At 39.8% G+C, this 72,089-nt stretch overlaps 1 protein-coding gene and 1 long non-coding RNA gene across 2 annotated transcripts; one reads left to right on the top strand and one right to left on the bottom strand.

Moving 5' to 3' along the window:
- Window positions 1-15,156: 15,156 nt before the first annotated feature.
- On the bottom strand, window positions 15,157-40,093 carry ZFP64 (ZFP64 zinc finger protein). Its single transcript, XM_081325668.1, has 6 exons — window positions 39,874-40,093; window positions 37,376-37,615; window positions 35,998-36,159; window positions 26,846-26,908; window positions 25,443-25,694; window positions 15,157-21,613 (listed from the first exon to the last, which is right to left on the bottom strand). The coding sequence occupies exons 1-6, from the start codon at window positions 39,920-39,922 to the stop codon at window positions 20,322-20,324; spliced, it is 2,058 nt and encodes a 685-aa protein (XP_081181794.1). The 5' UTR covers window positions 39,923-40,093; the 3' UTR covers window positions 15,157-20,321.
- A 73-nt stretch (window positions 40,094-40,166) lies between these two features.
- Window positions 40,167-62,339, top strand: LOC308664886. The gene is made up of 4 exons (XR_014025775.1): window positions 40,167-40,230; window positions 57,462-57,615; window positions 59,921-59,975; window positions 62,169-62,339. It is a non-coding gene; the product is annotated as an uncharacterized lncRNA (long non-coding RNA).
- Window positions 62,340-72,089: the final 9,750 nt, after the last annotated feature.

The raw sequence follows: 72,089 nt of genomic DNA, 5'->3' as shown, positions 1-72,089 counted from the left end.
ATTTCTGAGGGAGATGGGCAGTTAAGAAATACGAGATATAAACAAACAAACAAATAAACTCATGCTGACTGCGGAAGGGAAAACAGTGGTCTTACATTTCTGGACAGCATTGAAGGCTGCTAGAAGTGTGCTTTGGTGGATGTCATCCCTGCTTTTTTAGTAGAATTTGAACATGACACTCCTTCATGAGAATGCAGGGTGGGTGGAAGTCTCATAAAGTGGAAGTCCCATTAAGCTGCATTTCTATATATGCACCATATTGTGTTCCTATTTTCTTCATGGAGTTATGCACATTAATCTTCTCATTCCTCCCTCCCCCCCTTCTGCTTGTAACAACATTCTTCAACCTGGTGATTTCCAAATCCCATTAGGTGTGGCATTCAGGGCCTTCCTCAGACTAATAGTGGTAGGAACATAATAGCACACTGTGTGGCATACTGCCAATGACATCACTGTCCATCACAGATGATGAATTAATTGGTAGTATACCACTTTATACTGCCTCAATAGCACAGCAGAAGGCTAGTATCTTTCTTCCATTAATATCATTGTGTCAAATAAAAAATAAATCAGTTTCATAAAATTCTAAATGCTTGAAAGGAACCATATTGATCCAGAACGAATGGTTCAAGATTTGTATTACATTCAAGTGCTGCTGAGAACAGGAAAGCTTAATTTCAAAGTGCAGTGGAAGATCTAAAACTGGGATTATTTAAATCATTCATTTCTGGGAAGTGAGTATATGAATGTGATATCGTGGAAATGGCAAGCTCAAAGGGATTTAAGAATGGAAAGTTTATGATTTTTGTCAGGGTTATGGGTACACAAATCCATGGGTACCCCAGGAGAACAGAACCGTTGGGATTAGCCTTTTCACACATTTCTGCATCACCCCTTGACCTTGTGGTGTTTGTTCCCCATATGGCAACATTTCTCCATCTCTTTGAAAATGAAAACTAGAAAATAATCATCTGCCATTATAACCAATTGTTTACTCTCTACAAACCAGAGACACATAACATCAAAAATTTCTTTGTAACACATTGAATATTTCAGACCTAGGTGACCTGATGGAGTTTCAATTTTTTGTTTCACTTTGGCAAGGAATCCAGGGGCTTTAAGACTAAAAGTTGTGAGTACTATTGTATCTGCCTATGTTTTAGATGTAATCATTGTGATTTTGTGATGTCTAAGTGGCATGAATTCCACATGGATGCAGTGGACCATGGATATAAATATGTTGGAGTTGCACATCAAAGAGCACATACTGTTTCTGAAGGTGACAGATAGAGAGGCAGACAGGCATGACCCAGGGCCTGGGCCTGTGGAAATATGATAAAGCATGCGCATCAGACATACATTTTCCCCCCATGAATCATGTTCAAATTTTGAACCACTGTATAGGAGCACTTCCGTCTTCCCCCATGTGTGACTCCTAATATAATTGCTACCCCTTAAAGAAGCCCTGAGAAAGGGTGGGACTAATTTTTTTACCATGATTTTGAGGTGTAGAACTAGAGGAATCCAAGAATGACACTGATGCTCTAAGCAATGGGTGTCCAACCTTTTGGCTTGCTTGGGCTGCATTGAGTGAAAAGGAATTGTCTTGGGCAGTATATAAAATGTATAATATAGTTCAAGTACATAAATCACACAATAATGCATTACTAAGGTGTCCAAGGCTGCATACAGCCTACAGGCCACGGGTTGGATATGCATACTCTAAGACTTATAATGTCTTAAGACACCCATTTTGCTTTTAAAGCCCTGCCCAAATTGAGGGGGAGGGAGAAAAACAGTGAAGGTTGGGATAATATCAGGATATTTGCCGGATATTTGTTCATCTCACAAACAAACTAGATCAAACATTTGGCCATGTCCAAAATGGTGATGCTACCACAAAGAGGTTTTAGAGAGAACAAAGTTTTCCCCTCTTGTGATTTTTTTAAAAAAGTTCTGTGGCAAAATTTAGAAGAATTCCAGGGGTCACACTCAACATTTTTGGGGACCCCATACTCACCTGAATTGCAGATTGACACCAAACTAAGAGGAATTTTCCAGGGATTTAAACTAGGACATGGTGGCTCAGTGGGTTAGGACGCTGAGCTTGTCGATCAGAAGGTCGACAGTTTGGCGGGTCCAATCCTGAGTGCCGCGTAACAGAGTGAGCGCCTGTTACTCGTCCCAGCTTCTGCCAACCTAGCAAGTAGAAAAATAGGGACCACTACGGTGGGAAGGTAACAGCGTTCCGTGTGCCTTTGGCGTCTAGTTATGCCGGCCACATGACCACGGAGACGTCCTCGGACAAGCGCTGGCTCTTCGGCTTTGAAACGGAGATGAGCACCGGCCCCTAGAGTTGGAAACGACTAGCACGCATGTGTGGTGGAACCTTTACCTTTACCTTACGTTATCTATAAAGGTTACGTTTTGGTTACACAGCTTCCATAGATGGAATTTCCACCAAACAAATAAACAAAAATTCAAATAGGATTTGATATATCTTTCTTTCATGTAGCTGAAAGTAATTCTGGAGCAAGGGGTAATTTGTATTAAAAGAATCAGCACAGGAGAATGTTAAGTCTCCCACCCCTCACCCAAAGTCTCTGATCCCAGATTACATACCTGTACATCTTTCCCCCTCAGCAGATACAAATGAAACCCAACTTTTTTTTAACAAACTAAAGAGGACCTGGGAGGTCCAATCACAAGTCTCTAGAATTGCCTGCAGAGGTACTCCATAAAGCCCAAAACATGCCAAGTTGCTCTTTTTAAATCTTGCAAAGTCAAGATTTGTGTATCATTCCCCACATCTAATAACTAGTCTGGAGTCATAATTAGAAATTAGAGACTGATAATTTATAAATCTTTTAGGTGACTAATTATTAATATTGTTGATTTGGTTAACAACCCAATAGACTTGAGACTTTGGGAGACTTTACATCATTAAAAGCTGATGGTCTTCTCTTGGGGGGAAAGGAGGAAACTTAGCCTAAGGTTATATGATGACAATTGTATATCTGAATGCATTATAAAAATAAATGAACCTTTTGGAAAATTGGATATCAAGTGATCTACAAATTAATTTAAGCTGTATCTTAACCCTGGTGAAACATGTCACATATCTTAAACTTTTCACTTTTTTTACTTGTTCTCATTTATAAATGTAACCTGATTTAGGTTAGCCAGAGTAAAAATGCTAATATGGAAAGTCAACAAGTTTATAAATGCCAGACATCTGGCTTTTCAATACACATATATTACTTTCCTCCAACTCAAACAGCTATCTTAAGCATAGGTGGTATCACTTTGTGGCACATTAGAGCTGATGATGAAAGACTTCTTATCACTAAAAGTCAACAAACAGGTCAACAAGGTAGTGCATAAAATACAATGAACTTTATAGCTCAGTTTGAAGGTGGCAAAATAACTCTTTACATTCCTGGTTAATAAAGCTGATACTTTTATGAATGTTGAGGATTCAGCTAGGTGAAATAATCATAACTGCTTTTCAACTAAATGTGTGCCATTTATACTCTAAAATACATATAAAATAAAATTTCTCTCCCAGAGAGGCACATCTGCATTTTGTTTTTCAGTTTTCATTTCCTGATACTGAAAGAAAGCCAACTGATTTTTCGATTTTCTGAAATCTCTTTTAAAATGCTAGGACCACATGGATATTGGCAGCCTTTTTGCATTGTTAAGTAAAGGAATTATCTGGAAAGGACAGCCCATTGCAAAGTTTACTGTTAAGTCCTCTGGATCTGCATCATAATTGAATGAGCAGATTCCTATTTACAAAAGAAGGATGTGCTGCAAGAACAAACAGTACACAGAAAGTCTCTTCCAAAAAGATATGGAAAAAAAAATCAACTTCCCAAACTATCACTAAGAAGGCTATTTGCCAATATGGAATACAATCAACAAAGTGTTTCTTCTTCAAACATTTCCCAGGCCAATATTTAAAAGTGGGGAGGAAACCTTCCATGTGTGAGCCACAAAGTTTAATATAAGCTTGACAAAAATTATCTTTCCCCTCCCCCAGGTCAGAGGAGTGGGGACCAAAAAAAAAAAAGAGGGGAGGAAAATGAATTTAACACAAAGAAATTAAGCCTGCCATAATGTCTATGTTTCACGCTAACAGCCTGCTCCATCCTGCTGTGTTGACCATAATGCTCTATCAAAAGTACTGTCAGGGGCTCCTGCTGAGTAGCTAATTAAAACAGTTACAAAGACAAAGAAAGTATCAGTGGCATTCCAAGCTGCAAACAAAGAGATAAAGGCAGAAATTATCAATGGCTGATCTCTTCAACCATAGTTTAAGAAGTGGGGACTATTGATCCCTACAAATGAAAGCGGTTCCTCAGATTCACTGAAAATGTGTGTTCAGTTTGGACTGGCTATATTTTTGACATGTGGAAGATGCCACCTATTAATAATTTCAAAGGTACAACTCATGATTATATTGCATTTAAATATAAATTGCAGTTTCTGGAATGTCACAGAATTGAGCATGTTGGAATGCTTATTTATTCTCTAATTCCTGAAATGGCTTCCCTGGGGAAAAAAAAGGGTGTGTGTGTGCATTTCCTTGGAGTTGATTATGAAAATACTTTAATATTTTGAGGAGGCAGAGGAAACTATTGTTGCTATTAGAATGCTTTGAAATATTTCCATTATGTTGGGGACATGTGCGAAGGAGTTACAAAAATCAAGATGGAGGGAGTGACTGTATGAGGCAAGCCCCACCCCTTTAAGTTTGCATATGATACACATAAAATGGAGTGAGGCTTTGATTACTCAGTTACTTCTGCCATCTTGACTTCTTCACTAGACAGTAACTATAGTACTACCTCATACTGCAGTCCAGTAGCTGTGGCTACCCTGATCTGAAAAAAGCCCTTGCGACTTTCCATCAGTCTCTGAAGACATGGCTCTGTGTTCAGGCCTCTAACCCCGGAGGTTGGATGCAACCCATTGCTTGGACATGTTGAGCACTGGCGCATGGCTTTGTCATTGTTTTCCAGCTGTTTTCCATTTTTGTATATGCTTTTATTTTATTTTTTTTAATATTGTGAACTGTCTAGTGTCATGTACTGTACGTGATATGGGCAGTCATATAAACCCAATAAATAAATAATTTTGTCTCTAACCCATGAGTGAGAAAGGCACTCTTAGTTGCACCAGCACTAAGATGGTATTTTTCCACCACAGCTTCAGGGATAAATTGGTTAGTCTTGAACCCAGTACTGAGAGGGAAGTCAGGTGGCTGACACTGACTGGGATCAGAGTCAGAATACAGGGACTGGCAATGGATACAGCACATTTGATGCTGGTGGTGTTTTCTGCTGATTCAAGGCTAGGTGCATAGGACTAATTGTTTGGCAGTGAGGAAACACCATAACAGATGGTAACTGGTGCCTTTCAGATATTTTAAACCAGTGTTTCTCAACTTTAGCAATTTAAGCAAGGCTGACTGGGGAATTCTAGGAATTGAAGTCCATGTCTTAAAAATGCCAAGCTAGTTAAACATTGTTTTAAACCAGAGTACCCCAAATTTTGCGTTGGTGGCCTGGAGCTGGGGGAGAGGGGAAGAAGGGATGGTTTTGTGGGGGAGTGAATACACACACAAATACCCATTGCTCATGCGAATGGGGCTGTAAGCGCTCATGTGAGTGGGGCTGAGAACGTCCGTAATGTTCACGTTGCACGAGTGAGACCGTGAACACCCGCGACGCTCATGGCGATGCTCATGTGAATGGGGTTGTGTGTGTGCACGCACACACACGTGTGCACTGGCCAACCACTCATGTGACCTGTTGGCCAATAGGCAGTGGCCCAGTAGTGGGCTGCGGCCCACAGATTGGGGACCCCTGTTTTAGTCTTTAGGTAATTCAAACGTTACAATGGCAGTGAAAAAAGTGACATAACCAGTCTTCACACTTACGACCATCATAGCATTCCCAAAATCTGATCAAAATTCAGGTTTTGGAAGCCAACATATATTTATGAAAGTTGCAGCATCCCAGGGCCAATGATCGCCATTTGTGACCTTCCCAGCCAGCTTCCTGCAAGCAAAGTCAATGGGGGAAACCAGATTCACTTAATGACCATGTGATTCGCTTAACAACTAAATAAACTTGTTTACTTTAATTCTGGGTGTAATGTATTAAATACAATACCGATGTAGTTCATGACTCATATGAGCCTTAAGGCATTCTCTTATAGGGAGAGAAAAAAAAAACCAATTTTTTAAATGGGAAAATAAGTCTATCTTCCTTTTTTTCATATTCTCAAACTGTTATCACCTCTATTATTTACAAAACTGTTTTCATCATACCAGAAACAAATGGCAAAGCATTGGTTTGTTCAGTGAATCAACACAAACTGAACAGTGGAGCTATCATGAACTGGGTGGGCCAAATCTGTTATTGGGCAGGGGGCAAATCCACTGGTCTTTTAATCATGTCTGCACCAATGAGTCAAATAGTCCAATTAGCCAAGGAGTAACTTCACTTAGAGTAACAATAGAACTTTCTCTCCCCCATTACAGATGGAAATAACTATGGCTATTATTCTTTTCCGGGAAAAACACTTTCTGAACACAGCAGCCATAAGATTGTACCCTAAAGTAGGAATGCCACAGTTAAAGCAAAGGTAGAATAGAGTATCTTAGCATGTAACGTAGCTCAAAGTAAAATAAAATTTAGAAGTGCTGAAAAATTAAGAACTGACAGAAAAATCTGCCAGCTGAGTAGAAAAAGATCTGCATGAAAATACCCAGAGGCAAATGCATTATTTTACAGGTATATTAACACATATCGTTCAGTTTTTTCCCAGTGAAAACCTGTTACATAGATTGAAAGCTAATTTTTATATTGGTAATATTTTTGCTACTTGCTAGATAGGTATAGAGAAGCATTAAGACGGGGAAATTGGGGTGAAGCTTTATGAGCTTTCCAGCAGGTGGGGAAGGGCAATTTTCAATTGATGCATTAGCTTGCAGCTTTGGATTGTCATGAGTTTCGATGCAAAATAACCCTTCTTTTTTTCCTCTTCCCTTGATAGCTGATAGCATTAGTTTGGCAAAAGAGACCTGCAAAACAGAATCTAAAGAGAAAATATTGCAATGTGTGAAAAACATACTGAGACCTGTGCAAGTATGAAAACTGGCAGTGTTGAGGAAAGAAGGCCCATGTACTTTCTGTGGTCCTTACCACAGATCACCAAAACAGCCCCAAATTCATTGGTAAGTATATCATTTACGCATGAATTTACACTACAGCTGTGCTGAAAAAAATCAGGATAACCATTTGATGGCAGCAGAAACTCAAGATTGTATTTTTATGCTACCATCTAGCAAAGAATTTGAACAATCTAGTACCATACACATTTTTAGTTCTGTGACAATAAAACTATTACAAATTAGACCTGACACACTTGCTTAAAAAAGTTGCAAGCTCACTGTCAACGAAAGCTAGCCAACATCTTTCTTTCTGTGATTTCTCTGTCTATGTACTTGTGTTGTAGATTTGTTTTGGTTTTTATTTCCCAGTCCTTGGTCCAAGCAACTCCTTGCAGGCTTCTGGTCAATTACTAACCCCACCTGACCCTGCTTAACTTCTCAATATAACCAAAGTCACCCAGGGGCTGTTACCACTGGAGAGAATACCTTTATTAGAACCAATCAAAATGGGTATGAAAGATGGTGGAATTGTTTGAATTTGGCAGATTTCTCAGTGAGTGAAGCTTTTGTAAGAATTGCAAAAATTAGGCAAGATATTTCTTCTGGGAGGTTGAACTTTTATAAAGGGAGTTTCAGGATGGAAGCTGGACCTTGAATTAATCAGTGATAGCTGTTGCAGTGTCTGGTTACACCAAACATCCAGAGACAGAGAAGAATTTGTTCCCCCACCAATGTCTGTAAAAACAAATTTGTTCCCCATGCGTTCCTTACCATAAACACTTCCCTACTGTAAACACTTTGCCATTCCAGTCTCAATAAAGTTCTTTTTTTAAAGGTATGTGTTGAAGCTGTTAATAAGATCTGCAAGACTATGTGAGAGGAATTATTTATAGGTATATAGGTTATGTGTGTATTTGTTTTATCTCCAGCCACAATCTCATGACTCCTAGCAATGTACAAGATGTGGGGGGAAAAGTGAAAAGACCCATGATAAGATTAAAAAATAAAATGAAAAGAGAATAAAAACAAAACAGTCATATTCATCCTAACAACAAATATAAACAGTAAAAGATGATAGAGTAGTTGAGAAACAAGCAGAACTACTGTAAGACAAGACCTCCTATCCCAAATTCTTTGAGCAGTCTAGTAAGATATTGTAGTTGATGTCATCAAATGCTACTGAGAAGTCTTAAAGTCCTAAAGGACCATAAGAGGTATAATGTCCTCATCCAAGAGCCAAAAAAGGCCATCCTGCATGTGCAGAAACATGTACATTGGGGAAACAAAACAACTGCTTCATAAATGCATGGCACAACATAAAGTAGAACAAACCCATCAGGACAAGATTCAGCAGTCCATCTTTTGAAGACAGCAAAGTCCACATTTTGGACAGAGAAGACCACTAGTTTGAAAGTGGGAACAAAGAGGCTATCTATGTCAAAATTGAACAACCCTCGCTCAACAGAGGGGAGGAATATGATGTCATCTATCTCCAAAGAAGGCTCCACGTCCATTTGCACTACTTGATGACATAGTTAAACCTCCAAGGGTCTTCAACAATTCTCTAAAAGAATGCAAATGACCAGCTGTCTGCAAGGAATATAAATCCTCCCATTCCCCACCATCCAGACAGAGGTGAAGAAGCTTCTTGGATGAGAAGTGAAACATTTTCAAAGAAAAACAAGAAAGTTCAGTTGCCTCTTGAAAAAGCACCTTTGGGACAACCAAGGACTGGATGACTGAGAATCTCCATAGATAGTAAGCTATCTTACTTCCATGCTTGTGTCTGAACCCTGACTGAAATGATTCCAGGTAATTTATTTGTAGTTATTGTATAAATATGTGTTGATGAATGCTTGTCTTTTCCTTGTATTTTGTCTTGGATCATGAATACATTTTAATAAATATTTCTTCTATAGTGCTTCATAATTGATCCACTGCCATTGTCTCAAGAACCTTCCCCATGGGAAAAGGTTGAAGGGTAATCAGTATTTATCAAAAGGTATATTTATGAGATTGCCCCCCCATCTCACTTCCCTACCCCATCTAGATATTTTTCTCTACTCCATTTTAGCATTCTTTCTCTCTCTTTGGAATAGGTGAATGCATTTCCAAATAAAGCTATGAACTGCAATCATTAGTCATTTTTATTTTTTAAGAATGCAAACAAAATCAATATGGGACCAAAAACAATCTTATAAAGGTCAGAGACTAGTAGTTCTTCACTTTGCAACAAGCTGGGGTCCCATTTTTGAAAACTAGAATATTCTAAGATAAACAAATAATCCAGAGGCTACTTTTTCAAAGGTCTCTTAAACCTCAGGCTGACCTTTTTTTTAGTTTATGATCAAATCAAAACATATTTTAACTGTATGATTAATAGGGTGTGCTGATCACTTTAAGATTTACTTTGATGAATGAGGTCAATTTACACTTTTATGTTGAGTGAGTTGAATTTGAATCATCAGTCTGAAAAAAAAGCATATCTGTGCGCATGCTCAAAACTTCTCAGAATCACTGAATCAGTTGAAAAGGACCAATTTGGCTGAGTGAATCCATTGAAAGGGATAATTTGTTTGAAGCTTCACAGAGTCCTAAGAAACAGGAACCATAACTTTTTTTAAAAAGTGGAAAGGTTTAATCAAGAGGATAGTTGAGGTTAATGGTGTTTACCATGGTCCAAGATATTTGATGGAATGAGGATGGTAATGTGTGTTCTAAATTTGACTGGAGCAGTTCTCAAGACAGTCATTCCGAATATCTGGAACTTTTGTAATGAAAAATATTCATCCCAGCACAGTATTGTGCAATAAGTAAAGCATATCTTGCAGCTTAATAAATAAAGATAAGTTATATACAGTGCAATGCATTTCTATGTTAGAAATGTAAACTGATTGTTAGTCAAATTAAAAATTATCATGGAACAATGCAAGAAATAACGCACAGTGGAAAACTGTCAGAATATCTTTCAATACATTTATTCAGAACAATTCTCAGTTTGATGGTTTATTCCCAGGCAAATGGTACCTTTAGCGCAGGAAAGTCTTACATAATGAAATCAATATTAATATATGTAAGACCACACTCAAGAATCCCAAGGAAAGGTGTGACTACAGAGTACAGTTTGTGATTATTACTAAAGGCAATATTTAAGCATTCTATCTAGGTGAAATGTGTTGGAGATACTTTGGACCACGTTAGCCAGGCATTCTTGAAGACCCAGGTGGGGGAAAAGAAAATGTGGCCTTGGTTCCAAAAAGTTGCTCCTCCTGGTTTAACGAACAAGAGTGTCACATAAGAAATTTTTATAAGTCTCTGTAATGCCTACGTAATGTAACTTATACCCATAGAATTGCTGCATTTTTTTCTTCTTGCCTTGCTGGGCTCCAAGTGTTTCCTTGTGTTTTTTGTTATGTTTGTTCTGTGGAAAATAGTTTTCACATTTATTTTTATAACAGCTGGGCTCTGAAAATGGTGCCAAATAAAGAAGGCCTGTAGAATTAAGTGGATTTAAAGAGCCCTATAAGATAGCTCAGTTGACAGGAACATCTTGTCTGTCCTCAGTGTAGGAAGTAGGAGTGTCAGAAGCAACATAAAAGTTTCTTCTTTTTGTGGCCTCCAAGCCACTGGAAAAGTGAGAACTTGTAAGCCAAGTCTGTTAGTGACATCTTAAGGCTGAGACTAGAACTGTTGCATTATTTGATTTAGCAGGCTTGCTCTTTGTTCACGGTTGGGCTGCCAAATCAATATTTGCATGATTCAGTATGAACGTACTGTTATTAAATAAGTGCATGGACTTTATGAAGCTTATTATTTATGCATTCATTTTAAAAGAAAAATAACCTTATGTTTAGAAATTAGGATATATATACCGGTATCTATTTAAAATAATTAGTACAGTGATGTATGCAACTCCTGAGTTTGAATTCTTGACACCCCCCATCAAACAATGAAGATAACCTTAGACTAATTTATGAATCGGCCAAATATGCAAATGGAAAAAGGGGTATAAAAATGTTGCCACTTAACTAGTAACATCTCCATGACCTTTGGTAGCTGGAAACAAACAAACAACAGCAACAAAAAATGTTTGCAGCTGTAAAAAGATCAATTGGCTCTATAAGATATATTGGAATACTGTTAACTGTAATACTAGTGATAATTGTAACGATTGCAGTTCATTGAAATGGTTCATTAACTTTCAGTGTTAATATTGGACCCACATTTCCACTTTATTCAGCTTTGTGGAAGGAGTAGAAACAAGAATGGTTTGAATAAAAGAAAGGTATATACTGTATATATATAGTGAATGATGTTAGTGTAAATTGGATTTTTTTTTATTTCATGCCTTTACTTTTGCTCACTACTCTTACTCTATTTCTATGCTTTGTGTAACTTTGCTTACCCAGCAAAGAAATACCAAAATGAGTATGTATTTAGGTACCTATCTATGAATGTATGAATGAAGTATTCACACCTCATCTGAAGTATTATGTACATGTCTAAATACACCTTAAGCAACATTGGGACCAACTGGAACGAAGAAGTTGGAAATTGGAAACCAAGTTTCCTATATAGAGACTGAGAGACCTTGGCATTTTCAGCTTTGAGGAAAGACAAGTTAAAAGTAATGTGATAGCCATCCTTAACTACTGACAAAATATCACAGAGAAGAAGACCACAAAAAGTTTTCTAGTGTTCCTATATGTAGGACAAAGAATAATGGATTTAAGTTATAGGGAGATATTCCTAGATGAATATTAGGAATAACATCTTAAGAGTAAAAACAATTTAATAGTAGAATTAGTTTCTTTATGTAGCAGGGGGTTGGATATGGTGGCCATTGGTGACACCATAGGAGTCCATAATATACTATTATATAATAATGTTATATAATTCTATGTAACATTAGAAAATGTATTATCTACAGTAGAACAGGGTTGATTCATGGAATCCTTGGTGCTCTTTAAGACAGGCTGTTTGCAGATGTTTTGTTACCTACCTAATGAGCACTGTTGATGTTATCTAGTCAGGTAATGAAACGTCTGCATGCAAACAACCAAGGTCAGAAAGCACCAAGGATTCCACAGTTCAACCCTGTTCTAGATAATACATTTTTCTCATGTTATAGAGAATTATATAAGATAATATCAATTAATTAATGGAATAGCTTGCCTCCCGGAGTTGTGAGTGGTCCATCACTGGAGGTTTTAAAAAATAGACTGGACAATAATTTGACTGGGAGGGTGTAAGTTCTCCTGCCTTGAACAGGGGATTGGACTAGAAGACCTCTGAGATCTCTTTCAGACCTATTTTTCTACAGAAAGGTTGTTGTTTTTATTTTTTATCAATTTATCAAAATATCAAAACCTACCCCTTGGTAGCTTGAACTCTAGTACTTCTTATTGCAAAATGAGATGACAGACAAGGATGGCTGTTTCAGAAATGGTTAAGAAATCATCTTGAGCATCTCGTCTTACAATACGTGAACTTTCACAAGAAAATTTCTTTTTTGTGTTGTCCATGAGATTATTCTGTAGATTTCTTGAATTTCTAAGGATTCATCACCATCTGGGTCAACATAAAGTCATTCCTCTTGTCTCATTTTTTTGCTCTCTTTTTAACTCATTATCCTTAACTTTCCATTTCTAATAAAGTGCAAACCTGAAACATTGAAGGAACTGCTTGAATTGTGCTTAATATCAAAGATGAATTAAAATTCTTAAGGGCAGCACTATAGCAAGATCTCAGACTTTCATGTCCTTGTTATGACTAATAAGGGGTTCATTTAACAAGTTATATAAAACAAAAGTGGGGCAAAATTGCCAAGTCTATAGCATTGCAAATCTTGGGTGTCCTCCATGAGGAAGTCCTGCAGTGTACCACCCATAGTTTATAAACTGTCATACTTTGGGCCATGTTCTGAATTCATCCCAGCATATCTCTGCATATGGCCAGTTTTCAAATATTAAAGCAATTGTGGAGCTTTCACTGGCTGAAAGTTAATCATATTATATTATGAGATTGACTTCATTTTCTATTGCTTACGCACTTTTCTTTAAAAAACCATCCCACTTGAAAAATATCTTTAAGCATAATGTATCATTGTGGTGCAGAGAGCTTGCATATCACCTTTTTAAGTTTTTCACACTGGTTATCTTTCCTGTTTATCTATAAAACTATACACAGGCACTAGGTTAATAGGCTGGCCATCACAATGACATAAACATATCAGTTTCCTACAATCAAATAACCAATGCATCAGGCTCTGAAAAAGTGAAAGGCAGGGAGTGTGGTTAGAAAACCTAGTTGTGGCATTATGTTCCTGTGTAGTTCACTGCTTTTGTAATAGAGCACCAGCATAGTTGTGGTTAAAACAAATTGTATCTGGCACCGTTGTGCCAAATACTTCTAATTTATACAGAGTCTTGTACGTTGCGTGGGTGGCATATCTTGACTATGGATTTGGACATCAAAATATGCTAAAAACAAATTACCAGCCGAAATAAAGCTGAATAATTATCATTACCATCACCATCATTATTATTACAGGCCATTGTATATTTTATTGAAGTTTGTTTAATCTAGGCGTTCTAGGTAATTCAGCTTCTGATTCACTTTGTAAGGTGCAATGTGTTTTCCAATCTGTCTTCCTAACACTATTTCCTTCAAACAATATTTTGTTCTAGATGTCTTTTAATCATTTTTGAATGGGGTGAGGTAGGGGGTTAGTTCTCATTATAATTTCCATGAATTAGTACTGATACCGTGTCTTTTACTAGTGGGACATTGTTCAGAATAATGGAACTGATTATGCACTTTTTTTGGCGGGGTGGGTTTCACATTCACCATTATCTTTATCCAGAGCAGGCAAGAAAAGTTTTGTGGACAGGTGTTTGTAGTGAGAGGCCTCCCTTTTCACCCCATAAAGTGGCAGCTTAGCCTTTTTTTTAGCTTGACTTTCAGTACACACCTTGATAGCTAAGAATAACCATAAATTTAAAAAGCCAAGTAAGATTCTTTGAGTAAGGTAGGATTCCTGGTGACTCTCTGTACCTGTTGTTGTGATTCAGGGTCAGCCTGTGGGTTCGGCAGTTGGGTCAGACGACTCAGAGGAGGAGGGGGGTATTGAAGAGCTTGCTGAGGGGGTTGGAGAGCTTGCTGAGGGGGTTGGAGAGCTTGCTGATGAGAGCCCTCAGCCAGGCCCCTCCCACCTGGTCACGACGGAGACCCAGCTGTGTGAGCCTGACAGCGTGGATGAAGATGACCCACAGCTGGCCCTGTTCAAGGACGCCCGACGCAGGAGGTAGTCAATCAGGAGTAAACAGAGGAAGGCAATGGGGCACCTCGGAAGGAGGCAGAGAGAAGCCACGCCCTGAACTGTATAAAAGGGGAATGCGTGGGAGGGCTGGTTTGCTGAAGGCAACCGCTTGAATAGTTCCTGTTTCATAGCTCCTGTTTCATGGTTGGTGTCTTGTTTTGCTCTATGTTAATAAATTTGGCAGGCTTAATTCCAGCCTCTTGCCGTTTGTAAAGGGGTTGTCCCTGCCTTTTCTGCAGGGCCGGTAGCAGGCTGGTACAGAACACCTGTCTAGACTGATGTAACAGCAACAATAAATGATTTGTCATTATCTTCTTTCAGGATGGGTATCTTAGGGGCTTCAAGTATGAATCAAGTTTGACCCTGCTTACCATTTTCAAGATCAGCCAAGGGTAGTGAGGTGGTACCATTGGCTACGATAAGCAAAAATGATAAAGTGTATGTGACTTTAAGGTCCCTCTTTCTGCAATCCAGCACCAAAGATGGGTGATTGTAGAATAAGAAGTGGAGAAGATGAAGTATGTGAAAAAACATTATAGTACCTTAGGGGAAAAAAAAGCTTCACTGTAATTTATACCCTGTTGTTATTAAATCTGACAAAATATTGCGGTGAGCAGAGATAATAATGAATCACTTTAGAGGTAGGAGATGATTTTAATGCAAAAATCACTCATTTATTTATGCAATTTATATACCACCTTAATCCTAGTAGACACTAGGCACTATACAGATACTAATAAATTAAAACAAATACCAGTTATAGTAATCATAATACAGACAATAAAAATTAACACTAATGCTGGCCATTTCATATTAATTTATTCCTGAAGGATTTTCTGGAATTCTCAACTTTTTATAAGCTTCCAGAAGGCAATGAGAGTGAAAACCATCCAAGAAGCAGCTGTCTCCGAGAAGAGCCGTGACAGAGAATAACTTCACGGCCGTCTTACCACACTTCGTAACAGGGACTTTTAGCAAGCATTCTCTGGCTACTTGGACTAAGTGGGAAGACTCTATTTGGGAAAAGCCGTTCCTTAGATACCAGGATTGAGACCTCCAAGTCCTACAGGGCTTTAACAGTAGCAACCAACACCTTGAATTGATCCAGGAACACCCTAAGCTCCTGCAGCAAAGTGATACTATGGCAGTAGCATGACCGCATACTAAGCATGTTTATCAATACATTTCCAACAGCTAGAGTTTCTGGGTGATCTTCAAGAGCAGTTTCATGAACACTGAATTACAGTAATCTAACTGAGAGACAGATGAGGGCACGTTTGATGGTTCGCAGGTTCAAGATAATTAGCCAGAGGTGGGCAAAGGCTCTCCAATCTATGGTCTCTGCCTGCTCTTGAGTCTGGAAAGACCTAAGAGATTGCAAGCCTGTTTATTTTGGAGAAGCACAAAAAACAAGAGTTAATGTTTAAATCATCCTGGAATCACTAAGCCTCTGAATCAACATTCCCCTATCTGCTTGGTTCAGTCTGAATCAATGTTTCAATTTCTCCTTTCCATGTTCTTACAGTTTCCAGGCACAGGATTCTATGTATGTCCCACCGGGCTTATCGAGTGGAGATACACGATCGAGTATAATCTGCCGATTGATGATCTCGTACCAATCAATCAATCAGAATATAGCTGGAAGGGACCTTGGAGGTCTTCTAGTCCAGCCCCCTGCTCAAGCAGACAATATTAGTTCAGACAAGTGGCTGGACAGGGTCTTGTTAAAAACCTCCAGTGATGAAGCATTTACTATTTCTGAAGGCAAGATGTTCCGCTGGTTAATTGTCCTCACTGTTAGGAAGTTTCTCCTTAATTCTAGGTTGCTTCTCCCCTTGATTAGTTTCCATCCATTGTTTCTTGTCCTGCTCTCTGGTACTTTGGAAAATAAATTGACCCCTAAGCTGACGGATTATTTCTTACAGCAGCTTCATGTAGACATTAAAAAGGATAAAACAAAAATTGTAATCCTCAGGTAGCTCATACCGCAGCAACTGAAGATCTGACCCCTGATTTGACCTGTCAACTCAGGAAAGAACCTCATAGTAATGGCAATTTCAAATCCCAGCACAAGTTGTCCACAAGAATGACCAACATGACTTCTATTCCATGTCTAACCCATATCCTCCAGGGGTTTCTGTAATTTTTACCCTGCCATTTTCTTAATAGGCTTTTCCACAGAGGAAGATTGGAGATATGGACAGATCAGTAATGGTTTCAGAATGGCCAAAACTTCCACCTGTAATAAAACTGAGTTCAGGAAGGGATGCTGCAATGAAGCTGGAAAGATAATACAAAGTAACATTTCTAAATTTGACCCTTTGGCCTAATCTCATAAAGAAGGTCTTAGATCTGGCTATTTGTAGTACTGTCCTTGTAATAACCATACCTCCCCAGTGCACAACTATAATTCCCTTTCTCTTGCAATGTGATGGGGACTGATGCAGCACACAAAACATCACTGAACAGATTTCAGCAAGGGGAATTCCTCCCTTTCATCCAGTCAGCTCTCAGTGACACACATCAGGTCTGGCCTTTCATCCACAATTACAGTCAATGAGGCTACATTATTGTGAGTGGACCCAGCATTCAAAAGCATCCTTCTAAGCCTTGGCACCCAGAAAATCAGATGCCCAAGAATTAAGATTTAGGGACATTAGCATCACATTTCCAATTTCCCTTCTAGTATGGCTCCCTCACCCTCCATACTTCCTTCTTGATTCTCTTTCTACTATCATTAATCAAGGAGAGAAGCAACCTAGAATTAAGGGGAAACTTCCTAACAGTGAGGACAATTAACCAGTGGTGCTTCATCATTGGAGGTTTTTAAGAAAAGACCAGCCACCTATACTGAAATAGTACAGTGTCTCCTGCTTGATCGGGAGGTTGTGCTAGAAGACCTCTAAGGTCCCAATCAGCTTTATTCTGATTGATTTTTGTCTTGTATACTCAGCTTCCTTCTTCTAAACAGTCCAGACAAAATCCTCAGTGCATTCTCCACTTCATCAATTATCCTTACTACGCAACTCACTCAACTTCTCTGCAATCCAAATTCACCTAGTTCCCTTCACCTCCAAAGACTATACTTCTGTTTCCAATTCCCCAACTGGTTCTCACTCAGGCCAGAATCACAAGTTCTCTTGCTCCAGGAAAGATATCCTTTCGAAATCTCTGTTCCTCAGAGAGCAGAACACTTCTTTCTTCCTCCCCCATTTTCTCAATCTTCTACAATTCTGCAATTCCATTTAGGAAGCATGGTTGCAGCCAATCTTCTTCTACCAGACTCACCTATTCTCTTCTGTGGTCGGTATAATATATAACACTGCAACCCAACATTCTGTTTTTCAGGTCTTTTACCCTATTTTGTCTTAATTCTTCCTTTTTTCTTTTTTTTTAAAGAAAATATAGTTTTCTAAGTTTTAAACATGTAACTTAGGAGCAGTGAAGGAGCTGATGAACATTATAAACTGATAGTGAATCCATGATCTATAGATAAAGCTCAAAATGCTAGGGCTGGAAACCTCCTTCTAGGCCAAGAATGGTACCTGACCTTTGAATGTTTGAATGCACCAACAAAACTAGCGAGCCAAGATAGAAAAAAGTGAATTCATTTAACTTACATTTAAATAACGTATTAACAGTTTTACTCTTCTATCACATATAGACTATTTCCTCACTTCTCCCTTATTAAAATGGTAATTTGATAATAAAATTTATTAGTCTCCTGGAACCTCATCTAAAATCTTCCAATAACATTTGTAGCACCGGAGTCTCTGATTATTCATCCTTTGCCTTAGGTGGATCAAAACTTTTGCCTGATACAAGACTATATTCTCAACTTTTCACTGAAAAATCTGTCATATGTTTCATACAAACATACCTATTTGGATTTGTATACCTAAGTATACACACAGAAACATTTGCTTGTGCACGTGCAACATCAGATTTTCAACCTGCTCCATTTCCAAAATAACAGAAACTTAAATTTTAACTACTTTTATGTTATGGGTTGCTGAAGAAATCTTGGTATCTTTTTGGTGGGATATACCTCAGGAAGTGTTTTCATTCTAAGCTAACATTCATGTACATACACTGAAACAAAACAGTTGAGCTCACTGTTTGTTACAGGAAATTTTTATTTATTTTTTATTTTATTTTATTGGATTTATATACTCATTGGACATACAGTACTTGTTTTTTAAACAAGTCCTTCCTCTCAAATCTCAGCTTGAGTTCTAGCACCATCTACAGATGACAAAAAAAAAATCATTACCAGCTTCTACGTACATACATACCACAACAATGGACTGCATTTTTCCCATTAGTTACACATGATTTGGAAGAGCACTTTATCAAGATATTCTAATGGCTGAATATTGCCCAGCATAGTGAGAAATGTTAAACAAACCCTACATCTGCCTACAACTTTGGGTATGTTCCCAGTATGCTGTACTATATACAGTAAATGATTGTGTTGGGCTCAATGGATCACATCTTGTACTGTCCTATCTAATCGTTATGGTTAACTATTTAAGCTACTTTATTGTATGCTGCAGAAATGAAGGCAACCTTCAAACAAAACCAGGATTTCAAAATAGTTTTTACTTCCATTAAATAGTGAAAGTGTCCTATTTTTTGTGTGTTAGAGTTGGACATGGTGTATTTTTCAGTCCAGGATGCTTGTCACATTCCCTCCTTCTCTTGACAAAAGTCACATCAACACTGTGCTCTTGCTTCTCCTCTGAAGTAAAAAGTGACATCTACAGTATTTCCCATTGACCAACTGGTGTAAGAGGAAGATAATAAGTGCATTCCGTGCTAGGTCATAGGGCTGGTTTAGGGTGATACTCAAATGTATCCTGTAGGTGCCACATCTGGAAAATAAAGAAGATCTCTGATACATGTGGAGCTTGCCTACACTCATCTGAGGCACCACAAAACTGGTCTGCTGCAGATGGTTCAGATATACTGTAGACCATCTGCCCCATGTATTGTTAGGTTCAAAAGCTGGTCCTCCTAGTCTTGATACAGAACTGAGATATTCAAGAAGTAGTTAACTGTTTCTGCCCTGAGCCACTTAATTTAACTTGCCTACTTAATACTATCAACAACACCTGATATTTTTCTCCCCACTTTCCTCCATGACAGTCTTGACTGTTACATGTCAAACTGCTTTTGAAGACAGAAGAACAAAGCCACTTTGGGGGATTATATTGCAACATCATATCCAGGTATTGTTCTTTAGCCCTTCTAAAGTCATTGATCACAGTGCAGAACAATCCAGCAGTGCATTACAATGTAAGACTATTCTTATAAGTATTAAAAATGTATCATTTATACGTTCAACACAATTTTAAAGTCTGAGATATGAAAGAAAAAAAAAGGAGAGGGGAGGGGAGGGGAGGGGAGGGGAGGGGAGGAGAACCCAAGAGCCAGTGAACAATTTTCAATGGTTCCCATTAAGGCTACAAGCTTTGATGATTGACAGAATTTCCCACGCAGGGTAACTCACTGGGTATCTCTTTAAGCCTAGTACAAAGTTGGATAAGTTATGCTAAAGAGATATTATTTAAACATGATAGATATGTTATCAGACCAAACAAGAAATTTAGACCTGAAAGTGATGAAAAGGAGTCTTGTGCAATGAGACTTATCCCCACCTAAGAGCATCTATTCATACCACAATCTCTCCTTAAAGACAGCAGGAACGCCATATTTCTCATGAATGCAAACTATGCTCATTTCGAGAAAGGGCACCAGGCTCGGCACTCTAGGACTAAATGGAGCAAACAAATGACTTTTTCAGCCTCCAGTCTAATCTGGTATGGAATCTGCGGGACACAACAAATTTGCATGGGCTCCACTTTGGATGATGGAGTAGGTTTGCTTTGGCACACCTGAATGAGAAGAGGATGAAAAGATTGGTGGAGGGGACGCTGATGCTCGCACTGAGATGTTCTGCTCGTCAGCACTGACCACTGTCACTTCTTCTGCCCCTTCTTGAATTAAAGCATTGAGCCCTTCCAAATCTGAGCAGCTGATCCCTGTGCCATTGATGAAGGCCTGGTTAGTTGAGACCTCATGGCTGCCTACTGGAATGGTGGAGATCAGAGTCTGGTTTGGTGTGCTTCCATCAGCCTGGTTATGAGTTGTGAGAAGGACTGTGGGTTGACTGACCGAAAGGCTTTCTGCCGGAGACCCAACAGGAAGGGGTGGGGCCAATAAACTCACTTGCTGCAGTATTTGCAGCTGGTTACTGCTAGACAGATCATCCTGATTCTGAGTTATTAAAGTAGGAGACACAATATTGACTTGACCTCCTTGTTCCAAGCTGCTGCCCTGGGGCAGCTGATGCCCAACAATGATCTTGACCTGCCCTTCCCCATAGGGGGAAGTGTGCAATGGCATCTGGAGATGACTAACAGTAATGGGAGTATCATCTTGTGGGGTAGGGTCCATCTGGAACTGCAGGACGGCCAGCTCAGAAGTTTTAGTTCCATTATATTCAACATGCTGCCTTTTATGGCTCCTCAGAGAGTCCTCCCGGACAAAGGAGGCCTCACAGAAATCACACCTGAAGGCTTTCTTGGCCTCCAGCTTGGCAACTTGTCTGGAGCTGCCTTCCTTTGGCCGATCTCCTTCCCCTTGACCTGATATCTTTTCCCTGATTCTGACCTTATCGGGATGGGCTTTCTTCACATGGGTGGTCAAATTGCTCCGTTGCTTGGTATCAAAGCGGCAGAACTCACACTTGAAAGGGCGATCCTTGGAGTGGATCCTCTCATGTACTTTGAGGGTCGCCTTGTTTGAACAGGAATAGCAGCACTCTGAGCATTTCACAGCCTGCTCGGGCTGGTGGGTGCGCAGATGGTGCCGGAGACTTGTCTTATTCCCGCACTGGAACTTGCAGACGAGACATTTGAAGGCATTCTCCATGTTGTGCTTGATGCGGATGTGGGACTTCAGGTTACCTTTCATGGCACACCGGACTTCGCAGAACTCACATTTGTACGGCTTCTCCCCTGTGTGCACACGCATGTGCCTCTTCAAGTCAGAGTTGATTTTAAATTTGGCAGGGCACAGACGGCACTGGAAAGGAGCATCTCCTGTTTGAGAGACAAATGTTTGCAATAGCAGTATTTGCGTGACAGGGATTCAGATTCATTCTAGCCAAATGAAACTCATGATACTTACTAATGAAGTAATTGAAAACCATATATTTACTAGGGCTGTAGAGCACTTTGGATTCCAAGGTGGCACTTTTGAGGCAATGTTTCTCAACCTCAGCTACTTTAAGGTGCGTGGACTTCAATACTTAGCCAGCCAGCATTCTGGGAGTTGAAGTCCACACATCTTAAAGTTGATGAGGTTGAGAAATATTGCTTTAGAGGGTTTGAGGGTACATACACTATGTAGCCCATTTGCCACTCCTCAAACCACACAAAAAATTCCCAGAATTCCCAGGTGGCAGTGAACAGGCTAGCTAGAAATGTTAAAAGTTTCTCAGTACTAGCTTGGGAAGTGTGCCCTATAAAGCATATTTTGTTTACAGCAAAAGAAATTGCATTTAGAAATGTGTTTTGCGTAAAGCTGCTTTTCCAAAGACCCAACCTTCATTGATCTGGTATGTAGGCTTTTGTTTATTTAGCTGCTATATTACTGGTAAAAACTGCATTCAAGTGTTGATTAAAAAAAAGGTAAAGTACGCTACAAAGAGATATTTATAGGGAAAAATGCCAGGGTAAAAAGGAAAGTGAGCTCTTTGTCCAACAATATGTATTGATAATTCTTGCAGCACATCTACAACTGTTATGAGCTCCATCTTGTTAATAGGTAAAGGTAAAGGTTCCCCCACACATGCGTGCTAGTCGTTTCCAACTCTAGGGGCCAGTGCTCATCTCCGTTTCAAAGCCGAAGAGCCAGCGCTTGTTCGAGGACATCTCCGTGGTCATGTGGCCGGCATGACTAGATGCCAAAGGCGCATGGAATGCTGTTACCTTCCCACCGTAGTGGTCCCTATTTTTCTACTTGCATTTTTATGTGCTTTTGAACTGCTAGGTTGGCAGAAGCTGGGACGAGTAATAGGCGCTCACTCTGCTACGCGGCACTCGGGATTTGACCCACCAAACTGCCAACCATCTGATTGACAAGCTCAGCGTCCTAACCCACTGAGCCACCATGGTTATTGTTAATATTTAAACAAACAAAAAATACTATTGATTTACTGCTGCTTTTTGCCATTTGAACAGCTTGTGTATTGTTTGCCCCCCCCATACAGTCACAGGATGCCATTTAAAACAGAAATAAAATATAGCCAGCTCCGTAATACAGTGTATTTGCTATTCTTTAATAACTAGGACACATGAGGCTTAATTTACTTTACAAGTTAATATTTTATAGATCTTCATAAATGGAAGATTGTAAAAAGATTCATAATTGGTTTAGCCGGCTGTATGTTTCATTGATTCCAACTAAAGATTTTTGAAATCATGACATGGCGTGCTGTGGTAATCCATGCATGTATTTAAAGATTAAGGCCTTTGCTATAAAATGTTTATTATACACATTATATTAATGAAGTTGCACAGACTGACAGTTCTGTTCTTTGTATTGGCTGGCCCTGCCTATTACTGCCTGCATTTTAGGAATCCTGATCTCCTTTTTTCTGAAAAACAGCTGCTGCAGTGCACATAGCCTCCATTTTAGGATGCCAAACTATACTGAAAAAAAAAGCTATATTTAATTGATGTCAGTAGGCGTGAGCTTAAATGGACTCCAGAAGATGGTAGAGGACAGGAAGGCCTGAAGGAACGTTGTCCATAGGGTCGCGATAGGTCGGACACGACTTCGCAGCTAACAACAACAACAGGGTATTTAAGATTTAGTCCATCCGTCTCAATGAACTTTTAAGTATTTGGCTTTGGTAAAAATAGCTTTAAAAAAAGTCAAGGAGGACCTTTAATTTTAACCTCCCAAAATAAACACAAAACTTCACCTACGAACCGCGTTAAAGCAAGTAAAAGCAACCTGGCTAGCTGAGCCTAAAGCCTGTAGAATAAAAGGCCGAAAAGGGAAGAAGGAAATGTCTTTGCTTTGGAGAATTCCTACAAGAAGCTTGGTTGTGAGAAAAGCAGAATTTTACCAGCCAAAAATCAAGGTATTGCAGGAGAGCCCTGTAGACAAAAAAAGCCTGCAGCAACAATACTAAAGCTGGAGAGAACTGCAAAAGTTGGGTATAACGCCTGGAAATCTGGCTTGTGGCTTGCAAGTGGGAAAGCTCATAATACAGCTCAAACCCCTGACCTAAGATGGGGGGTCTGATTGGAAAGAGGAGAAATGGTAGCATCTGTAGAACCAACACTGGGTAGGGCAGTCTCTCCCACAACTAAAAATTTTCTAGAATCAGGATCTTAAAAAGATTTTTTTTCCCCTTTAAGCTTCTACTTACAGTATTAACAGCATACTCAAGCACTGCACTATATCATGTTTTGCTTAAAAAGAGCCTACTGATACCCACAGGGGCTTTGGCACAACTTGCTAAAGCAAAACCAAATGACAGTCCTTGACTTTCAACCTTTCGTTTAGTGACCATCCAAAGTTACAACGGCACTGAAAAAAGTGGCCTATGACTGGTTTTCACAGTAATGACTGCGGCAGCAGCTCCCTGGTCACGTGGTCAAACTTTGGACACACTTGGCATCCGGCATGTATTTATGCCACTTGCACTGTCCCGCGGTCATGTGAGCACCATTTATAATCTTCCCAGGAGGCTTCCAACAAGGGAAGCCAGATTTATTTATTTATTTATTTATTTTATTACATTTATATACCGCCCTTTCCCTGAGGACTCAGGGCGGTTTACAGGGAATTAAAAACCACAATACAAAAGTTAAAACCAGTTTAAAAAAGATTAAACTTAACCCTGTGCAAATAAAACCCCAGTTAAAATAAATTAATCCTCAACCTGGGCCAGAGAGCTCAAAGAGCCAGGTCTTCAGGCCCCGGCGGAATGAACGGAGGTTTGCTTAATGACGGAATGATTCATTTAACAGCCGCAGTGATTCACTGAACAACTGTGGCAAGAAAGGTCATAAAATGGGGCAAAACTCACGGAGCAACTGTCTTGCTTAGCATTGGAAATCTGGGGTTCAAATGTGGTCCTAAATCAAGGACTACCTGTATGTAAACAAGCCACCCTCAGTGAACACCTGAAAGGGGGGGGTGAGCTATGGGCAATTGCAAACCAGCCGCCTTTCACGAGCTCATGCGCAGCTGAAGAAAGTCAAAACACCATTCAGAAGGAGATCCGTCTGCTTTTTTTTAAGTTAAGGTCTTTTTAACTCTGTTTAATTTTGTTTTTAACTACAGAGTTAATTTAGTGAACGAGCGAAGTTACAACGGCACTGAAAAAAGAGAATGATGACTGTCTTTCACACTTACAACCATTGCAGCATCCCCGTGGTCACGTGATCAAAATCCAGACGCTTGGCAACTGGTTCCTGTTTATGACGGTGGAGGTGTCCTGTGATCATCTTTTATGACCTTCTGACAAGCCAAGTCAATGGGGAAACCAGATTCACTTAGCAACCGTGTTACTAACTTAACAACTGCGGTGATTCATTTAACAAGTCTCAAGAAAGGTTGTAAAATGGGGCAAAGCTCACCTAACAAATGTCTCACTTAGCAACATAAATTTTGGGCTCAACTGTGGTCGTAAGTTGAGGACTAGTTTTATTGCCTATATACAATTTTATTATTTTATCTGTGAATTGTCCAAAGCCATGCAAGGGTGATGGTAGTATAAAAATTTGATAAACAGTAATAATAAAAATCTGTTGAATCGCGTTGTAATCTTAAATATGCAAATACTTTTTTCTTTCCAAACAACATCCTAGGGTTTTCAGGGCTACATTGACCACAAACCCCCAGCCTTACCGGTATGAGATCTGAGATGAACGGTGAGCTGGCTGGAATTGCGGCTGGCGTAAGGACAGATCTGGCATTTGAAAGGCCGCTCGTCGGAATGGATGCGCTGGTGCTTGTTTAGGCTGCTGCTCTCGGCCGCTGCGTAGTCACAGTGCTTACACTTGTAAGGTTTCACTCCGCTGTGGGAACGCATGTGCATTTTCAGCTTGTCTTTGCGACTGAAACTCTTGCCGCAAACTTCACATTTATGAGGCTTGTCACCTGAAAAAAATATGAAGAAATGTAAAGCACCCAGTTCCCGAGGGGAAGGAATTAAATCTTTTTCATGATGAAATGGAAATTATCGTTCAAGAGGGTTTTTTTTTTAATCACGCCATTTAGTTTTCCTTAGAAAATCAGGGATAGGTGCACATACAGGTAAGCTCCACCTTTGAATGCTCACAGTAATTTCATTTGGTCTAAGAGAAATTTAGGGATGTGGTGGCTCAGTGGGTTAGGACGCTGAGCTTGTCGATCAGAAGGTCGGCAGTTTGGCGGGTCGAATCCCGAGTGCCACGTAACAGAGTGAGCGCCTGTTACTCGTCCCAGCTTCTGCCAACCTAGCAGTTCGAAAGCACGTAAAAATGCAAGTAGAAAAATAGGGACCACTACGGTGGGAAGCAAACAGTGTTCCGTGCGCCTTTGGCATCTAGTCATGCCGGCCACATGACCACGGAGACGTCCTCGGACAAGCGCTGGCTCTTCGGCTTTGAAACGGAGATGAGCACCAGCCCCTAGAGTCGGAAACGACTAGCACACATGTGCGGGGGAACCTTTACCTTTTACTTTAAGAGAAATTTATTATTATTTTTCCTAATGTCTACTAGTATTCATGACCCCAAAATGACTATAAAAATGTGTAGTAGTTCAGAAAACAATACTCCCTTATCACTGTTCACCCCCATCTCAACCCCAGATTATAAATGTTTTACTGGAAAAGACACCCATCCTAAGAAATCTATACCCACTGATTTAAAAATAAAACTACTTACAAATAATCCTCGACTTAACACCATTCATTTAGTGACCATTTGAAGTGAGAATGGCATTGAAAAAAAGTGACAAGATGATTCTTTTTCACACGACCATTGACGCATCCTTGTGGTCACGTGATCAAAATTTGGATGCGTGCATTTATGATGGCTGCAGTGTCCCGGGGTCCTGTGATCAGTTTTTGTGACCCTCTGACAAGGAAAGTCAATGGGGAAGCCAGATTCACTTAACAGTCATGTTACTAATTTAACAACTGCAGCATGAAAGGTTGCAAAATGGGGCAAAATTCACGTAACTGTTTTGCTTAGCAATGGAAATTTTCAGCTCAACTGTGGTCATAAGTCAAGAACTAACTGTATTCCAAAACTCCCAGAATGTACCTGTGTGTGTTCTTAAGTGCCGTTCCATGTCTTTCATTCCATAAGATGTCTTGAACTGACACCCTGGAGGGAGAAGAAGAGAAGTAAAAGATTAATTATTAGGAGCTCATTTTAACTGTCAGTTCCTGCAAATGATGGATCCCCTCTTTTCCTAACAACCAGTGGGGCAAAGAGGTGGTGAGATCCAGAGCTGACTGGGTGGTCTTCTCTTTCCCAAACTAACCCCAGCACCACTGCCTCACATCATGTTCAGACAGTATTTGCTCTTCCTGGTAAGGCAGACAGAACTATTCTCCTAAAAGTGACTGGAAGAACATGCAATGACTTCCAAGCAAGAATGTGGTTTCTGGTAAATATAATAATTATTAAAGGAATCAACAAGGCGTAAATGAAAAAACAACAACAACTAAAACATGAAGAAGACCACACTTTCCATGCTGTGGAGGGAAATTTGAGAGAGAGAGAGAGGGGAAAAAAAAGAGAGAAGAGATGATGCCTTTTCACTGTGGTAGAGAAACATTGCAGAGTCTAATGTTCCAGTTTCTTATAGTGGAAGAAAAAAAAATAACATCTATACCTGCGCAGTCCCGCTGGAACAGAAGTCCTGCTAAAAGCCTAATTAACAGGCTGCACAAATTTACCTTAGCAGCCATGAGTGTTCTACTTGTAATTATTTAAAAAATAAAAAAATATATACAACTGGTTAGCTGCCTTGGGTATCAACAGCAAATGATCTTTACAGAATGGATTCCAATACTTTTTGGAAGTGCAAGAGACTGAGAACCCCCAATCAGACTGATGCATTCTTGATTCACCTAGATGTCACTGCCCATTTGTTGGCTAAAATAAAACAAAGAGGAACTGGAGAGTCTGAATACCCTGAGATCTTAAAACCTTAAACCAACCAATGCCATTTCTTCTTGGAACAGAAGGAAAGTAGAGACATCTGCTGCTTTCTGCGAAACATCGAATTCATCTTAGTGATGAATGACAGCCCTGGATGAAGAGTTTCTAAATTGGGAAGATTGCATTCCCTCCCCCCCCCAGCAAACGAAGTTCTGAAATTTCTGCTAGAAATGTGTTTTTCCAGGAGAAATGCTTGAGGAGTAACAAATGTAAAATGCTGGGGAACAAATAGAATAGTACAAAGATTCCAAGCTTCTCAGCACCTGTATCTTCTCTGCTTCCTAAAGGGACTGAATCTTTGAGGTTGGTCACAGATGTTTAAGAGATCCCTCTGGGGGACTGCTAAAGAGGAAGTTCATGAAAGATGGAGGATTTAGACACTACTTTTCCAGATCTGAATCCACCCAACTTTACCAGTTCTTTACTCAACTGAATATGTTGTAGCCATACTCAGCTAAAGCATCAGTTGAATTTCCATCCAGACTAACCTCCCTCATGAAAAAAATAGATATTTACATACATATGTGGCTAAGTTATCTGTCAACAGAAAAGCAAAGGGGCACTGAGGTAATACTAAAAGTTAAGGAAAACTATGTATAGTTTCAAGTTTCATCCAATATTAATGCTACGGGTATTCTTTCAGCACCAAGTGCTTAGGACTATCCTGTTTTTACAATATGTGCTCCAAGCCAAGTTTGGTATTTGGGGGTCACTGGAATTGAACAAGGAAGTTACACAGGCTTCCTCTTGCTAGTCCTGAGGAAAGCTACCAGTGCAGTGAATTGTGTCTGGATCCTAGACTCTGGCTTTTGTCATGACATCTACCTCTGAGAATATGACTGACCTGACAAGTTCCTAGAATGAGTTTATCAAAGCGATTATCTTAGCAGCATATTATTCTGTAGCTATCCATACATGGACCTCATACTGATCCATTCTTCCTCTTTTATTTAGGGACGGATGGTTGCAAGGAAACATGATGAACAATTGTTTTTTTTTATTTATTTTAAGATTGTATGTTGATTTATTTTAAAATTCTAAGCCTCTATCTCAGCAAGACACTTGCTGAGATGGAGGCCAAATTGACAGACTGAATCTATGCATTACTAAAAACTTTTTGTTATGACCTTTAACTAGATGAAACAATGTTCATAGGGCAACAATTTTTCAACCAAGATATGTCAAATGTGTCCAAAATCCAAGACCCGTGTCCTCCGAGGAAATGAAATTTGGAGAAGCTATGACTACTGCTTCATTACTACTGGCTTCTGCTGCAGTCACATGACCTTTATTCTCAATATTCTGTGAGTTTCTTAGCCAATCCTGCAATTCCTTTCTCCTTCCCCCACCCAACAGCAGCCACTTACCAGCAAGCAAACAAGAAAGGATTCCAAAGCTCCCACTCCTACCTCCCCCCCCCTGCCCCCGGTCATTCTGTTTTTCCTTTTAGGTAAGGAAATATCTCTGAAATGATGATCCAACACCAAACTAGGTTATCTGGTGAATCAATAAAGCATTTCAAATTCTGCAGCAGTTTCATTTTTTAATGAATATGGAAAAGAATCAGTTCTTACTCATCTGGTAACCACAGAACCTGGACATTGGAAACAACTTCTGGACATAGGTAATGACTTCCAAATATGTCACCTGAACTGCACACAACCCATAGTGGCATCCCTCCATAGGCATCTGGGGTGCTGGATTCTTTTAGAAATTTGGAGAGTGAGCTCTCCCAGCAAAGGGTGCCAGCTATCAAATAAACTTTCTGACATACCAATGTGGAGCACAAGTAATACCTGTTAATTCTCTAGCCAAGGCAGAAATAGTTTAAAAGAAAGAAAAGAATAGATCACAACTCTCAGGAGCATCATGCACTCAAATGTCTTCTTAGCAAGAGTGTTGTTGTTGTTGTTAGTTGCGAAGTCGTGTCCGACCCATTGCGACCCTATGGACAATGTTCCTCCAGGCCTTCCTGTCCTCTACCATCTTCTGGAGTCCATCTAGGCTCACACATACTGCTTCAGTGACTCCATCCAGCCACCTCATTCTCTGTCGTCCCCTTCTTCTATTGCCCTCAATCTTTCCCAGCATTAGGCTCTTCTCCAGTGAGTCCTTCCTTCTCATTAAGTGGCCAAAGTATTTGAGTTTTAGCTTCAGGATCAGGCCTTCTAAAGAGCAGTCAGGGTTGATCTCCTCTAGGACTGACCGGTTTGATCGCCTTGCAGTCCAAGGGACTCGCAGGAGTCTTCTCCAGCACCATAGTTCAAAGGCCTCAATTCTTTGGCGCTCAGCCTTTCTGATGGTCCAACTTTCATTGCCATACATTGCAACTGGGAAGACCATAGCCTTGACTATACGCACTTTTGTTGGCAGGGTGATGTCTCTGCTTTTTAGTGTGCTGTCTAGATTTGCCATGGCTTTCCTCCCCAGGAGCAAGCGTCTTTTAATTTCTTGGCTACAGTCCCCATCTGCAGTGATCTTGGAGCCCAGGAAAATAAAATCTGTCACTACCTCCATTTCTTCCCCATCTATTTGCCAGGAGTTGAGAGGGCCGGATGCCATGATCTTGGTTTTCTTAATGTTTAGTTTCAACCCAAGTTTTGCACTCTCCTTCTTCACCTGCAACAAGAGGCTCTTTAGTTCTTCTTCACTTTCTGCCATTAGAGTGGTATCATCTGCATATCTTAGGTTGTTGATGTTTCTTCCGGCAATCTTAATTCCAACTTTTGATTCATCTAGCCCTGCCTTTCTCATGATGTGCTCTGCATATAAGTTAAATAGGCAAGGCGACAGTATACAGCCTTGCCGGACTCATTTCCCAATTTTGAACCAATCAGTGGTTCCGTGTCCAGTTCTCACTGTTGCTTCTTGACCCGCATATAGATTTCTCAAGAGACAAATAAGATGGTCTGGTATGCCCATCTCTTTGAGGACTTGCCAGAGTTTGTTATGATCCACACAATCAAAGGCTTTAGCATAGTCAATGAAGCAGAAGTAGATGTTTTTCTGGAACTCTCTAGCTTTCTCCATGATCCAGCGTATGTTAGCAATTTGATCTCTAGTTCCTCTGCCTCTTCGAAATCCTGCCTGTACTTCTGGTAGTTCTCGATCCACATACTGCTGGAGTCTAGCTTGTAGAATTTTAAGCATAACTTTACTAGCATGAGAAATGAGTGCAATGGTGCGATAGTTTGAACATTCTTTGGCACTGCCTTTCTTTGGAATTGGAATGTAAACTGATCTTTTCCAATCCTGTGGCCACTGTTGAGTTTTCCAAATTTGCTGGCAAATTGAGTGTAGCACTTTTACTGCATCGTCTTTTAAGATTTTGAATAGCTCAGCTGGAATACTGTCACCTCCACTAGCTTTGTTGTTGCTCAGCTTTTCTAAGGCCCACTTCACTTCACATTCTAGGATGTCTGGCTCGAGGTCAGTGACCACCTCATTGTGATTATCAGGGACGTTAAGCTCATTCTTGTATAGTTCTTCTGTGTAATTTTGCCACCTCTTCTTAATCTCTTCTGCCTCTGTTAGGTCCCTGCCATTTTGGTCCTTTATCATGCCCATTTTTGCATGAAACGTTCCTTTCATCTCTCCAATTTTCTTGAAAAGATCTCTGGTCCTCCCTATTCTATTGTTTTCTTCTATTTCTTTGCATTGTTCATTTAAGAAGGCATTCTTATCTCTTCTAGCTATTCTTTGGAATTCTGCATTTAATTGGGCGTATCTTTCTTTTTCTCCCTTGCCTTTCGCTTCCCTCCTTTCCACAGCTATTTGCAAAGCTTCCTCAGACAGCCATTTTGCTTTCTTGCATTTCTTTTTCTTTGGGATGGTTTTGGTTGCTACCTGTTGTACAATGTCGCGAACCTCTGTCCATAGTTCTTCAGGCACTCTGTCTATCAGATCTAATTCCTTAAATCTATTTGTCACCTCTACTGTATATTCAACAGGGATATGATTTAATTCATACCTGACTGGCCTAGCGCTTTTCCCTACTTTCTTTAATTTAAGCCTAAACTTTGCAACAAGAAGCTCATGGTCTGAGCCACAGTCAGCTCCTGGTCTTGTTTTTACTGACTGTATAGAGCTTCTCCATCTTTGGCTGCAGAGCATATAGTCAATCTGATTTCTGTGTTGACCGTCTGGTGATGTCCATGTGTAAAGCCGTCTCTTGGGTTGTTGGAAAAGAGTGTTTGCTATGACCATCGTATTCTCTTGACAAAATTCTATCAGCCTGTGCCCTGCTTCATTTTGTACTCCAAGGCCAAACTTGCCTGTTATTCCCGTTATCTTTTGGCTTCCTACTTTAGCATTCCAATCCCCCATGATGATAAGGACATCATTTTTGGGTGTTAGTTCTATAAGGTGCTGTAGGGCTTCATAGAACCGGTCAATTTCATCCTCTTCAGCACTGGTGGTTGGGGCATAGACTTGGACTACTGTGATATTGAATGGTTTGCCTTGGATTCGAACTGAGATCATTCTGTCATTTTGAGGATTGTATCCCAGTATTGCTTTTTCTACTTTTTTGTTGACTATGAAGGCTACTCCATTTCTTCTGAGGGATTCTTGCCCGCAGTAGTATACCTGATGGTCATCTGAATTAAATTCACCCATTCCTGTCCATTTTAGTTCGCTGATACCTAAGATGTCAATGTTTAGTCTTGTCATCTCTTGTTTGACCACGTCCAGCTTTCCTTGATTCATGGATCTTACATTCCAGGTTCCTATGGAGAAAAAATCTTTACAGCATCGGACTTTCCTTTCACCACCAGACATATCCACAGCTGAGCGTCCTTTCGGCTTTGGCCCAGTCGCTTCATTCTTTCTGGCGCTACTAGTACTAGTCCTCTGCTCTTCCCCAGTAGCATATTGGACGCCTTCCGACCTGAGGGGCTCATCTTCCAGCGTCATATCGTTTTGCCTTTTAGTACTGTCCATAGGGTTTTCATGGCAAAGATACTGGAGTGGTTTGCCATTTCCTTCTCCAGTGGATCACGTTTTGTCAGAACTCTCTGCTATGACCTTTCCGTCTTGGGTGGCCCTGCACGGCATAGCTCATAGCTTCATTGAATTACGCAAGCCCCTTCGCCACGACAAGGCAGTAATCCATGAAGGGGTAGCAAGAGTGAGGATGAATAATTCCTTGTAGATTGCTTTTTACCAATAAAATTGTCCTTACTTCTTAAGAGAAAAAGAAATGAATTCCTCCTATTTCTTTTCTCCTGCTATGACTCAAGGAACCTGGGCAGGGTTTTTTTTTTAGTCTAACTTGCCTTGAGTCTAAATTGCCTTGACATCATTCTTTCACAGAATGGCACTATGGATACAGTAACCTGGTTTTCTATTTCTGTTTTGGTCCACCATTGCCCACTATTCTAGTTTGCAACCCAGGGGCCATGAAAATGAACATGGGGGAGAAGGATATGTTTCTCTAAAATAAGTAGACCAGGGTAAAAGAGATTAATTCATTTAAATCCATGCATCAAGCATCGCCATTGAACAAGGATTTGAACCTTACTGAATTAGCTTATTGAGTCCTTTCCTGAGGTGGTCTGCATAAAAGTAAAAATGGAGTGTGGAGGGGGGGAGAGATGTAGCATAAATTTCAGTCAAATTCTCAAGCCAAGACAGGTTTTGACTGTATGTTCTAATGAAGTTAATTGACTTAATCACACGTGGAAGGGTATTTTCCCCCCTCTTTAGGCCTCATGATCAATGGCAACCTAAATTAATTTTAAAAATTGCTTCCATGAATCTTCTTGGAACTTTGTGGCAATGTCACTGAGTAAAATTAATACAAGCGATGCCAATTTATTTCCTCATTCCATCTCAAGAGAGCAACAGATCAATAGGCAGAAAGTAAATACAATGCAAAGAACAATTCACAACTGCCAAGTCCCTTGAGGTCCTGCAAGGCTTCTAAGGAAAAAAAGAAAAAAGCCCCAACAAGAAGAAAGAACCTCTCTGAGCACTTACATTTAAATGATTTGCATATAATACAACCATGGTTTTTCCCAAAGGTCAGGCATGCTTGTGTTTTTGTGTAGAAAAGGAACTCGTAGACTTGCAGGCACGTACAGATGTAGTTCCATAAAAATCCTGCAATTTTTCTAGCTATGGATCAAATGTGTCAACAGTTGCAATGAAGTATTAACATTTCCATTCTCCATCTCAGTTTTTCTACGGAAACATGGCCGAATGGAATCCACTAGATGGGATTATCTCCTAATGACTAGATGAAAACAGTATACAAGTGCAGCTTCCTTCTCCTGGAATATCTTTTGACTTCCCCGTCTAGACTAATAATTAGGATTTCCTGGTGTTCTAGCAAAATACTAATCAGGTCCAACTCTGTTTAGCAATTTAAGATCAGCCCAGGTGAGCTTACTGGTGCTAACTGCTAAAGAAAGGTGCCTGTTAACTACAAAATTCATTGAACCATGCTTGATTTGTGCTTGAGAAAGTTAGCCATGCCACTGTAGGGAGATAGTTCCATGATAAAAATCATCTGGTGCATGAGGAAGTACTCAGGTTTAAATCAGTTAGCACCAATCATTAGTTAAGACAGGTGGTTCTCGACTTACAACTAGTTACTTAGAAACCGAAGTTATGACAGACCTCCCAAAAGTACTTATGACCTGGATTCAAAGTTCGGAAACCAGCACCCCCCATGACGTAATTGCATTTTGAACACTCAACAACCAGCTTGCATTTACAGCTGCTTGCAGCATCCTGTGATCACGATTTGCAATATTTTTTGTTGGAAACCGGTGTTTACTTCCAGTTTCTGGTAAACAAAACAAACCCACCCATTGTAGACAATGGGTTTGCTTGTTGACCATGGTGATTCACTTAACAACAGCTGCTAAAAATATTGTAAAATAAGATTAGTCACATGATGACCCACTTAACAACTTACAATCTAACTATTGGCTCAATTACAATCTTAAGTCGAAGATTACCTGTAACTTGTGTCTGGAGCATGCTACTCCTAGACAAGAGTATATAGTACTGAGCTATCTGAAACAATGATCTTTGGTTCAATGTATGACAAAGCTGAACTCTTTATAACTGAATGGTTCTGTGTATAGCCTGAGTATAACATATATGTAGAAGGTAGCCTTCCTTATACCCATGTCTTGCTTTTTCTTTTCCAGAGGATTTCCTTTTGGAAATGCCCTCTAACTTCAGCCAGTCCATCTTCTCCATGAGCTAATGTAGTGTGAACCTTTGCCAGAAGCAAAACAACAAGAAACATCAGGAGAATTTGTCTACATCAATCCATACAATATTTTATTCCAGAAGGTAGTGGAGTATTCTTTATTAGAAGATTTTAAGCAAAGGTTGGGTGGTCATGAATTAAAGATGTGTATTAGTGGATTTCGTCCCTCAGCAAAGGACAGCATTAAATAGCAGTCAAATGTCTTTTGGCTCCTACTAATTCCATGACCAAAGGTTCCAGGTCACTGAAGCAAGACATTTTTCCCACAGTTTATGCATGCTGGGATCTGGGTAATTGTAAGCATGGGGAGTGTGCATTTTCCAACTGTTTCAAATATAGTCAGGAACTTTTTTCAATGAGAAATGTGTTGTTTTAAAACTTTTGGAAAAATTAAATGCTAAAATCAGGGGTCTACAGGTTGAGTCACGGCAACTGGACTTATTTTCCTGATGGTTTGAGACGTTTCGTTGTCCATCCCAGCAGCTTCTTTAGTCTGAACAAGTTGGTTAGGAGAATCTGAGTAGGCAGAGAGCCGTTGGAATGTGCCAACTCCTAAAATTCTTAGGGGGAATTCCTGCACTAACACAAAATTTCTTCCCCAAAGTGTGTGACAATATGTCGATGAAGATTCTCAGTCATCCAGACAAGAGTTTTTTGGAAGTTGTGTCATGGCAACTGACTTATTTTCTTGCTGATTTGAAGAAACCTTGAGGTTGGTGCCAGAATAATAATAAAAATAGGGCCATTTCACTCTTAGATTGGGACATTGTGCAAAATTTTGCTCCAGAAACATTTGGAAACAAAACATATTGGACACCTCCAGCACTATCTAAGGTCTTTCCTACTCAATTCTTGTCTGGAACCATCATGTGACTGGAAATGAAGAAGTCTCCCCCCCCCTCCTTCCATGGTAGCCACTGTACTCACAACATATTTTCAAAATGCCAAGGGTGCCCTCTGTTCCCCTCCCCCTTCCATCCAAAAATAGATTTTTTTATTTACCCACCAGTTTATCCTTTACCTGGGTAGCTGCAATTGAACTTCTTCTGTGCCACTGATGTGTTGGACTTTTTGCTGCGTGATTTTGGTGGAGTGGTAACAAGAGTAGCTGTCCGAGGTTCCCCGTTCTCACCAGACAGGTAAGTTTGGTAGCCATGCTCAAAAACAAACTCGGGCGCTGATACTGATAAAACATAAAAAAGCTTCATTTTAGGATCCCCAATGCTGAAAATCCTTTCCTCATATTGCTACTTAACTATACATGGATTGGTGGAAGAAAAAGCTTTCATGCACTCAGTGCAACCTTTGCCGACCTTTCTACTGATCAGACATTTTCATGCTCTGTCTACATTCCTTTACCTATAATTAGATCTAGGTAAGTGTAGGAGATGACCGGGCTGAGCCCAAAGGTGTCAGTCAAATGAATCATCAGTCTGGAGTCCCGAATGAGATCTAAGTTCAGCCCTTCCCCCTGAAGTCCGTTGCCTCTTATCTGCCCCTAATTTGCTGACTGTTAATAGATCAAATTCTTATATAGGCTGCTTGGAATAAATTCACAGTGCTTTTGAATTCTATCTTGACTCCTGGTTTCTTGTGCCTGCTAGTAAGGCATTAATGGCAGGGAAGAGACCAGGAGGTTGAGATATTTTCATTCTTGAGCACTTGGTTGCCTATCACTTAACAATGGTGATTGGGACCAGGAACTTTGTCACTAAATGACACAGTTGTAAAGCATATCATGACAGTAGTTCTGGCAGTCCCATTTGATGTTGTTAGGCAACCCTTGAGCAGTCTGTGATTGTTACTTGTGAGCTCCTGCTGGCTTTCCCACTGAATTTGTTGTCAGTGAAGGTCGCAAATGTCGATAACCTGATCAGATCCTATGACATAAATGCAAGCTGCACAGAGTGCCTGAATTGTAATCGTGGGACCATGGGGACACTGCAACAACTACAACTATGGAGATGTGTCATAAAAACCTCATATTCAGCACCACTGTAATTTCAAATGGTTACTGAATGGGTGGACGTTAAGCGAGGACTACTTATACCTGCCAAACTATTTCTACTGCTCCAGCCAGCCCAACACTTTCAAATTGGTCTTTGGGGCTTCTTTTCCAAGATGGAAATAATTGAATATTTTTTTCCCAAAGACTTTTTTGTATCCTTTCCTCCTGTCCCCAAGAATTGAACCTACAAATATCATATAAATGTTCTGAGCAATAACCCCCTATAGCTTCGCGAATCTTGCTGCACATTAAGATGAGGGACAGATTTCCTAAGTTTTCACTGAAGGTGACAGAAATTAAACCATCAAGCTTCTGGGTGACCCTTTGTGTTCAAAGAAATGAAGCTATCTGCTTCTTGGACATCATTTCCCAAACTTTCTAGGCAAAATACCTGTGATGGTTTGTGTTTCTGATGTGATGGTCCTTGCAACGGTTTGTGCTTGTGAGGCTGGCACTGTTTCTTCAGCCACAAACTGCACTGTACTGGTAGTGCCAGCTGTTGTGCCAGACAGTTGACAGCCACTCCTTTTGTGACCAACAAAAGCATCAAGATTGTTGAATTGTTGTTTGCACAGACCACAAATGTGGATATCTGGAGTCAGCTCCACAAGGACTGTGGTTCCACCAGGAACTGCCAAAATATATGAACGAAAGAGTTAATGACTTTCAATAAAATATTAACATGTTTTATATTCAGAAGCTACTGAATGCATGATAGATGGGACTTTTTTTAAATGGACTTCCAAAAGATGCAGGGGTGTAGCCAGTAAGAGCATTATATCATCAGAGTGAGCTGTGAAGGAATGTAGAGCTAACTTTGAGAACAGGGAAGGAATGAGGGAGCCATTTGTAGAACTTGGAGAAAAGTTGTCCCAAAAGAAGAAATCATACCAAGGAAGCTCAAAATAGCTGTCTTGATTTTGTCCAGTAGAAACCAGAGATTGATATTTTACATTACTACAATAAGGCAGTTTCAGAATCTTGGTGACTTTATGATATAGACTTCAACTCCCAGAATTCCCTAGCCAGAATCATACACTTAGCACATTGTACAAAAATATATTTAAATTAACATGTGTATCCCATGTTTTATCACCTTTCTTAATTTGCTTAATAAATGTTACACTTTGGTTCAGAATCTCAAGTTCATATAGAAATAGATCAACGTTTATGCAACTGGTATGACTTGCAAATAGATACTAGGATAAAAACATCGGCTGTAGCCCTTCAGATATTGAATAATTCCTAGCATCCTTCACCACTGCCTCTCTTGGATGTGGTTGCTGAGATTAGTCCTTCAGCAACATCTGGAGGTCTTCCCTTTCTTAATAATAATAAGTTGGAAGGGACCTTGGAGGTCATCTAGTCCAACGCCCTGCTCAGGCAGGAAACCCTATACCATTTCAGACAAATGGCTGGCCAGTCTCTTCTTAAAAACTTCCAGTGTTGGAGCATTCACCACTTCTGGAGGCAGGTTGTTCCACTGGTTAGTTGTTCTAACTGTCAGGAAGTTTCTCCTTAGTTCTAGGTTGCTTCTCTCCTTGACTAGTTTCCATCCGTTGCTTCTTGCCCTGCATCCAGGTGCTTTGGAGAATAGCTTGGCTCCCTCTTCTTTGGGGTGGCCCCTGAGATATTGGAACACTGCTATCATGTCACCCCTCACCCTTCTCTTCATTAAACTACACATACCCAATTCCAGCAACCGTTCCCTATGTTTCAGCCTCCAGTCCCCCAATCATCTTTGTTGCTCTTCTCTGTACTCTTTCTAGAGTCTCGACATCTTTTTTACATCGTGGTGACCAAAACTGGATGCAGTATTCCTGGTGTGGCCTTACCAAGGCATTGTAAAGTGGTATTAGTACTTCACTTGATCTTGATTCTATCCCTCTGTTAATGCAGCCTAGCACTGTGTTGGCTTTTTTGGCAGCTGCAGCACACTGCTGGCTCATATTGAAGTGATTGTCCACTAGGACTCCGAGATCCCTCTCACAGTTACTACTATCTTGTCCCTGATCTAAACGTTTGCTGCCAAAAAGAGAAGAGAGGATTATGCAAAATGACCAGCTTCCCACGCTTAAAAAAAAAAGCAGTATTTCCTAACTGGATGCCAATGATCATCCAAGGCCATATCGTCTTGGGGATAAATATCAACCGCAGTCCAAACTCTCCGGAGGGCACCCTACAAAAGCAAGGCGGCACGACGGTCATCAGGAAAAAAAAGATGCATCGCAAGCGAAACGCAAAAGCTAAGCCTTCCGTGATGCGTAGCCGCGTTAGGAAGAGGCCTGCATTCTCTGCAAGCCCAGCCGTTTTTGTCGGCGTGGACCCCCCCGCCCCCCCGTAAGAGGCTCGAAACGGGCAGCTAGCCGGGACTTGGGGCAGCTTGCACGCTTGCATATCCGCGGCGACGTTTGCATTGTACTGGCTTCCTCCGTGGCCCTCCCCCGCATCTTGCATATAAGCGACTGCAGCAATATAAAGCCTAGACCAGCGTTTCCCAACCTTAGGAACTTGAAGATGCGTGGACTTCAACTCCCAGAATTCCCCAGCCAGCATAGCTGGCTGGGGAATTCTGGGAGTTGAAGTCCACGCATCTTCAAGTTCCTAAGGTTGGGAAACGCTGGCCTAGACTAGAGGAAAGCCCCCTTCTCCGAGCCGCCGGGCGCCTCTTCCCGCGCAGCCCTGCCACCTCGCGACGCGCCTTCTCGGATCCGCTCGCTGCTCTCTCTCCACCCAGGTTCCGGGGCCGCTGCTCAGCCAGATTCCCGGGCGGGCCGAACGCTCGCTTCTGCCGCTACTCAGGTTGCGGGGCCCGCCTGAGCCTTACGCACAACGCTGCTTTTCCAACTCCCCGGCCCGGGAGCGCGGATAAGCCGCGCGGCCACTTACATTGCACGGGACCGGAGAAGGGCTGAGTGGCCGCGGCTCTCGAGTTCATCGTTGCTTCCGCGGTGATGCAAGGGCTTGAAGCTGCCTACAAAAAAAAAAAGAAACATGCAAACAAGCAAACAAAGGGGGCAAAAATAAAAAAAAAGCCTCCTTGCTCCCCCTCCCCCCGCAAGCACTTAAGGCGGGGACGGATGTGGGCCTGCCGAGCATGCTCCGTAGAAAAAGCTGAAGCCGACGGAGCTAGTCTTTCTGCCCACACCGCAAGGAAGCGTTCCTTTTATCCCCAGTTGTCTACGGTTCTGGCGTGTTACTTGAGAGGAAGCCTGTTAGATTTGCACCAGACTTGCTTCCAAATAGGTTTGTGTAGGCCCGCGGTTCTTTCCGTGTTCCACATTTCTCCTTGTTTATGCTCAGTGTGATTATTAGTTGCTGCTAAAATATATATAGTTGTACGTCGCTTCCCATCCTGAAGCAGGTGACCAACAACAACAACAACAACAACAACAACAACAACAACAACAACAACAACAACAACAATAATAATAATAATAATAATAATAATAATAATAATAATAATAATAATAATAATAATAATAATAAAGTTGGAAGGTACCTTGGAGGCAGGAAACCCTATCCCATTTCAGAAAAATGGTTGTCTGGTGTCATCTTAAAAGCTTCCAGTGTTGGAGCATTCACAACTTCTGGAGGCAGGTTGTTCCACTGATTAATTCTTCTAACTGTCAGGAAGTTTCTCCTTAGTTTTAGGTTGTTTCTCTCCTTGATTAGTTCCATCCATTGCTTCTTGTCCTGCCTTCAGGTGCTTTGGAGAATAGCTTGACTCTTCTTTGTGGCAACCCCTGAGATATTGGAACACAGCTGTCCTGTCACCCCTAAGTCCTTCTCTTCATTAAATTAGACATTTCCAATTCCAGCAACTGTTCTTTATATGTTTTAGCCTCCAATCCCCTGATCATCTTTATTGCTCTTCTCTGTACTCTTTCTAGAGTCTCAACATCTTTTTTATATCGTGGTGACCAAAACTGGATGCAGTATTCCAAGTGTGGCCTTACCAAGGCATTGTAAATTATTTTTGTTAGATAGTGCCCAGTGTTCAAGTCTGTCAAGATCTTTCTGTATCTTAAGCCTATCTTCTGGAGCAGGGGTGTCATACTGTCGGCCTGGGGGCTGGACACGTCATGCGGAAGCTGCGCCCACCCCATTGCCGGCAATGGCAAAACCGTCCCGATATGTTGCGCGGTGTCACATGACGTCGCAAGTTTGACATGTCTGTTCTGGAGTGTTTGCTATTCCTGCCAACTTGGTGTCGTTTGCAAATTTGATGGGTTCCCCATCTATCCCTTTATCCAAATCATTGATGAAGATGTTGAAGAGCACTGGGCCCAGAACAGAGCCCCGGGGCACCCGATTGCACACTTACCTCCACGTAGATGCAGTTTCATTTAGGACCACACGCTGAGTAGGCTGGTCAGCCAGCTATGAGTACATCTGGTGGTGATGCTGTCTACATCTTTGTATCTTATCAAGTAGTAGGTTGTGGTCTACTTTAGTTTAGTTTAGTTTAGTTTATTAGACTTATATACCGCCCTTCTCCCGTAGGACTCAGGGCGGTTGACAAGGTTTTTTATCAGATGCATTACTGAAATCCAAGTAAATTACATCCACAGAATTCCTCTAGTCATCTGGTCAAATAATGCAATATGATTTGTCTGGCAGGATCTGTTTTTGACAAACCCTTGTTGGCTTTTGGTAATGACTTTATGTGCTTCTAGGTGTTCGCTGATTTGTTGCTTAGTTATCTTTTCCAGAATCTTCCAGGGTACATCTGCTGGATTATAAAGAGCAAGGCAATTTGACAGGAAATCTAGTTGCTTAGAGACTTTGTATGCCTGGAGCAAAACCTTGAATAAGGTGCCAGTACAGTTGTTTCCGTTAGAGTGTACAGTGTACAATCAGGATCCCAGTCTGTTCTGCAATGGCAGCCACTTATGATCCAAAAACAGGATTAGCACAACTTCAAGTGCATTCAATAGTGTCTGCAGGGGAGTTAAGGGGGGACATTTTAGATTTGTGTTGTGATGCACACCTACCTAAATCTTACAGCATGGCAACATAATGCTGCTTTTTATTTTGATAAAAAACCAACCCCTGCAGATATCCATGAATTCTATTTATTTGTATTTATTTTGTTAAACTTCTATACTGCTCTGGGCAGTTCATAATCAAAACAAATTACAGTAAATAATTGCCGTAATAGGAAGGGAAAAAAATGGCAAGAATGACAGGTCAAATGAGGCAAGGCAGTCTCACTCTAACCTTGTCAAAAAAAAAAACGGAAAAAAGTTATTTAACACCATGGAGATGTAACTAAAGATGCCATGACTTTACTAGTTTTTTTTAAAGCAACCTTTTTTTTGTATAGTTGAACACTTTGGAAATTGTGCTTAAAGCTTACTTATCCATTTTTCCCTTTTTCTCCCTCAAAAAATTGAATGGCTGGTATGAGTTTTCCACGTATTTTAAGTGAATGAAATGGCATCCAAATTGCCTCTTAATTCCATTTACAAAAAAGACGACGCCAATATTTTCGCCTTCCTAGCACAAAACCCCTTTCATTTCAGGACTGCTTTGGACCTTGCAAAAGGCATTCTGAGAAATCACCTGCAACCTATGGATTATATGTGGCTTATCCCTGTGCTAAACCTTAATAGATTCAGTTTGATTTGGCTTCCTACCGTGGATGAATTTAGCCATTGTGATCTGTTACTATGGTTCAGATATAGTTTAGGGGGCCAAGCCAACCAGTGGCTGCAGAATTGACCTGTGCCTTGATGTGATAGAAGAAAAATATTAAAATGCTGTAATTCTAAAAGGAAATTAATTTAATTGGTGTTGCCTTAAGGTTGTAATGCATGGTGGCCACAGCGCTAGACAGCCTTCACTAATCCAGCTGGATTGAACCCAATGGTAGTTGCTGGCCTGTGGAACAGCCTCCTCTTCACTCTGAGATTCAGACTGTTTTGGCTTTTGCGTTTGCTTTTCTTCCAGGCCTCTGAGCGAGGGTATACAACAACCTAATACATGCATGTTTTTGTGTTGAGAATTAAGTTGTGTGTGTCTTGGCTATTGTACTATAAGAATTTCAATTGTATTTTTCCTTCTGTTTATTGAAGTTTTATCAGACATTTTTTGTTTGTGTCCGTAGACTGCTAGCTCTTCAGAGTTGTTTAAAATGGGCAGCAATGTAAAATTTCTAAATGAATTTATCGATTCATTCAATTTATATTCATATACTTCAGTGAGAGGCCACTAGAATGTCTACCAAATCGCTGTTTCTGTGAAGTCACCAGGAGTCAAGCTCACCTTGAGAAGGAGGAAGAAGATGAATGTTAAATTTAAATTTAACAATTTCGATAACAGCTAATATGGAATAACGCCCAGTAGTTAAAATAATAAAGAATCTGAAATGTGGAAATGAAGGAAATCAACTGGCAATTAAAATAACTAAAAAGACTCTAGAAAACAATCCTCAGTAATTTGTAATTATATTGATGAATAATGACAAATACCACAAACAAATGCATTGTGCATAAAATTAATTATGTTAAAAGAATAGCTAATCTGTCTCTGTGTTGATAACATATAATTATGAAGATGCTTTCTTGCATGTTTTTAAATAATGTCATTTGAATTCATAATTCAGAGTAGGTATTTTGACATTTAATACATGTTGCAATTTATACATTTTTTAAATATAATTGCACTGTGCCACATTAAAAGAATCGCAGCTTACTCAGAGATATTTCCTACCAGCACATGAACAGTGAAATAGTGGTATGGAAACCATTCTTTAACACTACAAATTGACAACAAGGAATAACCTTCCCACAAAATCATTTTTCTTTATAGGTTGCTCTTTCTATTACACTAATTAACTTTCATACAAAATTTGTGGGACATTTTTCAAAGATCTCAGAACAAGTCCCAGCCATATTTATTTTTTATTGTTGTACTCAGAATGCCCCCATTTTCCTCCCGAGATATGCAAAGTTTCCTCTATTTTACTTTTATTTCCTATGGAATAGCTTTTACTGAAAGATCATGATTGGCCTAACATCAGCCACCCATGTTGAGTAGAATTCAAACCTGAATATTCTCACATAGGTCTTGTTTCTTTTTTATCTGCTATTAGCAATAAAATCTCATGTCCAAGTAGGTGTTACCTGGTCCAGATAAATTCAAACTTTTATTCATCTTTGACTCTCATATATGAATATTAATTAATGCAGTTATGTGAATATTGCATAGATACATTATGTAGAATGTGTTAGAGGCAGTTAAAATAAATGGCCAGCACTCTCTGATGGGTAAAAAGAAAACAAGAGCCCTTCATATTTCTCCAGCTAGGTGATATCATCTAAAAATTCTTGACTGATCTTGAAAAACTAAGCAGGATAAAACCACAGGGCAATAACCTAGACCAGACATGTCAAACACAAGGCCCGGGAGCCGGAGCCAGCCCGTGAAGTGGTTTCATGTGGCCCGCGAAGCCATCCTGGAAACAGTGAGGGAACGGCCCCTACTGCCTTGGCCCTGGCCCAGAGACCCTCCTTCTGCCAGAGACCCTCAGATCTGTCCCACTCCTGCCTGGGCCCCATAGGCACCCTTGATGCGAATGATGTAGAGCTGGCCATGCCCACCCAGTAGGCCATATGCACTCTAGCCACGCCCACCCAGTAGGCCATGCCCACCCTGGCCATACCCACCTGGCCCCCTGAGGGCAACCGCAATGCTGATGCGGCCCTCAATGAAATTGAGTTTGACACCCCTGACCTAGACTGAGAAATTGATAAAGTATACTAGAAAGCAGTGGTAAAAATAAACAAACTTCCACATTACTGCCAAGAAAGTTACATGGGTGTGTCTTTGAAGTTCTTCAAGAGTCAAATTCAGTTTGAAAGAGAACTTATCTATCATTCTAATTAGCACATGACATACTGGTCAGCAGAAAATAAGGATTGCACAAGGATTATAAGCAGACTTGTTATATAGGAGATTAGTTCTCCATGGACTTTTGTTTAGTGACTTATATCTCAGTCTTCCCAATCTCGAGCTTTCTAGTTCTATTTCACTACAACTAAGATGACCATATGGGGAATTGTTGTTGAACACAACTGGAAGGCACCATGTTGGGGAAGATTTTTAAACTAAAGAGCAAACCCATTTGAGTTTACACAATATAGTTTGTTTATGATAATAAATCAATAATTATCTGCGGTCACACTTAATCATGACTGATAAATCATTGTGCCTTGGAACATAAGGTACCTTAAGGTGAAAACCTCAACTCTTGGAATTTATTTTGACATCTGCTTTTTTTAATGATGATTCAGAGGATAACACAATCTAAAGGTAAGCCTGTGTTTTTGCTCACTAGCTTTCTTTTTGAGATAAGCAGTTGTATGAAATGGATCAAGAAATTGCCCGTTGGTGAAATCTGTAGCACATGTGAAGATGTAGGAAAACTGAAGGCTCTGAAATATCTTGGAATTCAATATCTCTGAGTATCGAATGAGATGATGACTCATGGATTTCGTTCTTAGAACCCAGAATGGACCCAATATCCATGCTATTTTCTTGGAAGAGTTATGGAATTGATTTATTATCTTCCCAGATTTTTAGAAACTTCCCAGTCCACCCCAGCCAATATTCCTAGAATTCTCATGCAATATGTCTTTGGAGTACTAATCTTGCTTAGCTTTTGGGTATAAACAAGGCAGATCAGGTATGGCTACCTAGTGGGTCCACCATGCACATAGTGGAAACTAAAATATTAACTCGATATTGTCAATGTTGACAGCAGTCTTGAAATTCAGAGAGGAATCTTTTGGCCCTTCTGACAGTCACGGATTGAATTTGAACATGTTTTGCTATGGTTTCACATTCTTCCCTAAAGTTCGCAGAAAATAGGTATTTAGGCACTCAAAATGGCTAATTTTATTATTATTTATTATTTATTATTTGGATTTATATACCGCCTTTGCTTTTGGAATCTCGCAAAATGATTGGGGTGGAAGGGAGGAAGAGGACTTTTCAAAACTCTTGAACCTAAATATGGACCTGTGTTTTGAGAACAATGAGAATATTGTCCCACAATATTCATTAATATTTATTCTTTCCAATTCTCTTTCATTGTCATTTGCTGACATATTCTATATGGTAGTGGGACATATTAAAGATTAGAGCAGGCAAAACTTGGATATTTTTTTTAATTCAAATTTCTGCATCCTATAGAGCTGGCAGAATAACTGACTGGGGGATTCTGGAAGTTGAAGTCCACCCATCCTCAGATTGTTAATATTGAGAAACATTGATCTAGGTCAGGGGTAGGCAACCTCGGCTCTTTTATGACTCATGGACTTCAACTCCCAGAAATCCTGAGCCAGCTGGTTCAGGAATTCTGGGAGTTGAAGTCCATGAGTCATAAAAGAGCCGAAGTTCACCCCTGATCTAGGTGAACCAAATTCCATGTTTCCCCAGCCAACATCTTCAGTGTGGAACCCATATGTAGAGGTGATTCAGGTTGGAAAAGCTGCCCTAATTGTCCTTTTAAATTTATTTTAAAAAGGCCTGATTATCGTTCCTCCACTTATCATTCGCTTTGCCATTCTATTGTCATCAGTTTGTCATCATACTATTGTCATCAGCTTGCTAACTTTGCATTCAATGTAATCTTTAAAACAGACAATTTATTCTGTTGGCTGGCTCTGATAATTAATGGAGCACGCTGATGATAGATATGTCACATCTGGAAGCAAGCTTCTTCCTTGCAAACTAAATTTCTCTCAAAATTTATGCTGACACATGTTTGTATAAATAAAAAATCAAGGTGGAATGCCGCTGGGACAGCAGGATAACTAGCAAATGCAAAGAGTCAGACAGTTCCAGATTAATATTTTCTCATGTTTATTGTACATTCCAGATTGAAAATGGAAAGGAATACCTATAGAGGGATTTCCTAAATACCCTGTGGTGGAGTTTTGCATTTGATAAGTAATTCAATTCCAGAAGCTTTTGAATGCTTTACTGGTTAAAGAAACCAAGTGGGACAAACTTACTTCATATTTTAGGGATGACGTTTTCATAGCATAAACACAAATGCGTGCGCACTTTTTATTTTATTTTAAGGAAAGGCATTCTGCAAGTATCGGGCAGTTGTTAGATACCTCAGGTACAGAGTTGGCTATATTTACACACATGCATACAGAGGTATGAACAGAAATAGTCCAGCAGAGATTGGCACGCATGTCTATACACGTAAACATTAAAGATTTCAATACTTTGCTCTGATACAGGAGGCAAAAGCTGTCTGATGTTTTGCCAGAATTCCCCCAGAGACTCATAAATGCTTCTGTGCTGGAGGTACCCATTCTTGCTTGAGTCACTTATACCAGTTTATCAAACTAACGAGCCATTGACTGATGCTCTTTCCAAGTTTGAGCCCCACCAGGGAAAGATGGTGAAAAACAAAACTGAAATTTTAGACAGAACTGCATTCCGTAGAACCAAGACAACTAGAATTTATTAACTTGTACGTGCCAAAGCTCACCAAGAATAATGTTCTCTGAGCATTTTTCTCCACAAATCTTACCATCTCTCATAAATCCAGGGACATGGGTAGGCTATATCATTCTGAATTTGGCAAGGTGATATGATTTAGGTTTTTAACTAAACTGGCTTTGCACATTACTTCTTCCAGGATTGACTCTGCAGGAGGAAAAAAAAGGAGAGGTGCATCATTTGTTTGTCTAGATTACTCTGGCTTGTTCACTTTTAATGAAGTTGCTATGTCCAAATTACACATAAGTCTTAATGTGAATGAGCCTTCCAAAATTAGCTACCATAACCCATATATTTATACTGCATTATATTACAGCCATCAGATAGCAATTGCCACTGAAGATGGAGGAATCCAGGGCCCATTACATCAGCACCACTGAGAGATTAGCTTCATTAGGCTAATTAGGCTCCAGTTGTTACCTAGGAGTACTGTAGTCATTCAATTGTTGTAGTATAGGGAGATATGAGTCTATGGGCCCATTCGTGGATTATTCTATTTGACTCCTGGACTTCCAAGGTTTCCCCCCCCCCACTATATGATTCTAAGTTTTATTCATTACAGGAGCTTTACAGTCTTAAGAATTAGTGCCTCACAATGCCCATCTCCCTCATCCCTTTTAAGCTTTGTCTTTTAGTATTGTATAGTTACAGAATAAACATTGAGTTGAAAATGACTACGTTGGGAATTGATTTTAATGCACCTGTCCCCAGTAATCAGAAAAACTAAAGTCTCCCTATCTTCTTTTGAGCCTCTATGAAGATAATACAACATTTATGGTCCTCTCATCATTTGGTACTTCACTTATTCCCCAGAATTTCATCTCTAAAATAATATGGTTGTTTCCCAACATATATTGATAATTAAAATTCCCCATTTATGCTTTGAAGAAATCTTTAGCTTGATTGTGGAATGCATCACCTACATCTTTTCTTTGTGTGAATGAATGATAATACTACAACAGTATCAGTTTTATTATTTATACCATTTACAACCCATGTGCTGGCTGTGGATTTGGTTAGTTGAAGGTCACACATTTTAAAGTTTGCAAGGTGGAGAAATACTGCTCTACACTATTTCCAAGCTCTTTTACCTGGAGCAGATGGATATTTTGGGGATAGAGTAATCTCCCCCACCCACCCCCATCCCTTACTTATTTTATGGCATCTGTCCCCATTGTGTAAATTATGTTCCTCAACTGCTATATTCCAATTATGGGAATCACCTCATCATACCTGTGCTATGTCCATTAAATTATTAAAATTGTAAACCAGCAAGGAAGCAATATCATGTTTGTTATTTATCTTTTGTAAGCTGCCTAGGAGCTGTTCATTGAAGAAAATGCTGCACAACAATAACAACAGTGATAATAAAGGCATTACTGATGCCCTAGTGCCGTGGTGGTGAACCTATGGCACGGGTGCCAAAGGTGGCACGCAGAGACCTTTCTGTGGGCACGCGCGCCGTCGTCCTAGGCCAGCCTCCGCCACTGTGCAAGAAAAAAAATGTTTCAATCAGTCAATCAATTTCAACTTCTCGCGGGAAAAAAAAGATCTCGCAAAGTTGGAATTGATTGATTGAACTTTTTAGTCCCACCCAGTCTGCCGTTATCACTGCAGCCATGACCACTCAATGGGCCATGCCCACCCGGCACCCGATGATACGTAAGTGGGTTTTGGGTTGCAGTTTGGGCACTTGGTCTCTAAAAGGTTTGCCATCACTGCCCTAGTGCTTAGAGATTATAGGTGCTTCTACTTCTCTGTTCTGATAGCATTAGATTGAGAAAAAAAGTGCACTAGAAGGAAATGTTATCCAGTTTTACTTTCATCTCATCTATTATTATTCCTAGTGCTGTATATTATTCTTCTATTCATTATTATAACATAGCAACATTAGTTTTATTAGGTGCACTTATATCTCTTCTTCACCACAAGAAACCTGAGTTACTATATATGATCGTTTTTCAGTTTGCATTCAACTTTTGTCTAAGTCCTAGTAAGTAGACTAGACTGGTTTAAAGTTCAGGACTATGGATTTTAATCTGGATGTCCCTGAAACTAATCCAGTATCCTAAATATATTGCAGAATCACAGTGGTTCTTGAGCTGTTTGTACATTCGTCAACATCAAAGACCTTCCTGACCACATTTTAGCATAATGTGCAAATCTAGATCATGCAGTTGTATCAGTATCTTGATCTGGGCTACTAGTAGTGTCAAAGAATTCATGTTTTCTGTATATATTTGCTACCATCGAACGGTTGGCTCATTTGGTCCACACTGAAGCTGGGGTACTTTTCTGCAGATCACTTCTACTTACTGCTCCATCCCCACCTATCACGCTGTCTTAGGCAACATCTAGCCCCCTTTTGGACACATATTAGTCTTATATAGCCCATTATGACTTAGTGTGGGGTTTTTTGTGTGTGTGTGTGAAGGGATGTCTGGGGCTCTCTCTGCAGGCCTCAGGGTGATCACCATTATTAGCAAGAGCACTTAGACTTATATACCACTTCACAGTGCTTTAACACACTCTCTAAGTAGTTTATAGATTCAGCATATTGCCCCAACAATCTGGATCCTCATTTTACCATCCATGGAAGGATGGAGAGTTGAGTCAACCTTGAGCTAGTTGGGATTGAACTTCTGGCAATGAGCAGAGTCAGCCTGCAATACTGCATTCTAACCACTGTGCCACCACAGCTTATTACCTTGATAATACTTCTGCTTTGAAGACTGGAATATTTGATGAAGAGCAGCTAAGCGGGCTACTGTTTAACTCCTTTCTTTCCAGACTTCTGCTCATCCCCCTTTCTGGGCAACCAATATGGGAGAGCATTTATAAAGTATTCTATCTTCCATGCACATATATGCTGACATCACCAGTTCAAACATCCATGCATGTGCTTATACTGCATGGCCTTTCCTATTATTTAAAACCTTATCTATTCTGGTTTAGTGACCAGCCCTTGTGCTAATATTTTTTATCATAGTGTATACACTTGCATAAAGCAGAGAAAGATAGCAAGTCTGGCTTTGGAAAAGAAAAAGGGAGAGCCCAAATAAGACTCAAAAATGGATGACAATTTATATGACAATAGAACTTTTTTTTTAAATGTTCTTGGGAGCCATAGTGATGCAGTGGTTGGAATGAAGTATTGCAGGCTGACTCTGCCCACAGCCTGGAGTTTGATCCTTCCCAGGTGAGTAAAATGAGGACCCAGATTGTAGGGGGCAACATGCTGACTGTAAACCTTTTAGAGAGGGCTGTAAAGCACTGTGAAGTGGTATATAAGTCTAAGTGCTATTGCTATTATCAAAAATTCTAAATGAGTGCATACTGGAATTTTCTAGATACAGAAAGGCAGGATGTAGTTAATATCACCACTGCTAATTTGTTAAATTTGTAAGCTGCTGAATCATCTAAACTCAGAGCAGCTTGCCAGCAGCTTACAGAGCCTTGGTGGAGCAGTGGGCTAATGCCTCCTTAAGTAACACCAGCTGCCTGCAATTAGTGCAGGTTCGCATCCCACCAGGCTCAAGGTTGACTCAGCCTTCCATCCTTCCGAGGTAGGTAAAATGAGGACCCAGATTGTTGGGGGCAATTAAGCTGACTTTGTAATAATGCCGCTTGGGGAGGGTGTGAAAGCCCTAATAAGCAGGCATATACATAGAATGAAGGCTACTGCTAAGCTTGTAAGCCGCCCTGAGTCTTCGGAGAAGGGCGGGATATAAATGGAATTAAAATAAATAAATAAAATAAAAATAAATGTCAGCAAGCTCAATATTGCATCCATGGTGGAAAAATAACAAACTCATAACTCTAATAATATATTTAGATAAAATTATTTCATAATAAAAAAACAAGTACAACACACCATAAATAATGAACTATCAACAGCCAATAACTATACATGTAATAATTTCATCATCAACAGCTTTTAGGAGATATCTTAACATTTTCTGCTCTAAAATGAGTGTTACCATCTACTCTTTGTCCCACAAGACTGTCAGATAAAATGCTGTTTGCTTCTTCATAGCCTCCTGTCTTTAAAGCAATCTGCCTTTTAAAAGTTCAAGGATGTGATTGTTTTTAAAATGAGCTTAGAATAGTTGCTGCCATTACCAATAATAATAAAAAAACAACATTTTTAAAACACTTCAAAGTGAATGGTTCTCTGACTTTCAGAAGGGACCAACTGATCAGAACTGAGGCTACTACAAGTGAAGCCTAGCCCCCACAAATTATATTTTAAAAAGAAAAGTGTACATTTGTATAAAATGCAGGGAAGTATCACATTTAACTACTAAAATTACATACACTTCAGGGACTGGCATGCATTTCCCTTCAATAAATTCTACTTTTCCTAAGCAGAGTTACTGGCTGCCCTCAGGTGATCTTGTTCTCAACCAGCAGAATGAAGTATCAGAATTTTGACTGTCAAAGTGGAGAAATTTCCCCACTCTGCAGCCTGAAATGGTATAACCAATCTTATATCAGTGATTAAGGTGTCAGACGTGTGATAGGGAAATTCCTACTCAACTATGAAGCTCAATGGATGATTAGGGTTACTCATTCTCCCTTAGTTCAACTAACCTCATGGGATTGTTGTGGAAGTAAAATTAGAAGAGACCCCCATGTAAGATTCTATCAGCTATCAGAGAAGAGATATAAATGATTATGATGACAATGACAGTAATAAGGTGTGTTGTATCAAGTCGGGATTTGACTGCCTCTTTGCATTGCACATAAGATGGGCATTACAGGAATAAAATCAAGATCTGTGTTTAGCCATTGTTGGCAATGTGTTGAGCAAATATTAGGAACTGAAGGCAATGGTAACTGATCTACAGGCAGAAATAACCTTGTGGTGTTAATAACGCTAGTAGGATATCAGGTTACTAGACAACCAAAAGATCTGTATTTAGTGTGGATCAATGAGGTATAGAGATGGTAGGGAGAACAGGAGGTTAACCTTACTATGAGGTAAGTGTTTATGTCAGGTGACAGACACTGAGTCAACCAAAGGTTAGAAGAAATTCACCACATCATTAGCCATTTTGTTGCATGCTCCATAGGGCTGTTTTTCAACCTTGGCAAATTTAAGAGGGTTAGACTTCAGCTCCTAGAATGTGTTTTAGTTGGCTGATTTGCCTAAACTGGTTATAGAAAAATATACTTATTAATACTTTAGGTTGCATATAGGGGTGTGATGGAATCACTGGCTAAAGGAGAGGGGGGAGTTAAGAGACATTCCAAAATGGAGTCGCCCTGGGGAAGGAAATGTCATAAAACAGACCAGTGAGCCTTATTTGTGTAATATAGGTCATCAATAATAAAGAATTGCTTAGGTCTGTTCATGGTGGTGTTCTGGTTTCTTTGGCCTTTTTTGCATGTAGGTATCACAGTTGCTGGTCAGCATTTACAGCTTACACATTCAGGTTAAAATGCATCCTTTCTTCTTAAATTAGCACCTATAATTTGGCTGCCTCGGGATTTGCTGGATTATAATTCCCAAGGCATGATCTGACAATTGTGAAAGATGGCAATAGTATCTTAACCTGTCTAAAGGTTGCAATGAGAATCCTTTTGTCAATGTTTGTATTTTGAACAATGTAAATTAGCCTCTCCAATGTGCAAAATGTTCTGTAATTTCATTGCTGCTTTTCAAGTCTGTCAGTAGAGGGTGCTGCTTGGTTGCGTTTGTAAATTTCCAATCTTACAGCCCGAAGCTACCATCAAACGTTCTTTGAAATCTGCTTCCAGACATTACTTTTTTTTAAAGGCTCATTAGTGTGAAATTCCATTCCAAAGAGCATAGCCTAGCTATGAAAACTTCAATACCAGCATAAATTCCAACTCAGCTGTATTAAGCAAAATATCTAACAAGTTTAAATTCCAGAGCTCCCTGGTGTCTCTTAGCTAGTTGTCACCTCTGCCTGCCAATAGAAAGCCAGCTTCGCCACAGGACAAGTTCTCTTTCCCTGGGGCATGTATGAAAATGAGGTGTACCTCTCAAGAGGCTTTTTCCCTGTGAACTAGCTAAAAAAATTCAAACAAGGAAATTAGAATATATTATTGAAAAGAAGCAGCAGCAAGGCTTTTTTTTTTGTCTTTTCACAAGAACTAACAAAATGAATTAGCAGATTGATGCCCCACCCTCTGTACAGGTAAGAAAGTTGGGATAGAAATGCCCTGTCTTATCTCTAGGCAGAATGTTATTATGAGGATGTGTCATGGGCCAGACCTAAGTGCCCCAAGATATACTGTATCTGTAGAGGGAGTCCTTGACTTACAACCGTTTGTTTAGCAAGTGTTGAAAGTTACACTGGCATTCAGCAAAGTGACTTATGACCGGTCCTTGCACTTACAAACGTTGCAGGATCCCCACAGTGACATGATCTCAAATTTGGGCACTTGGCAATTAGTATGTATGTATTGCAGTTGAAGCATGACTCTGGGGTCATGCAGTCACCATTTGTGATCTTCCCAGATGGTTTCCGACAAACTAAGACAGTGAGGAAAGGTGGATTCCCTTAATGATCACATGAGTTACTTGAGAACTTGCTTAACAACCGTGGCGAAAAAGGATGCAAAATCTAGTGTGATTAACTTAACAACTGTCCTGTTTAGCAACTGAAATTCTGGCTCCAGTTTTGGTTGTACTGCAGGTTGAGGACTACCTGTATCCAAGGATGAATCATTTTGTCCAAGGAACTTTTCTTCAGTCTGTTTGGCATTTCAGATTAGATTTTCGGCACAAATGTTCTTTCCAAATTCACCCTCAAATGAGAGAGGAGAAAAATTAGATGGAAGATATTTCTGATTTTTTTTCCCCTGAGAAAGTAAAAATTATCCCTTTGTTTCTCAAGGGGAGGACTCAGTAGTAGTAATGATGCTATGAGTACTGATAAACTGTCTTTGGAGGTTCCCTCATGAAGTCTTCCCTTGGGATTTCATTGCAGGTTTGGAAGTGAGGCACACTGCCGATCATTAGAAAGATGAATGTAGAAAAATAGGACTTTCCATGTCTTTGACTGATCTAGTTGTGCTCTGAAACATACCTTGAAAATTGTCCCTGCCAAATAGAGTAGGCTTTATTATACTATAAAACCTGTATGCTTAGCCTTTCTAAAGCTCTAAATATAACACATGAAAATTTGCAGCAGACAGGGCTAAAAGCATTGTTCACCTTTTTGCTTATTCTGGGTGAGACTAAAGATAGGATTTACTCTTCCTATTTTCACAATTAAACCCTGCAACTAGATACAATTCCCAGTTTCCTGGAAATTTAGCCATATACCCACCTTATGAAGAAGTCTATATTATTCCTTAATCTTCAAAGGTGATTAAAGCAATGCCTTAGGTATGTTATTGGTGTGTTTACAGTTTACATTCAGCCTTAATTTAACCTTAATTTCTCTCATCTTTCTGTTTGGACACATATAGATGTGTCCAAACAGCCTTTTCATTTTTTTAAGCCATCACCAGTCTTGTAATGGTTTGCAGTTCTCCTTTATAAGCATTCACTAGGGTTAATCAATACTTTCTTTCAATTGGCCTAGGGGAGAGCATTAAAATGAGCCTCCTCCTATGCCTTTCCTCCGTCTCCATCTTTGCCTCATGGTTCTTGGTTTCTCAGGGAGGCAACTATTTAAACACTATTGTGACCCAAATGGACAGCTGCGTAAGAACCATTAAGTGCTAAGGCAGCCACTTAGCTGTGAGGATAGAGTGGCATCATAAGGACACAAAAGGCAGATATAGGCAGGAATATCTATCAGTAAGGAAATAGCCCATCATCAAATATCTCCAGCACAGATGGTTCTTGACTTATGACCCTATTTGGGATAAGAATTTCAGTTGCTAAGCAAAGCAGTTGTTAACTGAGTTGCACCCAATTTTACATTTTTTTTGCCACAGTTGTTAAGTGAATCATTGCAGTTGTTAAGTGAAATGTGGTCTTTAAGCAAATCTGGTTTCCCCCATTGACTTTGCTTGTCAGAAGCCATCTGGGAAGATCACAAATGGTGATCAATATCCTTGGCTGTTTAGTAGAGGGGCAGGTGTAGTAAACTCAAGAGCAGAGCAACACTGCAGATTGAGACCAAGCCTCCATGTGCAAGTGTTCATCATCTTCTCTCTCCAATTTCTCTGAGCTGAGATGGAAAATTCCTATTTATTTATTTATTTATTTATTTATTTATTTATTTATTTATTTATTTATTTATTTATTTATTGAACTTATATACCGCCCTTCTCCCGTAGGACCCAGGGCGGTTCACAAGGCAATTAAAACATATTACAATACAAAAGTTAATAACAATTAAGATAGATTAAATTATCCTTGATAGAAAATCTAAAACCCCTATAACTCTGATTAAAAAACCCAATTACAATAAGTTAAAAATTAAGAATTCTCAGTCCTGGCTGGAAAGCTCAAAGAGCCAGGTCTTCAGGTCCTGGCGGAATGAACGAAAATCAGGGGCAGTCCTGAGTTCTACGGATAACTGGTTCCAAAGGGCAGGCGCGCCCACAGAGAAGGCTGGTCTACACTTACATTGTTCAACAAAGAACCATAGAACTAACTGGCTCTATTCATTATAGATTCAATCTTGTCCTGAAGCAAGGATATTGGAATCCTAGGTGGCTATGCATATTGGGAGAATGGCTTTTGAAAGCTGTAAAGATTAAAAAAAAACCCAAATAGCAATGGTCAAAACTTAAGAATCCAAGAGGCAAACACAACATGGGTTTCTATCTACTCAAAAACTATAGGGATTTGGGCTACCCTTGATAAGCTTATCTTGAAGTAAGACAGAAGTTAGGTGCTGAAATTCTTATAGGGCTTTTTTTTGCCATTATATAGCTGAGAGTCAACAGCTGTCAAATTACATGAGTAATAGTTATCCATATTCAAAAGGAAGAGCCATTGACAATGGTCTCTCATTCTTTCTTTTCATTTCTTCTGTAAGCACTCCAAAGTAGTCAGTAGGGCTGAGCAAAGCTTAGCCGGTCTTGCTACAGTCAAGATAAGAAACCCTAGAGGGCATGAAGGAATGGAAATAAATGACTGCATAAGTAAATAAGTAAATAAATATGGCAGATTGCTGTGTTCACCAAAGCAATGACAGCATTTTTTTAATAAAAAAAATCCTTGGATTGCAGTGAAAATAAAATAAGATGGTTAAGTGTGATGACATTGTTTAAGTTGCAGGCAATGCAGCAAAGGACAGTGTTGACTTTCCTTTATTTTTCTTTTCTCCTTCTTCGAAAAACAACAGCAATCTCATTATATCTCCTCATAAGATAGGAGGAAGATTGCTATCTGAATCTAATGAAAACCCAAATGACAGGCCAATAAAACTTAGTGGCTGTTTATAAAGTCTTTTCAATGCATTCTCAGAGGTATATAGATTACTTGAACTAGTTCAAAACAACTTTACATACTCCCAGAGGGGGAAAAAGGGTAAATGATGGTAGAAATCCACTGGGGAGGAGGAAGTGGGGGGTGTTTAACAAGGCAAGATGGTGGCTGCAACTGCATAATTGAATTCCCACCCCTTTTATTTTGCTTGTAATTATGACTGTCATTTTGACCTTTTAACCTCTTATTGCAGACACCCCTGTTCTTTTACAAAGCAGCATTAAAATAAATCAATTTTCAGAAAAGTCACCTTTTACTTGTTTATCTGTTGCTTATTCTGTTTCCCACAATTCAGCAGGTAAACAATCTAAAATAACAACTGAGAAATTAAAAATAATGATACAACACAATGAAACATCTCTCTCTTCTCTCTTCTTTCTCTTTCTTTCTTTTAAAAAGGACATAATTTAAATCACAATTTCTCAAGTTAAAAGTCAGTGGCTAAATGGGATGAGTCCAAAGTATACCAAAATCCCACTCTCATCTGCTGGGATTCTCACACACTGCTGAATCTTTTACTTTTCAGAGCCAGATCCAGTGTGGTATAATGGGGAGTGTATTCCTAAAAGAAAAACTGGATATAAATCTACTAAGCAAACAAATAAAATGTTGCCCTTCCCAAGAGTTGTACCAATGTTGGTGTACTGCATTGGTCTGTGCAATATTCCCCAAGGGTTAAGGTAGGTGGTGAGTTTTGCATGTTGATTTGTCTTTTAAAAAGTTCCCATGGGTACATTGATGAAATGTTACCAACGTTCACTGGGTAATGAACTGGTTGAACAGAAGTGTCTTAAGTGTATGTCAAATATTCCCTCTTGACCTGTTAGCTTCCAGGTTTCTTCCAATCAAATTACATAATTTCAGTGCTGCTTCCTGGAAAAATTTGGAAAGCATTCAGTATGTATGAGAACCATGGGATGAGGCAATTCTAGTTTAATTCACAGCTTCAGTGTGATGGGCTACAATGGATTCTGACGATGTTCATAGAAAACTTTTCCTGGCCATCAAGGAAAAGTATCTCAGAAAGACAAAGGCTATTTATCCACTTCCTGACAATGGGACATGAAGCAGCCCCTCCCCTCCCTCCCTCCCTCCCTCCCTCCCTCCCTCCCTTCCTTCCTTCCTTCCTTCCTTCCTTCCAGTAATGCCTTCAGTGTAGCTACTTATTCTCTCTGATGTGTATATGATCCAGTTATTATGTCCAGGTTGTGCTGAGAACAGCTCTGCTTGGTGCCCTCCTTTTTTGTATGTCAGAATGGGAATCTGGAATTTCATCCACTCATTTGTGAGAGAAGTAGTTCAACTGAGTCAGACAGATTTTGCATTAAAAGCTCTCTCTCTTTCTCTCTCTCTCTCTCTCTCTCTCTCTCTCCGTGTGTGTGTGTATGTGTGTATACATACATATGTATACATACATATACACAGAGACAGACACAGGTACACACACACACACACAGACAGACAGACAGACAGACAGACACACACACACACACACACACACACACACACACAAGCTACGAGTGGCGCAAAGAGCCATGGAAAGATACATGCTCGGTGTTACAAGAGAAGATAAAAAGACCTGCACATGGGAACAAATGAAATTATACAATATCATCAAGAGAGTAAAAGAATTGAAATGGAATTGGGCTGGTCACATAGCAAGAAGGACTGATGGCAGGTGGACCGAGGCAGTCATAGAATGGATCCCACTTGATAAAAAGCATCCACGAAAGAGTCCTAAAACAAGATGGATCAAGGACATCAGCAAGTATTGCGGGCCCAGTTGGCAAAAGAAAGTTCAGGACCGTATTGGTTGGAAACATGCAGAAGAGGCCTTCATCCTGCAGTGGATAGACAATGGCTAAAGTGATGATGAGGAGACATATATTTACGAATGTTAAGGATTTTAAATTTATTCTTTAGTAAAACAAACTCATCCATATAGTTTGTAAAGATCAGTAGTATGGCAGCATTGTGACTATTGATTGAATATGCCAAAGGTGCTTTTTTCAAAAGGTGACTAGGCTTCCTTGTTTTTCTCTGAAGACGTTTCACTTCTCATCCAAGAGGCTTCTTCAGCTCTTGAGTGATTAATTGATTACGTGCCATCAAGTTGGTGTTAAATAAATAAACTCTTACCAGGCATATAATAGAACTTTTTCTAAAATTATCCATCCTCAGTGTTGCCTTTCAGATATATGCATATATAAAACAAGCCTTTAAAACCTTTGTCCACAAGAGTTGCAGGTAAAAATTTGCAAAAGTATTGCCAGTCAATATATTTATGATTAGGCCAAGGTTGGCCTTTGAAGCCTGAATGTAATGTTTGGAGATAGGGCTGAAGAGTGGAAGATGGCAGAAAAAGGGGGAAATCCTGGAAATGCTTGCGGAAAGATCTAGGACATTAATAATAAAGTTTTTGTTCTGGACATTCAGAGTATTGGGCATGATTTTTGTAATACAAATTGTGAATATCTTACTGGAAAAGGACACAGAAATATATACCCACTGACTCAAAAATAAAATTACTTACAGGTAGTCTTTGACTTAAAACAATTTGTTTAGAGTCTGTTTGAAGTTACAATAGCACTGAAAAAAGTGTCTGAAAAAATCTCCACGGTCACATGATCAAAAGTCTGATGCTTGGCAACTGGCTCGTATTTATGGTGGATGCAGTGTTTTGGGGTCATATGATCGCCTTTTGTGAACTTCTGACAAACAAAGTTAACGGAGAAGCCAGATTCTCTTAACAATTATATTACTAGCTTAACAGCTGAAGTGATTCACTTAACAACTGTACCAAGAAAGGTCTTAAAATGGGGCAAAAAGTCACTTAACTACTGTCACGTTTAGCAACAGAAATTTTGGGTTCAATTGTGATCATAAGTCAAGGACTACCTGTACCTCATTCTGCTAGACTTAAACTACAATTTTTGTGTTTCCTGCCTCAAATTAGTAAGAATATGTACTCCTAATTTCTAATAGCTGCTGCCTGAGCTGAGCCTGGGGGCACAAGAAGGGAGCTGCATTCAAACATGAGGCAAGTTCTTAACTTCTGCAATTCCATTCTGCTTCCCATTTTCCCTCAATTTCCTAATTTCCTGTTTCTTATTCTCTACCTATCCTTCCCTCCTGCTTTCTTTCTAACTCTTCTTATCTCACAGCTCATTTCTGTTCATAATATTTTTTGAAAAATCAGTTTACATATGTTTTAAATATTGTTTCAATCATTGCAGAAGAAGAAAACATTCATAACAGGAAATATTTTACTATTGCCTGGTTCTGATGGGACATCTGCTTCTGTAACTTCTATTTAACAAGTCTCTGTTATGAATTTGGAAAGGGTATTGAGCCCATTTTCAATTAAAACAGACCCTATATCCTAATGCAAATCAATTTTGTAACTTCTGTATCGATGTATCATTTAACTAATTAAAAGGGCCACAAGTTCAAAACAAGAAGTTCTCATGGATTTCTTTCCCTTTCTTTTTAAAAATCTCATCAGAGAGGAGTTACTGCAAGCAGCAAGAATTAAAATTATGCTGAAAGAGGGGGAAATTATGAATACATATTCTGTGCTTTAATAATTGTGCTGAATTGGAATGTGAGAATTTGAGATTTATTTACGTTAATAAAACCATAAACCATAAAACAAAAATAAAACCAAGAACTGAAAAAAAGGTGTCATGTCTTAGTCATCTTCTAGACTCCAACCATTTTTTCAGAAAAGAAATAAAGTTTTGTTTTATTTTAATGAAATATGGGGACCGGAACCTGGAAGCTCTTCTGCTGAATCAACATTAGCTAGGGAGAGAAAATCAGTTTTTATTGGCAAATGATATTTCTTTGTTCAGATGAGCATTTTAAGAAGAGACTAGACAGTCACTTGTCTGAAATGGTATAGATTCTCCTGCTCGAGCAGTGGGCTGGACTAGAAGATCTCCAAGGTCCCTTCCAGATTCTATTCTATTCTATTCTATTCTATTCTATTCTATTCTATTCTATTCTATTCTATTCTATTCTATTCTATTCTATTCTATTCTGTGCTTCCCATCTTCTAAAAAAAAGCATTTGGCAAGTTTCTGCTAGTTATTGATTTTTTGTATGTGTCTCTCCAACATCCCTTCCAACTCTGTTATTCTGTATTCTATAATTTTAAAACATCTGAATATTAGAGGATAATTCTTCTTCTTGTTAGTGTTTGAAAATGTTAGCTTTGCTTTAAAATAGAAGGCACAAAATAGCAAGGTAATGGTTACTAAACGCAAGTCTATCACTGTGGTGGCCCCTTAATTATGGAATTCTTCTGCCAGAACATTATTGGTCCTTGTGTTGTCTGATTCCAGGTAAAGATTCCTGACAACTTGTTCACCTGAGAATTTAAAAGTAACAATCATCTGTTTAATTTGAAACAGGCATTTTTTTTAATTGGAACTGATTCAAATTAAAAATGGTTGCACTCCCCTGTACCCAGTCTTATATTGTGGTATGGCAATTGTCGTTTGTGCTTCCATAACTTTAGAATATTATCTAGATAGGAAACTATGTCTAGCATTACTACTATCTCTTATGAACTAGCACTTTAACAATATCCTGAAAAACTTTACAAAAATGATGTTTTGTGGTCAAGTTTTATTTATTTTAAAAAATAGGCTGTACTATTTTCTGTACATAATATAATTTTGTGTTTCTCTGGCTGCATTTTTTCAGTTAGCTAAGACACTATGACTGGGAATTAAATGGTCCTAGAGAGCAGTCTTATTTGGGAATAAATTATTAATCCATTAAACCTATAATTCATCCATTTGCTATTTGATCTACCAAGGTCTCTCTACTGAGAAAAAGATCTCTGCTAAATTGTATCTTCCCTCCCCAATGTAAACAGGGGATTCCAGAGATTAAATTTGGGGTTTCTGTACCCAGAATAGTAAATCATAGTTTATTTAACCTGGTTTGTTGCTTAAGCCAATTCAGCATAGCTGTGGCTTGAAAACTGCAATCATTAAATTCATACAACACGCTAAACCAAAAGTAAGTAAACAACATTATAGCTCAATATAAGAGTCAAAATGTATCCATTGTGCTGTATCTGTCTTTGAAGCTTGGCTACAACCAAAAGGTATTTTTAGAAAGTATTTATGAAGAAATAAATGAGCAACTGCAGACAAGCACTTTGTATTATCAAAAATTTCCTTTCATCATCTGGATGATCTCCCTCTTTCTCTAATTGCAGGTTTATTAATGAAAGAAGAAGACATTTATAATAGATAAATAATACATCTTCTGGGATTCACATACATACTATTTATCATACAGATCACTGACATCTTTCAACTCAGATTAAATCAAATCTTGCATATTTCTCCACATCTGTAGTTTATCTGTCAGTGTTCTTGCTAATCATTGAAGCAGCTATATATATATGTATGTATATATTTTTAAAAGAATGGAGATAAACACTGCATTTTTTAAAAAAATAAAAATGTACATTAAAGAGCAAACAAATTTGTGTTTGATTACTTTATATTAAACATCTAAGAGATGCAGTGAACTTCCCTCCCATGGCAGAGAGATTTTAAGCACAGAGAACAAACAAAGACAACAGCACATGGCAGATTTATCTATAGGTTAACCATATGCCCCAATTTACAGAGGGGCACCCAAAGGTAATCTGACATATGTTCCCTGTCTGAAAGCCATCCAGACCTGCAGCATGATCTGTGTTTAATATTTTGGCTGCAGAATAGGCAGGCCATAGGAGTCTCCTAAGAATAGTTTTTTCCCCATTATTTATTTTTGTTGTTGTTAGTTGCGAAGTCGTGTCCGACCCATCGCGACCCTATGGACAATGTTCCTCCAGGCCTTCCTGTCCTCTACCATCTTCTGGAGTCCATTTAAGCTCACGCCTACTGCTTCAGTGACTCCATCCAGCCACCTCATTCTCTGTTGTCCCCTTCTTCTATTGCCCTCAATCTTTCCCAGCATTAGGCTCTTCTCCAGTGAGTCCTTCCTTCTCATTAGGTGGCCAAAGTATTTGAGTTTTAGCTTCAGGATCTGGCCTTCTAAAGAGCAGTCAGGGTTGATCGCCTCTAGGACTGACCGGTTTGATCGCCTTGCAGTCCAGGGGACTCGCAGGAGTCTTCTCCAGCACCATAGTTCAAAGGCTTCAATTCTTTGGCGCTCAGCCTTTCTTATGGTCCAGCTTTCACTGCCATACATTGCAACTGGGAAGACCATAGCCTTGATTATACGCACTTTTGTTGACAGGGTGATGTCTCTGCTTTTTAGTGTGCTGTCTAGATTTGCCATGGCTTTCCTCCCAAGGAGCAAGTGTCTTTTAATTTCTTGGCTACAGTCCCCATCTGCAGTGATCTTGGAGCCCAGGAAAATAAAATCTGTCACTACCTCCATTTCTTCCCCATCTATTTGCCAGGAATTGAGAGGGCCAGATGCCATGATCTTGGTTTTCTTAATGTTTAGTTTCAACCCAACTTTTGCACTCTCCTTCTTCACTCGCAACAAGAGGCTCTTTAGTTCCTCTTCACTTTCTGCCATTAGAGTGGTATCATCTGCATATCTTAGGTTGTTGATGTTTCTTCCGGCAATCTTAATTCCAACTTTTGATTCATCTAGCCCTGCCTTTCTCATGATGTGCTCTGCATATAAGTTAAATAGGCAAGGCGACAGTATACAGCCTTGCCGGACTCCTTTCCCAATTTTGAACCAATCAGTGGTTCCGTGTCCAGTTCTCACTGTTGCTTCTTGGCCCGCATATAGGTTTCTCAAGAGACAAATAAGATGGTCTGGTATGCCCATCTCTTTAAGGACTTGCCACAGTTTGTTATGATCCACACAATCAAAGGCTTTAGCATAGTCAATGAAGCAGAAGTAGATGTTTTTCTGGAACTCTCTAGCTTTCTCCATGATCCAGCGTATGTTAGCAATTTGATCTCTAGTTCCTCTGCCTCTTCGAAATCCTGCCTGTACTTCTGGTAGTTCTCGATCCACATACTGCTGGAGTCTAGCTTGTAGAATTTTAAGCATAACTTTACTAGCATGAGAAATGAGTGCAATGGTGCGATAGTTTGAACATTCTTTGGCACTGCCTTTCTTTGGAATTGGAATGTAAACTGATCTTTTCCAATCCTGTGGCCACTGTTGAGTTTTCCAAATTTGCTGGCAAATTGAGTGTAGCACTTTTACTGCATCGTCTTTTAAGATTTTGAATAGCTCAGCTGGAATACTGTCACCTCCACTAGCTTTGTTGTTGCTCAGCTTTTCTAAGGCCCACTTCACTTCACATTCTAGGATGTCTGGCTCGAGGTCAGTGACCACCTCATTGTGATTATCAGGGACATTAAGCTCATTCTTGTATAGTTCTTCTGTGTAATTTTGCCACCTCTTCTTAATCTCTTCTGCCTCTGTTAGGTCCCTGCCATTTTGGTCCTTTATCATGCCCATTTTTGCATGAAACGTTCCCTTCATCTCTCCAATTTTCTTGAAAAGATCTCTGGTCCTCCCTATTCTATTGTTTTCTTCTATTTCTTTGCATTGTTCATTTAAGAAGGCATTCTTATCTCTTCTAGCTATTCTTTGGAATTCTGCATTTAATTGGGCGTATCTTTCTTTTTCTCCCTTGCCTTTCGCTTCCCTCCTTTCCTCAGCTATTTGCAAAGCTTCCTCAGACAGCCATTTTGCTTTCTTGCATTTCTTTTTCTTTGGGATGGTTTTGGTTGCTACCTGTTGTACAATGTTGCGAACCTCTGTCCATAGTTCTTCAGGCACTCTGTCTATCAGATCTAATTCCTTAAATCTATTTGTCACCTCTACTGTATATTGAACAGGGATATGATTTAATTCATACCTGACTGGCCTAGCGCTTTTCCCTACTTTCTTTAATTTAAGCCTAAACTTTGCAACAAGAAGCTCATGGTCTGAGCCACAGTCAGCTCCTGGTCTTGTTTTTACTGACTGTATAGAGCTTCTCCATCTTTGGCTGCAGAGCATATAGTCAATCTGATTTCTGTGTTGACCGTCTGGTGATGTCCATGTGTAAAGCCGTCTCTTGGGTTGTTGGAAAAGAGTGTTTGCTATGACCATCGTATTCTCTTGACAAAATTCTATCAGCCTGTGCCCTGCTTCATTTTGTACTCCAAGGCCAAACTTGCCTGTTATTCCAGTTATCTTTTGGCTTCCTACTTTAGCATTCCAATCCCCCATGATGATAAGGACATCATTTTTGGGTGTTAGTTCTATAAGGTGCTGTAGGGCTTCATAGAACCGGTCAATTTCATCCTCTTCAGCACCGGTGGTTGGGGCATAGACTTGGACTACTGTGATATTGAATGGTTTGCCTTGGATTCGAACTGAGATCATTCTGTCATTTTGAGGGTTGTATCCCAGTATTGCTTTTCCTACTTTTTTATTGACTATAAAGGCTACTCCATTTCTTCTGAGGGATTCTTGCCCGCAGTAGTATACCTGATGGTCATCTGAATTAAATTCACCCATTCCTGTCCATTTTAGTTCGCTGATACCTAAGATGTCAATGTTTAGTCTTGTCATCTCTTGTTTGACCACGTCCAGCTTTCCTTGATTCATGGATCTTACATTCCAGGTTCCTATGGAGAAAGAATCTTTACAGCATCGGACTTTCCTTTCACCACCAGACATATCCACAGCTGAGCGTCCTTTCGGCTTTGGCCCAGTCGCTTCATTCTTTCTGGCGCTACTAGTACTAGCCCTCTGCTCTTCCCCAGTAGCATATTGGACGCCTTCCGACCTGAGGGGCTCATCTTCCAGCGTCATATCGTTTTGCCTTTTGGTACTGTCCATAGGGTTTTCATGGCAAAGATACTGGAGTGGGTTGCCATTTCCTTCTCCAGTGGATCACGTTTTGTCAGAACTCTCTGCTATGACCTTTCCATCTTGGGTGGCCCTGCACGGCATAGGTCATAGCTTCATTGAATTACGCAAGCCCCTTCGCCACGACAAGGCAGTAATCCATGAAGGGGATTATTATTTATTTAGCTATGTCATATTTCTTTTAAAAAATCTAATAATTATCTTTTTAGGTTGCATAAAAATAAAAGCTGTTCTTCTCATTTTTTTGTTATTTGATGAAGTGTCAATGGACCTCTTCTTTCTCTACATCATTTCAAGCAGCTAAAGGTGGCTATTAAGATAATGTTCTACAGGAATCCTCAACTAGTGATAGTAATTGGGACCAGGAACTCCACTGCTAAGTGACGTGGTCATAAGGCATGATGTCATGTGACCAGGGCAACTTAAAACAACTGTTCTCAGTTGCTACCATTAGGCAAATCCCATGTGGTTGCAGAGTCTCATGGTTATGTGGTCCCCATTTGAGATCTCTTGCGTTTGGTTGCTAGAAGCTGGCAGTGAGGTTTCCAAATGGTGATCACATGATTGTGAGATTTATGACTTCATAACTGTGAGCCAATGTCATGCCCAAACCCAAAGACAACATAGTGAAATCCAACTGATTCTAATTTATTTGCTTGCACCTTATAGACAGAATCTTGCCAGACCAAAGCTATAACCTTCCAACCTAATAGATACATCTTGAGAGATTCTAGGGTGTGGCTGCCCTGAGTTTCTTCCTCCCTTCCCCATCCAACTCAGGACTGTGCAGTCTCTTAATATGGGCTTTTCTCTGGAATTTATTGCCTTGTCCCTGGGAAACCACAGTGTCCTCATGGGATTCCCCTCACCCTTTCTCTAGGTGTACATTCCATTCCATTCACTGGCCAAATGCCTAACACACATTTTAGGGACACTGCGATGGGCACAATTATGAGGACTGCCTGCATGAGCCTACTAAAAAATGGTAAAGGTAAAGGTTTTCCCCTACCCAGTTGTGTCCGACTCTAGGGGATGGTGCTCATTTCTGTTTCCTAGCCAAGGGAGTAAGTGTTGTCCAAAGATACTTTCCGTGGTCATGTGGCCAGCATAATTGTATGCTGAGGTGCATGGTATCTATTTCATCTTGAATTTACATGATTTCAGACTGCTAGGTTGGCAGGAGCTGGGGCAAGAATGGGAGTTCATCTTGTTGTGTGTTGCTTGAGTCTCCAACTGCCAACCTTGGTTGACAAGCCCAGCATCTTAATCACTAGGCCATGGTACCCCATATGAGCCTATCACATATTCTTTGCTATGACAGCCTTTGCAATCCAGTGCTTTCCAAATATGCCTGACCTTGATTCATGGACTTAGACTTGTGTTTCAGACTTTGGATTTGCATAGCTTGCTTTGCAGACTCTGATTCTGGATTGTGGTTTATAGACTTTGTTTTGCAAACTTTGCATCTGGTTTGTAGACCTGGACTTTCTTACTATGCGGTTCTGGTGACTAGTGGACCCAGCTACGTTGACTGAGGGTGTTTGTTTTGTGGGGAAAAGTGGAGTGGAATTTTGCCAAACCCCTGGAAGGCTGAGAAATAAAAGACTTTATTGGTGCCTACATCTGCCTATATGACCTGGGTCAGACCAGGGTATAACAAAGTCGAGGTGTCAAGTAATGAACTTTGTATCCTTAAAGCACAGCCTTTGTATGCACATAAAATGGAGGAAGTTGGTGCACAGCTGAAATGAAATAAAATTTGCTTACCATTCCTTCTGAACACAATAATCAGAAACTAGGGAGACAGGAATGGACAATCTCATCCACTGGAGATATTTTGAGTTATTGCTCACTATTTTTGGCCATTATCTGTTTTCCAAATCCAAAACCTCTACAGAGGACCCAACAACCAGATGCCATCTTGTCCTTTGTAGCAACAAAACAAAGTGCCCCAGTCCTGACTGTGCCCTGGCACTGCAAAATCATTTCTGATCCATTCAGGGGATCCTATTGACAGACTGATTGATGCAAGACGGGACATTCAAAATGCTTTCTCATCTGCTGAGGGCTCTTCTTATTTAAGATAAACAACCCATTTATTTTATGACATGGAAGTATTTTCTCATGGCACATTTATTTGCCTCAGATCAAAGTTATCAGTTCGTTAAGCATATCCAGCAAACCTCCCCCGTGACCACATCTATCTCACATGAACAAATAAGGAACAGTTTTGCAGAAGGATGTGCGATGATAGAACTGATATTAGTTTTACCTCAGTGTCTCAGAAACCTTGCTGAAACCAAAGGGTTAAGATAAAATATTCAGAGCACTGTGTTGCAGCAAAAATGAGGGAAGGATCTTGCTGCACCTTAAAGACTAATTCATTTACTTTATAAACTTTGGTAGATTCTGAAAGCATATGTGATAATGCATTTGTTGGTCTGTAAGGTGCCACAAGGCCCTTTATTGCTATTTAAAGGAAAGGTTTTGAAAGCTACCGGAGCAAGCAAAGTATGCCATGCAATGCAGAGGAAAGGAGAAAAAGCTGGACCACCATCAGGTTTTAGAAAATAATTAGTACTCTAACATAAGTAGATGTCACTAACTGTAGCAATGTCTGCAGGAAATAAATAACAGTGGAACACAATAAAACTCCCTGTAATGTGTTCCACTGTAATATTGATGATAGCATATGGCAACCATCTGACAGCTGTTAAACAGATGTGGCAATTAGCAAACCTTATGGTCATGCTGTTAAGATTACTATGCAACACATTCTTTAGCAAAATTAGACGACTTCCTACTTTGTCTAGCTTTGCACATGTGGAGATCAAGCTTAAAGTCCCATTTAGGTAGCATTGTTAGCTCATGTTCCCTATACGTGTTCCTGTGTGGATGTATATGGGTCTGCCTAGAGAAAAAGGGATAATTTCTTATGGAAGATTAAGAGAAATTCAGAATTTAAGCAAGTACAATATCAATTCTGCTGTGTAGCAGATACTTCAATTATAATGGCTAATGGACAAATTGAGAGATAAAAAGACTTTTCTATCATGCTGAAATTCAATGAACAGTTTTCAATTAGGAAACGAGTACAAAAAGGGAGAAAAGGGAGATACTTTCCTTGATGTTAACACTGCAAAGAAAGATGAGAGCAGCTCTGCGTTTTCATTATACAGAAGAGATACATATAATGATGTGTATTTAAATTATAAATCAGGTCACTATCTGCCAAATGAAAGTAGTATCAATTAGCGTGAAGGTGGATCGGCTTTTAGGATGCCTTATATTTAATGACAAAAGTATGATTGTTAATCTTGCCAGGCCAACAAAGAGATAATTTAAGGCAGTAACAAATCAAAGAGTAATGTCACAAAAATAAGCCTTCATAGCTTTTTGGGGGCAGTATTATTATAATTAATAGACTTCAAATGACTTTTTTTTTGGATGGGTTATAGCTTTCACCTAACCATTTACAGCAGGCATAAAATATGAAACTCGAAATAGTGGGTTTGACTTAGGTTGACTTGAGGGCCCTTAAGCCTTTCCACCAGAGTAATTCCTGTAAAAATAATAGTTTCATTTTTCGGCTTAATTTATAATGTTGAGTTTATGCCAGTTCATCCGACATAAATCATGATTATGGCATGATCTATTGTATGTCACTTGAGCTAATGCAAATTAAATATTGCTACATTTTTAAGGGGAGGAGGAACTCTCCATGTTAAAATAACACTGTCTGACTTGCATATCGTTTAGCTGGCTGTTACTGTAATGCTGCAGTAATTTGTGCAAATGGAGGCTGTACCTTTGGGATCTTAGATATAAGCTTTATGGGCCAAATGGTCGCCAAACTATGGGAGCATTTCTGGAAATGGGAATTTGACAAACTGCAAAACAAAGCAAACAAGCCCCAGGCATTGTCTTTATATGCAAGAATGCCTCAGTCCCCCCGTAAAGGTCCTGCAGGCAAGTGTTCTTAAAAAATAAATATGGGAGTTTGGATGGAAAGGTGCATCCTGGCAGTCTAGAAATGCTGATGGAGAGCAAGCTCATTCATTTTCCTTCCAGTCAATGATTATTTTGTGACTGGCCACTATTATGAAGAGGCACGCCCTTTATGCACTGAACTGCATTGTGCACTGCATAAGTGCAAAGGACAGCGCACAATGCATCGTGTAATCAGTGCAATGCCATTTAGGGAGGCACAACATCATTCAAAATTCCCAGTTATGCTCACTACCCAAAGTTCCCCTCTTTCTATTCTTTAGGCTGTGAGTTCTAAATATTCATAATTTTTCCTCCTTCTAAAAGAACATGACACCAAAGCTCCAATTTGCAATTAGTTTTGCAAAGAGAAGAGAGGGTTTATTTCATTCCTTCACTGGCAACAGTACAGGATAAGTTTTTTTCTTAACCCTGCCAGGACTCCAGAAATTCCATTGCTTTGATGATGCTCTGCACCCCTGTCTTTTCCATAACAAGCATCTGGCCCTGAGCTTTCATTTTAATTTCCTACAATGCCCTTGAGATACAGAATACAGAATAACAGACTTGGAAGGGACCTTGTAGGTCATCTAGTCCAACCCCCTACTCAAGCTTGAGACCTTAATTTAATTTAATTTAATTTAATAATATTTATATACCGCCCTTCTCCCTAAGGACTCAGGGCGGTTCACAGGGCAGAATAAAATACCAAATACAAACATTAAAAAGAGATTAAATGATTGCCCAAGTTAAAACAATAGGAATACAATTCTAAAAACCCCAAGATAAAATTAAGACACCAAAAATAAAACAACCCCACCGGTCCCCATCAGGCTAGGCCGGCTTGTACAAACAAAAACGTCTTGAGATCGCGACGAAAGGAGCGAAGATCGGGCGCCATCCGGAGCTCTACTGGTAGCTGATTCCACAGCTCCGGAGCGCCCACAGAGAAGGATCTCCCCCTGGGGGCCACCAATCGACATTCTCTGATCGGTGGCACCCTGAGGAGGCCCTCTCTGTGGGAACGCACAGGGTGCAGGGAGCTTGATGCCGGCAGCAGATGTTCCCTAAGGTACTCCGGCCCCATGCCATGGAGGGCTTTGAACACCGTACCATTTGAACACCGTACCATTTCTGAGAAGTGGCTGTCCAGTCTCTTATTGAAAGCCTCTAGTGATGAAGCTCCCACAATTTTTGAAGGCAAGCTGTTCCATTGGTTGATTGTTCTCTCTGTTGGAAAATTTCTCCTTATTTCTCTCATCGATCAGTTTCCATTCATTGTTCCTTGTCTGGCTTTCAAGTGCTCTGCTATCATGTGACCCATGGTCCTTCTCTTCATTAGACTAGTCATGTCCCGTTCTTGCAACCATTCTTCATATGTTTTAGCCCCCAGGCCACTAATCAACTTTGTTGCTCTTCCCTGCACTCTTTCTAGATTCTCAACATCTTTTTTATAGTGGTGACCAAAACTAGATGCAGGTGTGGCCTTACTAGAGCTTTATAGAACGGTACTAGTACCTTACATGATCTAGATTCAATCCCTCGGTTAATGCAGTTTACAGCTGCATTGGTTTTTTTGGCTGCCACCGCACTGCTGGCTCATATTTAATTGATTGTCCACTAGGACTCCAAGTTCCCTCTCACAGTTTCTGCTATTAATTCAGGTTTCACCTAATCTGTATGTGTACTTTTGGTTTTTCTTCCCTAAGTGTACAGGGTTCAAGTCTGTCAAGATCCATCTGGATCTTGACCCTATCATCTAGGGTGTTGGCTATTCCTGCCAGCTTAGTATCATCTGCAATTTGATGTTCCCCTTCTGTTCTCTCATCTAAGTCATTTATAAAGATATTGAAGAGTACTGGGCAATATTGCTATGAAAGCATAACAATATTGCCCAGTATTCTTCAATATCATCATATTGTTATGAGACATAGCAATATTGTGGGCAGATAAAAGTGGTGCTTCTGACCTTTCTGCTGAAATCAGGCAAATTTGTCAGGGCTCAACAGAAAACACACTTCCAAGACCCTGTTTGGATCTGGAGGTACAGTATGTCTCTCATCTACCTGACACTTTTTCACAAAACCACAAGGGGGGCTTATTGTTGGAAACATGTGCTTTACTATTAAGTTACTATCTGAACCCATACTAAAGGATGTTGTGACAAGATTGCATTATTTGAGTCATAAAAAACTACAGATTCATCCACTTATATTAGACTTAGAACAGATCCACTAAAATCAGCGAGTCGTAAGAAAAGGATGACTAAATCAATTCTATTCAGTTTAAAGGATGTCCTCTG

Source organism: Vipera berus, assembly GCF_964194415.1.
Source record: "Vipera berus genome assembly, chromosome: 3".
NCBI classification, from domain to species: Eukaryota; Metazoa; Chordata; class Lepidosauria; order Squamata; family Viperidae; genus Vipera; species Vipera berus.
This window is presented reverse-complemented; position numbering and strand designations above follow the sequence as displayed.

Bases quoted from the DNA above. Each gene is read 5' to 3' on its own strand.
- ZFP64 (XM_081325668.1), bottom strand. From the start codon at position 39,922: ATGAACTCGAGAGCCGCGGCCACTCAGCCCTTCTCCGGTCCCGTGCAA. The intron at 25,695-26,845 runs GTACATTCTGGG...TATTTTTTTCAG, and splicing joins GCACTTAAGAACACACACAG to GTGACAAGCCTCATAAATGT. The intron at 21,614-25,442 runs GTAAGGCTGGGG...TCTCTCAAACAG, and splicing joins TCATCTCAGATCTCATACCG to GAGATGCTCCTTTCCAGTGC.